At 42.9% G+C, this 70,366-nt stretch overlaps 5 protein-coding genes and 1 long non-coding RNA gene across 8 annotated transcripts; 3 read left to right on the forward strand and 3 right to left on the reverse strand.

Annotated features, from left to right (window-relative positions):
• Positions 1–5,976: 5,976 nt before the first annotated feature.
• trappc6bl (trafficking protein particle complex subunit 6B, like) lies at positions 5,977–15,832 on the reverse strand. 2 transcript variants are annotated; one of them, XM_088627623.1, is made up of 10 exons: positions 15,693–15,832; positions 15,046–15,127; positions 14,083–14,195; positions 13,316–13,354; positions 12,857–12,954; positions 12,396–12,463; positions 11,217–11,334; positions 10,660–10,743; positions 9,898–9,991; positions 5,977–9,050 (listed from the first exon to the last, which is right to left on the reverse strand). In XM_088627623.1, the coding sequence occupies exons 5-10, from the start codon at positions 12,944–12,946 to the stop codon at positions 9,019–9,021; spliced, it is 486 nt and encodes a 161-aa protein (XP_088483749.1). In that variant the 5' UTR covers positions 12,947–12,954; positions 13,316–13,354; positions 14,083–14,195; positions 15,046–15,127; positions 15,693–15,832; the 3' UTR covers positions 5,977–9,018. The 2 variants fall into 2 exon arrangements, with proteins under 2 accessions (XP_088483749.1, XP_088483748.1); XM_088627622.1 differs by having other exon boundaries at positions 14,037–14,195.
• LOC148672160 (uncharacterized) lies at positions 15,546–21,642 on the reverse strand. Of its 2 annotated transcripts, none has more exons than XM_088627616.1 (4): positions 21,506–21,642; positions 19,437–19,947; positions 18,171–18,428; positions 15,546–17,452 (listed from the first exon to the last, which is right to left on the reverse strand). In XM_088627616.1, the coding sequence occupies exons 2-4, from the start codon at positions 19,843–19,845 to the stop codon at positions 16,932–16,934; spliced, it is 1,188 nt and encodes a 395-aa protein (XP_088483742.1). In that variant the 5' UTR covers positions 19,846–19,947; positions 21,506–21,642; the 3' UTR covers positions 15,546–16,931. The 2 variants fall into 2 exon arrangements, with proteins under 2 accessions (XP_088483742.1, XP_088483743.1); XM_088627617.1 differs by having other exon boundaries at positions 21,544–21,640.
• Positions 21,635–24,580, forward strand: bloc1s3 (biogenesis of lysosomal organelles complex 1 subunit 3). The gene is made up of 2 exons (XM_088627621.1): positions 21,635–21,743; positions 22,400–24,580. Exon 2 carries the CDS (start codon positions 22,415–22,417, stop codon positions 23,006–23,008), a length of 594 nt encoding a protein of 197 aa, XP_088483747.1. The 5' UTR covers positions 21,635–21,743; positions 22,400–22,414; the 3' UTR covers positions 23,009–24,580.
• A 1,343-nt stretch (positions 24,581–25,923) lies between these two features.
• nkpd1 (NTPase, KAP family P-loop domain containing 1) lies at positions 25,924–33,888 on the reverse strand. The gene is made up of 6 exons (XM_088627614.1): positions 33,109–33,888; positions 32,505–32,626; positions 31,827–31,893; positions 30,925–31,053; positions 28,366–30,149; positions 25,924–27,435 (listed from the first exon to the last, which is right to left on the reverse strand). Exons 3-6 carry the CDS (start codon positions 31,837–31,839, stop codon positions 27,172–27,174), a joined length of 2,190 nt encoding a protein of 729 aa, XP_088483740.1. The 5' UTR covers positions 31,840–31,893; positions 32,505–32,626; positions 33,109–33,888; the 3' UTR covers positions 25,924–27,171.
• Positions 33,889–33,994: 106 nt separating this feature from the next.
• Positions 33,995–42,305, forward strand: LOC148672163 (F-box only protein 27-like). The gene is made up of 6 exons (XM_088627619.1): positions 33,995–34,133; positions 36,295–36,634; positions 37,943–38,051; positions 41,162–41,257; positions 41,625–41,763; positions 42,139–42,305. Exons 1-6 carry the CDS (start codon positions 34,110–34,112, stop codon positions 42,286–42,288), a joined length of 858 nt encoding a protein of 285 aa, XP_088483745.1. The 5' UTR covers positions 33,995–34,109; the 3' UTR covers positions 42,289–42,305.
• Positions 42,306–47,692: 5,387 nt separating this feature from the next.
• Positions 47,693–50,470, forward strand: LOC148672164 (uncharacterized). The gene is made up of 2 exons (XR_015935686.1): positions 47,693–47,903; positions 49,567–50,470. It is a non-coding gene; the product is annotated as an uncharacterized LOC148672164 (long non-coding RNA).
• The last annotated feature ends 19,896 nt before the right edge of the window (positions 50,471–70,366 follow it).

The following is a 70,366-nucleotide window of genomic DNA, read 5'->3' on the forward strand; positions in this document are numbered from 1 at the left end:
AAGCACAATAGAGCGAAGCTGAAAGGGGGAGACAGGGGGTGGTGGGGGTCAGGGGGAAAGGGATCACAGTACAGGGCAAGGCACAAAGACAGCAAAAGAGAAAGAAAAATTGCAGTTGCTGTGGAGGAGAGACAATGGGGGCATTCTTGCAGACAAGCACATCTCAGTAGATCTCAGCAGCTGACTGAGGAAATCAGCTGGGCTGGAGAGCTCTAAAAGAGCTGTGTGTGTAAGGTCCTCAAGGGTTTCTGGACTAAAGCGTATTGATGGGAAAAGCTGTAACCTGGGAGTGAATCCCTTTCATATCTATCAGCAAATTGAGAAAATGAAATCTGCTTTGAGTTAAGAGATCGAAACTCTTTTAGTGTCCTTGTTTTGACATTATCAGTGAGCAGCTTTGCAAAAGATCAATGCTCAAGTCGGTATGCAACTTTTTTTCTACTGATCTGGGGATCAGATTTAAATTTTATGCTCAGATTCAAGAAAAACTTTCTTTTGTCTCCTACGGTTACTTACAGACATACATTACAGTTTACCTGCCTAGTCCTGAAAGAAGAAAAGCTGTCAACCTAGTTTACTGTGATATTAAGTAAAACAGAAGTGTTTTATTTAAGCAGTGTTTTTTCTAAAATAAAGTCACACACAGAACTGCACAATACCATACTCTAAAACAGGTTAAAGATGATGCTGGGGGACTTTTAGCTGAAATCGTCAACATTTTCAAAAATAAAAAAATCAAAAGAACAACTTTGTTGTCACATGTTTTATTTTGAGTATGAATGTGATCTTTGGGACACTGACCCTAGAGGTATTATCGGCCAATGTGTAAACTATCTTCTGTTTCTCTTTCTCAGGTATGATGGTTTCCAGATCTGGAGTGATGGAGGCAACAACATCTATGAACTCTATTAAATGACAGACTTTTCCACATCAGAAGATGACTCAAGCGAAACACGATAATTTGAAGAAGGAAAGTAAAAGCAGAATAATGAAAATTCAGTTTTAGTTTTGGATCCAACCATTACTCTTTTAAAAAGCATGTGTATATAAAAACACTTAGTTCTTACTTTTTACAATGTTTTTCGGCAATTCAGTTATAAATCTCTGATTGGATCTGTCAGTTAGCACTGTCATCGTAACACTCTCCCACAATATAGTTAGTTAGTTCAGCACTGTTGGCACACTGCTATCTCAACCAGTGCAGAGATGAAGCACATTTATTGGAACAAGAAAATAACCTTCTGTTTTAACTGCGGTGATTACTTTCATTTAACACCAACATCTGAACACAGATGGAAAGAGGGAAGAGAACTTGATGAGAAGAACTGAAATGAGGATGTTGAGATGGATTCTACAGATTTCAATAAAGGATAAGATCAGAAATGAAGAAATCCGTAGACGATGTAGGGTGGTGGATGTGGCTGAGAAGATGCGAGAGGCGAGGTTACGGTGGTATGGACATATCATGAGGAGGGACGTTGAGGAAGTAACAAAGAGGGAAATGGAATTTGAGGTGGAAGGTAACAGAGGAAGAGGCAGGCCTAGAAAGAGATGGATAGATTGTGTGAGAAAAGATATGGAGGTATGTGAAGTGAGTGAGGAAGATGTGCTCGACAGAGACAAGTGGAGAAGAGCAACCAAAGCAGCTGACCCCAGGACAGTCTGGGACTAAGGCTGTTAAAAAGAAGATCTGAACACAGATGAAGACAAATGTGCACATTTTGGCTGCCAGATCTGACTGCTTAAGAAAGCTTTAAAGGTAACAGGGAGAGTGTTTAATTATCCCCCTCTCCCCAGCCAAACAATAATCAAGGCAAACCAGGATACAGCATACAGGCGGGGAGGGGGAGTGGGGGGCTTTAGAAAGATCAAAGATGTTGCTGTTTATTTAATGGCCAGCATTAAAAAGGAGGAAAGCCAGGTCCCATCTCTGACAGCCAGCTCCAGAAATCTAGATGGTGGCTGCAAGTTGGCTTGTGTTTGGAAGTGACCAGTGGTGGATCTTTAACAGCCTGTTCTCCTCCTCCTGCTGACAGAAGCATACAGAGCTGAGCGGGCCCAGCTAACAGGTGTCTGTCTGTTATTCAGTGGCTCTGTTGATGGAAAGCCACAGCTTTTAAATAAAGTCAAATGAAGTCTGGCTCAAGGGACCAGACAGGAGCGCAACTGTTGCAGCACGCAGAAACATAACACACACTACACAGAAACAGGCCACGCTCTCTTTGCCAGGAACCTCCTTCCTAACAAACTGCCTCACAAAGGACAAATGAGCCTGACGAGATATTAAATGCACATGAACAAGTTCTAAAATAAGTGCAGAGAACATAGAGAATTAGCATTTCCAAAATGGGATAGGGAGCATCTTTGCAGCTTTTTCAAGCGAGTTTGAGTTCACTGCAAAGTGCATCTCTTTCCCATTTCAGAGGTTAATATCCTGTGATTATACTTCTTGCACCGCTTATGTGTCCTCTCATTAACCTCCATGCAATCACCAATGTTGCAAATGAAATAATTTAACCAGTGTCCCAGGTAATTTGTGCAATAGTATGTAGCAAATTCAGTTTTTTTTCAGTCTGTATAAACCTATGCACATTTTGCACATACATTTGTTTCTACAGTTATTTTTTTTTTTTTAATATTTATTTTGTTGTCTTCTGTTTTTATAACTATTCTGATGTCTGTTTTTGCTTGTCTTGGGCTGGACTGCTGTAACACATCAATTTCCCTACGGGATTAATAATCTTAATAATTAATAATCTTCTCTGTCTCTTTTTTCCCCAAATGCAGTCCTTAGCTAGAACAAAATATAAACCCCATTCCACAAAGGGTTTATGCTTAGCAACATGTAAGCAACAGTATGAAAATGATGACATGCATGACAAGTTTAGATCTTCTGTACATCACGTAACAACAGGAAGCATTTTCTTTTGCTGTAAAAATAGATGCAGATAGTGTGAGTCAATCACGTGTACAAAGTAAAAGGTACACAGTGTTCTCTGTTTGGGTTAATGTTCACTGTGAAACTTTTTTCAGGCCTCTGAAAGTTTTGCAAACGTCATGCTGGGGCCTAAATCATAAGGTCACTTGAGAAATTTGCTCTCTGGAAAAAATCAAAGCAGTTCTGCACAGCCAGGTTTTTTTCTTGCTCCTGATAAAACTGGGTTTTGAAAATGCTGCGGTAAGACCTTACCACTACAGCAAAAAAACAAAAACAAATCTACCCAACTATGTTGCTGATACTCTGGCTTCTTTCACGAACTGACTGGATGAGATCGCTGGATCAATTAACTACTGACTCCCAAACAAGCTAGATGGGTTGAACGCTGTCTTCTCTTTTGCAACCTTTGTGATGTTTTCCACAAATTCAGACGACAGGCTCGTTTGAGATGTTTTAAGACGCAAACAGCACTGACATCAACATTTGCCAAGAAAAAAAACCCCTCCAAGCAAGAACTGTCTTGAAACAAACTTATTCCAAAAAAGCTTTGGCAGAACATTTCCTTCAGCACAGTGATTACAACATATCTGAACAACACAGAATTTAGTACACAACGTAATCAAGCTGGGTTCAATATATCCTACATTCCTTGCTCCTGCTTTGCAATGGTTTTTGGAAAACAAAGAAAGCTGATGGTGAAAGACTGCAGGGATGAAGGGGGAGGGCAGGAGTTTCAAAAAGGTGGGAAAACAGCAGCCAGTTATTTTAAAGGCAGGACAAAACCCACACCATCCAAAGCACTGGTTCTCTTCCTAGCAGATACAAGAGTTTTAACTAGAAAATGCAAGGACATGCTCACAATGTACATTCACAGTTAAAGACATGTTTGGCACCATTGACCTGAAACAAGGTTGTTACATAAACTTTTTTTTTTATAGAAAGGATTTACTAGTCAGCCACGCTTCATCTAATGTCAATAAAGTTACTTAACCAGCTCGTTTTTTAGAATGTTCACTGCTGTAAGAGAATGCATCATTGATAGATAAGTATAGTATGAATTAACATGGATTGTCAACATTTCACAAAGCAAATGTCAAATTCAGGGTGTCAAAACTTTGGTCTGCCACTGTACATGAAACTAGAAGTTACTTCTAAGATAAGTCATCTTAAAAAGAAAAAGAGTCCGTAAATCTGAAGCATCCTCTTGATAATGGCATTCAGGAGACACACTGACAAAACACACACCTTTTATTGCATGCTAGGTGCTGCTGAGAGCAAGAATGGTTCAGTTTCTCCAAACAACCAACAGGAAAACTAGTGGAGCTGCTGGGCAGTAGACCCTACCCCAAGACTGACTCGCCACCCCCCACCTCAGTTTCTCCAGACCTCCTCCTTTCCTGTACCATGAAGCTCATTTATCCAGGGGAAGTGATTAGGTGCAGTTCATTTTTTTTTAATTCTTTCACATAAAAAGATCTTTTGCAAAAGCCATGCTGTGATTGATCTGGCTTGTGTTTTCCCAGAGTGAACTGTACGGGTCCACCGGGGTGCAAAACCTGAAACGTAACCCAGGTCATGTAAACAACGCGGCTCGTACTTGCAAAACATCTGAGACACAGATTTCTCTTTCATTCTCGTTTGGAAAAAGAGGAAACAAAACATGGGCTTTTCAAAAACTAAGGACCACTAGGGAATAAGCAACATTTTAAGAAAAGCTGGTTTTCTGCGTATCAGAGAGAGGAAAAAAAAACTTCTACCACTGAAGAAGAGAATATCAGTTCTTCACCTCATCTGCTGTTTGAACTATACCCAGCATTACGTTTTGACAATTTAATATATTCATTATAAAATCTGTGGAGGAAAGGAGCACATCATACAGTATGTGCATTGTAACAGGGGCTAGCAGTAGTCCAGCCAGCGGCGCCTCCCATCACACAATCTTCATGCATGGAAAGTAGCATGAAAAGAGATCTCCTCTGGAATTAAAAATAATACACGATTAATAACAAACAAGGGAAACAAAGGGCTTTTAACACAGCCAGTGTTGTATTCATTCCCCCCCACAATGTGAAACAGCATTTTAAATAGGTTGTGGTTCCCCGATTCCCATGGCATGAGTTCCCATGATTAACCACAGATTAGACTCCAGGGCACAGGGGAAATGCACAGGGACTCCATTCTATTAACTGGACCAATGACTGGCTTTGGTATAGGAGCCAATAATGGCCAAATCCAAATAAACCCCCAAGTTTATTGATCACATTGTGGAAGAAGCAAGTGGCCGGACAGGCATGGGAATGCAGTCCCATTGCCCTGCTGCTCCACAGCTGTCCCTCCAGCACGCTGGCCGTCAGAGTTTGGGGGAGGGGGCGGAAGGGGGGGGGGTACCTTCTCAGGCACAAAGCAAAAAGGAGAGCACGAAGTGGTGAAGCTGCTGTACTCTCCCCTCCTTCAGCACTGTGAGATTCCCTCATCCGAGGCTTTGTTGTGCAAATGGAAGACACAGACAATGTCAGTGGCCACTCTGTAAACTCTGCCCCACATTTACCCCTTTCACCCAGAGAACAATTCTCTGCACCTTCTATAGCAGCATCAAGTTCCCCCTTTTTTTCCCTTCGTGTCGGTTGAAGGTAACACTGCATGCAGCCCTTGTCAAGCAATAACAAAACAGAAAGAAGACAGAAAAAAAGCCAAGGCTACGTTCTGCTGAGAGACAACTTGCCTTAATTCTTCCACAGGACTTCGAGCCTCTGCTTAGCATCCTCTTGCCACTGCTGTGAAAGAGGGGATCTGAGAGAGGTCTGCATTTCAAGACCAAACATCTGTCAGCTCATCCAGTAACACACATTCATTCTCTCATTTACTCACAAGCACAGCTGCATTTTAGAGAAGTGAAACCTACCCTTCAGTCACTGGATGTCCCAATTTGAGGAGATTCATAAATGTAGAAAAAAATATTTTCAGCACTTGGGAAATTCACAAATCCATGCTTCAACAATCACAACACACCAGCACACAAGAAGATAAAGGCCACACACTTCACATAAAATGAAATTTATTTGTTAGAAAAACATAAAAAGCCCTCTGTATTTCCAGAACCTGCAGGAGTTTAAAGGGACTATAACAAGGTTGTTTGTCATTGCCTGTCTAAGCCACCACAGGCAACAGAAGGGAAAAAAGAAATCACATGGTTCTTCCTACAGAAACAAGTCACAACACTCAAAAGAATTTATCCTCAGATATTCTTCTCTAAAGCATTAACTACACCCCATTTATTTTTATTTTAAAGGACAAATGTATGGAGAGGGACAACAACAAAGATTTCTGAGACTTCAGGTTTCTCAATTACATAGCTAACTGCCGCCTGGCTGAGTAACCCATAATGCACTGCAGGTCACATATGGTTCATATTAGTCCACTTAAAGAGGCAGATGTGCTCATAACGAAGGGGATGAATATGAAAACGAGGCTAGTAAGAGAGATAGGCTGCCTGACGAGACAAGAAGCTCACTTTTTTACACAACAGGCTAGCGAAGCTTTTCCCAGAACCTGTGTAGTTTCCATTTTCAAAGAGACGCTGCTGAGTTGGCTGTTAACACAAAGAGAGAAGTTTTGTATTTTTTTAAAATAAAAACCGTATTCTCCCACAAGGTTGCCTTGGAAGTTTATTATTATTTCCACTAACGTTAAGTTAACGTGCTACTATTGCTACAACTAATAATAATTGTAATGTAAGTCACCAGCTGTACTCAACAGGGTAATGTTTATGACCCCCCTGCTGAAAAGAAAGCAAGAGTGAAACAGCTGGAGGTCTGAGTTTAATCACTAAGTCAAAAGGGCTCCCTGTGGTTTGTTCTTTGCCATAAAACAGCAGCACTGTTACTTGGAAAATAGTGTAGATATATTCTCAAGTATGTGTTGTGCTCCAATACTAAATATTTCCAGAATTTCTTAATCATTTTAGCTAAACAGCATAGATTCTTACTTTGCAGCTTTAGAAACATAAGCTCTTGTGTTCACATGGGTCCATTCCTAATATCAAATGATTTGAGAGTCTGATATTAAGATATTTGCTTTTTGTAAATTAAATATATTGATATATTGGTTAGACTTCAAGTATTAAAAACACAATTGATAGCCACTAAACCAATTATCTTCCTTTTTACTTGAAACTTAAGCAGCAGTTTTCAAATCAGAAACACAGGGCACAACGACCAACTACAGTAGCACAGAAGTCAATTTAATGTGACTGCTTTCTTTGTGCTGTGTTCAAAAAGACTGGAAAGAGAGTAATCAGGTACTACTTTTTATAGGGCTGCACGGTGTAATTGAAACTGCCCCTTTAAAATCAGCATCCCAAGAAGTGAAATGCCTTCCCAATTATCCACACAGCACTCCAGGACCTGTGGCAAAGACATAAACCTTCTACAACACAACCTGCAGTAGGCCATATGTAACATACAAGGCCAGGCAACGACAGATACCACTGTGCTTACGTTTTCTCCTTTTAGAGCTTGGTGTTGTCTCACATATAGTCATACACATATGGGACTGATGAAACACAGTGATTGATAGCCATTTCTTTTGATCATCTCTACATGCAACTAATTATTTGTTTTTTTTTGTATTCCTACTGAACACAATAATACATTTTGTTGTGAACAGTCAGGTTTTCAGCAATAACATGTCTTTCACAAGCGAGAACAGCATAAATAATGCTGTCAATGCTATTAATGCTCAGCATAAATAAGGCTCTGTAAGAACTCCAAGTATTCAATTAATGCGTGCACATACTTTCACCTTTACACAATCCTGCCACCTTGTGACCAAAGAAGATCATTACTTCAAATAAACCAGTTCCTCTGCAGCCTTCAAATGTTTTTTTTTTTTGGTAACAGAGTACAATAAGGAAAGATGCAATTTTAAAAAATGGTATCCATTTAAGAATAACTGGGATCTGTGTATTAACTCTCAAAGTATGTTAGAGAAGTTCAATAACAGAAAAAAACATGACAAAGGAAAGCTTGCAAATGCAAGGGGGGTATTCAATGCAAACCAGCATTAACATTTAGTTCGTTATTTCTGTAAAAGTATTTATCACAAATAATGCAGAGACAGAGGATATAACTTGTTATGCCACTCTACATTATAAAGATGTTCAATGAGAAACAGTTACAATCCTTGCTACTAAGAAAGATGAGTAACTCAAGCCCCAGCACAAATGGCTTTTACTGAACACAGAAACATATCTTGGTTGAGTAACTACGAGATACAGTCCTAAATTTCCACAAGCCACCCTTCTGTGTGCAATAAATGACAAAATGAACTGATCAGGTTTGCATCAATCCTTTACACCAGTGATATCAAATACAGAACTGTTTTTTGTTGTTTATAAAACTGGACTGGTCAGACCACAAATGAAACCTGCTGTATACTGTAATGATTTTATATCCCAACAAATGACTATAAAACAGGTACTGGAGCCTTTTCACTTTCTAGAGTGAAAGAAATCCAAAAATTACACAATGCATAGAAAGCACAAAGTGACAGGAAGTCTTACAACCAAAAGAAAAAAATTCCCCTTGTCAAAATAAAAACAGCACATCATCCTGAAACACAGACCTATTCTATTAAGATCTAACACAGAGCTTTTCAAAAACCTACAATTCCCTAAGTCCCACTTTTTATCAAAGTTCTGAAAAAAAAAACTGAATACGGAAAATAAATAATACACCTCTTCCTAGATTTTAATTTTGACGTACAAAAAACTAAAAAACAGCAGCAGATGTGTATTTGATCTTGAGGACAAAAATAACCACTGGTACTGTCCTTAGCTCGGATCTCTGTCCAGGCATCTGCATGCAGGTTCATTGTCAAACGGGTTTAACTGTGTCTGTGTCTGCTCAAGACACAAATCTGCATACACCTACAGTGGTTACTTGCATATACCTCTTATTCAGAAAGCCCTTCTCTCAGACATTCTTCCATGATTTGTGTTTCTGCTTTTGGGTTGCAAAAGACTTCCCACACATTCTGCTTCGTTAAGACAACTCCAGTGCCACATGAACAGAATGTCTTCTCTAAGTCTTCTGGATCACAACCTGAAATTTACCTGCCAGAAAACAAACAGAAAATGGTTTAAAAAAGACAAGATCTTCCAGCCTTCTGGTTGGCTCAGCAAGTAAAGGCGTTCTCAACATATTCCCATAGTCAGAATCACTGTTTGTAGCCAGCTGTGGATAGGATTTCTTAAGTGGCTTTTTTGCAACTGCTGAAGGGACACCTGGCTAGGCTGGGCATTCATCAGCCTGAGGCCTCTTAACGTTTGGCACAACTGTGACCCCTGAAACTTAGTGGATGTCTGAATGCTTACAGTTAAAGATACATTGGAGCTTGCAAAGTGTCAAAGAATGGCTCTGATTGCAAGACATGTCACAAGTATACCTGCAGGATTGCTTTCTCCCTGTGTGGGGACAGGAACTATAGCCAAATAGTGCTAATTCCAAATTGAGTAGTAATACAAGGAAGAATACAGGTGGTTCTGATTTAAATAGAAAAACATACAAACATCCTTGAAGAGTGTATTGTTCAATACACAGTTACCAGAAGGCTCCCCAGTGGATTCTAGTCGGCAATCGATTTGAAAGTTCTTTTCCACTGCTACCTGCGTTTCGCACCTGGTCAGCTAGATGATATCATTTCAGCTAGATGAGATCAATTAGCTAATAGCAGCCACATAAGCTACATGAACTGAATGCTCTTCCCTTACTTTCTACCTTGCCTGTTATAAATGCATTACTTTAAAATCTGTTTACACCCTCTTAATTTTATCTGGAGACTAGTGACAGCATAAAACAGTGTGAGCAAAAATAAACCATGAATGACCGTGGAACAGACCTGGTCTCACTGTGGCATAGATGGAGTTTTTAATGTAAAATGTTAGATCAGGGGAAACTTACAGGATGGCAGAGAAGAGACCTCTGCTGTCACCACGCTCTCGACCCCAAGGTTGGACAGGGCTCCCCTCACCATTCCGCAGGTGTAGGCCAGGTACTGTACAGAGAACCAACAAATAACCACACAGAACAACTTGGCCCAGTTGGACCCACTGCACTAAGACACAAGCATTAAGGTACTTGCTGGTTTTTGAACAGCAAAACAATCCTATCTCCTCTTTTTTCTTAAGACTTTACAATTTTCATTTTTACTGCTTTATTTGAAAATACGAACTACACAATTTGTAAAGCATACCGCACATTACTATCAGTGTGGTGCAGAGCGAAAAACAAGACAACACACGCATCCTTCAGAACGTGCACTTTGCTTATTTTCAGACTCCATGGCGGAGCTAAGGATGTATGATGGGGGTGCTCCTGAAAATCAGGGGTTCAGACAGGAGCTATTACATAAATGATATATATCAAAGGAACAAATACAGAAATGAAATGAGTATATTACATTTGAAAATCCAGTAAACTGAAGGCAATGCAGAAACATTAGGTGGCTGATTAATATCCCAATTATTGAAAATGATTATAAGCAAGCAATTTGACCAAATTACTAATCATAACATTTTACTGTATGCAAATAAAACATTTTGATGTCTATGTGTTTCTAGTTCCTGTCTCTCTAAATGGCACTGTTATAAGGCTGCAGGGTTTAGACAAGAAATAGTTTTAATTCTGTTTCGTAAGTGTCTGTGTGTGAAATCAAACACCTACCTTAGGGGCCTCCTCCAAATACTGCTTGCCATTGGAGAGCTGTGTCAGAAGGCGAAATTTGTTGTCTTGTAGGACGTATGTCCCCTGTCAGAGCAATAAAAGCAAAGCTTTTACCATGAGATTCAGCAAAGCGGCTGCTCTGTGCTCCTGTGAGACAGCAGGGGGGAGCTCTGCTTCAGTAATTGCTGTTCCCATGTAGGATTACCAGCAACAGGATATATCCACTCTAATTCATTTCAGTAGTTCCAGGCTCTCCCAGCACATCTATAACAAACACTGGCTATATGTCTATACTCCACTGGCAACTGACCCATCACAATCTCAGCTTCCTTCAAGGCAAAAGAACACAGATGGAACCTGATCTAGAAAACACACTGTCAATAAAAGCTACAGAGGTCCAGGTGTTAGCACACAGGAGTCATACTGATGTCACATAATCTACTGTTAATCTAGTAACCACTAAACTATCAGTGCAACTACCACAATGGCTTAATTTCCAAGAAATAGTTAATTGAGATCCCAATATAAAAATTGTCACAATATCCCCACTGCTGTACCTGATGGTTAGTCCTCAGGTTATCAATCTGTTTCCGGAAAACATATATCCAGAAATCTTTGCAGAGAAACTTCATAAGGTCCAGGTCATCTTTGAAAGAAGGGGTATCCTTGGTAAACCTTAAAGACAGTAAGATAACATTTAACATTAAAGAGCCAAGAGCAAAGGTCCTCAATTATCTTTCTTAAATGAAATGTTCTCACTTTTTCATAAAAGCATATTCCAGAGAGGACTGGCTAAGTAAAATCTATATACAGTATAGTTGAAATGTTTTTAGAAAAGTATATCCAGTGCAGAATTTTGTAATTGAAACCAACCTGTTTACCTGAATATAGTATTGTTGTTTTTCATAAAACAGCAAAACATTTGAAAGATAACTGCACATATGACAGAAGATGTCAAACATTTTGATTAATATTTTATAGTGCCATGATGTGCTTTTTCTTGCCTCTATGTTTAATTCTCTTTCATATGGCTTCAGTATTGCTGCTGGAATGTTATACCTAATTTCCTTCCGACTCCCTGGACTCAGACGGACCTGTATTGGGGACTTTCTAGAGTTCATTCAGGCAGTTCACATGGCACATGAGTGCCCTTTAGCTAGACCATCTGTACATTTACATCACCATCATGCCTTAAACAGACAAAATCGATAAAACTGAAAAACAATACAGTACCCTATGTATATACTCTGAGGCTAAAACTACAGCCTAATGCAAGTCCTATGATGGGAATGTGCTTCTTTCACCAACATTTAAAGTCTATGCAACAGGAACAGAGTGTCAAACTAATTACAGAACTGGAAAACATCTTTCAGGCTAATGTCCAGTGATGAATGGCAGGAGAGAACACAGCTCATGTGTGGTCTCACTCAGCCTTCTCTCTCTCATACCACAAGCAAGAGAAACTGATCTACAATTCCAATCAAAGAGTATAATTCCAATCAGTATGATCCTGTGACATCCTGACAATTTCTACCGGTAGTCAAAAAAATCAAACGAGATCTGAGTAAATTTTTCAAAAGTGACTAGTGTATAATGAGGCCAGTATTCTGCAAGTTGGCCATCTTGAAGCAACATCAAATTGTATAAGGACAAAATCACTTTTCCTTCTGCCTAAAAATCACCAAACATCACGTGTGTACTTAAGTCCTGTGCTTTTTCACTAAAGCCAATAATACCTTTCAATAAGTCCCTGTCCGACCCTGAATCCCATCCTTTCCAAAACGGAGATGCACTTTCCCCTTTCCTGCAGAAAAATGACAACAACAAAAACAGCATAAAGCAATCAGAATTACAACATCTCTCTGAAGAGAGTAGGAATATGGTTTCCAGACTTCTAATTAGTAGGTTGAGGATTCAGATTTGCTCTGTATGGTGCTGTCGTACTCTGCAGCTACAGTAGGTACTAAACTGTATTGCTCCAGTGCACCCATCTACATAACCTGCACAGTCAAGGGTAAAACTGTGATGGACAAGTGTCGCATCCAGGGGGAAATTCAATCTCACCCCACTTAGTGTTACAGAAACTATGCATGAAACAGTTCAACTGTAGACTAATTTTCAGCACAACATTTACGAGGGTCAGTCCGATCACAGCACTACTAAGGACTTGAACGGTCCTGTGCTTTGACTACAGTACCTGTTCTGTCTCCTCCCTGGATGTGTGTTTTTTGTACACATGGGCCACCATCTCCATATGGAGGAATTCAAAAAGGGCTTCATCCTCCATAGTTGAAACTGCAAAACATTTTCATTGGCATTGTGAACATTACTGTAACAGCACTTCTTTAAACAATCTACAGACAGTGCAGGAGTACCTTACAAAGCTGTAACAATATAAAAAATGCAAATGTACGGTACATCTGTATCACCCAAATAAAGTTAGCCATCTGTAATTATTCAGTAGTGGGGGAAGTCAGTGTAATTGCACCTCCATGATCTGCTAGGCTGTGTAGTGGGGCTACACTTCAGAAGTGGGTAAAGTGGAGTCTCCTATATTGACATTCCTTGAAATCAAAACTGATGTACAGAAAACATGCAACTAATTAATTCAACTTCAATGATGGGGCAGCATCAAGGAAAGTAAATTATTACAAACCTGTCTTTCTACGTTTCTAGCAACACTTCCCTCGGAATACTGGAAGACATAATTATTTGCACTACTGTCATTTTTACTCGCAGCAGAATTATTGAAAGCCTTCCTGTATGTAATGGTTAAAAAACACAATTCATGTCGGAATTACGAAAAACTAAAATGACACTTTCAGAGATTTATTTTCACTTCGTAACGCTTTATACATATGTAGATTTAAAAAAGATACAAAAAATGGACAACTGATTAAAACACATAATACGAAAACAACCGAAGCGTATTAATATTTATCTCACGATCTCTAGTTTCAGAAATTAAATGAAAATGACTGCTAAACATACTGATACTTATGAAGCTTATTAGCGCCACGAACAAGATTATCGCGTTTACACGCAAAACCTTTCTCGTTTAAACGCCAAAAAATATATTTTTTTTCTCTGTGGCGCTAATAAGCTTCCGTAGATACTACATACAATTTTCAGAATTTTTGAAGTTGAGAGATTTTTTTCTAAACACCATATATGAGCTTAGTAAACGTCCAAACTATAATACTCTTTAAAGTAACTTAATAAAAACTCGAAAGAAGCAGCAAAACTTAACCGGGCAACACGTTAAATTCACAAATCTTTCGTAAAACCTTAGATTGATTTAATAACACTGGATATCAAATTAAAATCAAAAGAGGAAGTCAAAGTTGTTTTATTTAAAAATGTTATCTTTTTTTTACCTGTATTGAAACAAGTAACTTCCGAAAAACACAAACAAACCGTCACCTCCTCAGTCGACCACAACGCTAACTTCCTGTTTACGGATACCGCCGAGGGCCAAACCTCACGTAGCGCACCGACGGCTGCAATGCGCTCGCCGCAAATTCGGCATCAGTATTCTACAATCACAAAACGTATAAAAACAAATTTGCCACGATCCATTCCATTTCTAAAAGAAATAAAATGAAGATAAAAACGAAACCCCAGCTATTTCCCAACATCACAAGTGGTTTGTTCCTTGACGTTGTGTCGTTAAGTCATTTTTTAATTGTATGATTGCGACGAGTACAGCTTCAGGATCACTGAATCCGGTCAACATACAGTAGGCCACTAGTCTATCTGTATAATCATCTGTCCGAAACTCCTGCTACAAGACCTATATTATCAGAAAAGGGTATAGATGAGGCAGACAGAACTCGGTTCCAGAACTAAGGTTTTACGTTTTCTGAGGGCACAGTACTGTTTCTAACTCACCATAGCACCAGTTACGTCAGAAATATATCACGCTTACTATATTGTTAGCAATTCAATACTCTTCATTTCAAAATTGTCATATTGCAGTTTCTGTTGCTTTAAAAATATACTTGACAGAAACAGTTAAAGTTAAGAAGCGGTAAAGGTGTAACAGATCAAATTGCAATTCTCTTGGTATACTGTTGCTTCCTACAGTAATTAACCAGGTCTAATAATTAATAATTAACCAGGCCAAGGGGTTTGCCCATTCCTGCACCTCCCAGCAGACAGATCCTGAAGTTCAGATCAAGAGACACTGTCAGCAACAGAAAAATAATTTGATTTATGGCTTCATGTTCTCACACAGCACAGTGCACTTGTTTCTCGAAGACAGGAAGAGAAGCAAGAGGGGTTCACTTATTATAGCTCACTGCACTGTATCAGTTATTGATTGAGGTGAACAAATTAAATGCCATTTCCAGGTTTTAAAGTGAGTGGTAACTAAAACATACTTACACACCCTGCTGAGCTACAAGTTTTGGAATATGGCCACACAAGGATTATTATTTAAGCGTCCTCTGACTGCTTTATTCTGTCACTGAACAAAAGGAAAAAAATTAAGGGTGCCCGGTGTTTGTGCTGTAAACAGAGGCATAAGCTGGTTCTGCATCTCATTATTCTGATGTCACTGAAGCAACACAACCTGGTTTATTTCACGCATATATATTAAACCGTGGAAAGCCACTGAATTTCAATGCCAAATAAAACCCAACTAACTCAAACTGTATTTCTTGAAGGAGCTGAACAGCTGTACCCAGAACCACACTGATGGGAAGCGAACACACACACACACATTTGTTTTGAAACAAAAACGGATCTCTCTGAGAAAGAGATGCATTTCACAATTATCCTGAAAGGCTCTGAAAATCATCGGTTTGCCACACTAGAATTCCTGTTATCCTCAACGTTACACAAAGAAAAAAAAGAAGAAATAATAAAAACAAGGAAACGCGAAAGCTACTTATGCTTTTAATTAAAAAAATTGGAAGGTGCAACTCATCACAAATTAAATTAATATTCCATTCTCCTTTGCTCACAGAATATCCATGTTTTTTGCTTTTGATACTATGTGCTGAAATTCTTGAAATGCCAAAGACACTCACTGGAAGGATCTAAGGATGTTACTTCCTTTCATGACTATAGAAAATTCAGTCCTGTGGCTGAAAGCAGAGTATTGTCCACGGTACCCCTACAGCAGAAAACATAACTAAATATCAGCATAATGACTGAAAATGAGCAAGAAACACTTGAACATCTTTGTTGCGCAAAAAACACAAACAAGTGGAAAAACTATTAGCTGGAAAGCTGGTCAAACAGGTTTCCCAACATGGTGAATTAGCTCGGCTTGCTCTGGGATTCAAGCTTAGAAGTCGCACGGCCAGACAGGATTCCACTGGGCTGGGCCGAGTGCAATGAGCCCGGGTCTTGTGCTGCGAGCAAAATTCAACTCCGTTCTGCAAGGCAGCGCCGTTGAGCCATGCTATATATGTCCTGAAGAGATCCAATCCGGCTTAAACAGAATGACAGACTTGACCTGCGAAGCAGCCGACTCGAGTTCAGTGTTCCCTGGTTGGTAGAGGAGTGTGTGTTTCCATCATTAACACAAACAGCCTCCTCTCAGCCTGCTGTTGGCTTGGGTTGATTGGAAAGACAGTTACTTCACTGTAGAGTTACTTACAGTGTGCACAATCCATTAGGCTCTGAGGGAGTCTGTGTGCTGGTGCTCAGTAGGAGTCTGCAGATTCTTTCTTGCCCAAAACAACACTCTCTCAGTTAAAGAGACATATCTGTATATCTTTCTGAAGAGTTCGGGTCCCCCTGTGCCGTAGTGATTTAGTTCTTTGACGTCTCAGACCCCTTCTTCTCCATTTTCAAAAGCAAAAACTAGGAAGGAACTATCTGATTCTGCGGTTCTGATGAAGCTTATAAAAAACATGTTAAATGTGGTCCTTCCTTACAGGCTGTTCAGTGGCAAAAGGCCAAGAACTGTGACACCCCCCTAGGTCTGCCAGCTCTCAGGAGCACCAGTGAAGATCACATCCTGCAGAGGTGGATACTGAAGTCAGCATAGCGTGCTGTGGTGTGCTGGTGGTGAATGGGAAAGGTCAAACTCGGAGTGCCCTACGAGCCAAGCCTGGCAGCAGCCACAGTAGGAGAAGCCTTCTGAATGACTAACGAACAGAGGTTGGCCAGGAATTTCTGGATACTAACGTTATGATCCCCAACAATCGAAAAAAGCATCAATTTTCTCCCCTTTCCCAATTGAAAGCTTTTCTTCTTCTCCGCGTTGCTTCTGGGAATTCCCAGTGTGGCTGGCTGGCTGGCCGGCTCTGGCCGCCGGCTCACTTGTTCTGGCAGCTGATGGAGAGCCCCTTAAGCAGCACCCCGCGGCGGGGGGAAGGTGGCGGCTGCTCAGGGAGGGGGGCCCCAGGCGGGTCTGGCCGGCCCTCGTGCTGGGGCTGCGGCGCTGGAGCCGCGGCACCGGCCGAGTTCTCGCTGGCGGGGGGCAAACCCTGGTGCACCTCGAGGAGCGAGACCGTCCAGGAGGGGAGGGCGGACTCGGGCTCTGGGGTTTTGGAGGGGCTGGGCACCAGGCCCTGGGCCCGGGCCTGCTCCACGCCCCTCAGGATGTGCACCAGGGCGTCGTGGACCTGCTGGCTGGTGGAGGAGTCCCTCTCCCTCTCTCCCTCCTTGGCGGAGGGCCGGGTGGCGTTGGAGAGCTGCTGCAGGACCTCGATCTGGCGGTCCATCAGCCCCAGCATGCTGCAGTGAAAGGCCCTCTGCTCAGCCAGCTGCTCCCCCAGCCGGTGGTTGAGAATGGTGAGCTGCTGCAGAATCAGAGTGCTGATGTCCTCACAGGTCCCTGCAGGGATACCGACAGAGACAGGAGCAGGGAGCAGTGAAGCCCTCAGTCTTAGTGTTACTTTAGAAGAGCAGCCTAAGTACTCAGCTTTCACTTTTGCTTAGGAAGTAATGCAGAATGCTGTGAAGCCTAGAGAAACGTGTGGTGAAACCTACTGTCTTTGTAGTACCCTTCTACTTATTTAATCTTAAAGATCTTTCTGCAATACACTCTAGAGCATGAAAAACATATTAATGGAACAGTTAGGGGAGATTTTCAGATTTTCAGAAGGTAGGAGCAATCCAGTTGAAGTACCCATGATACAAAGCACACTGAATTTCCCGTGGCGTTTCATAGCAAATATGGAAGTCCCTCCTGCTGTGACTACTGAATCAGAAACAAACAGCTCCATTCATTAAACTGTCCAGCTTTACACGATACAGACACCTGGCACTTGTTCAAGCTTTTATATTTGTGACTTGGATTATCTACAAATTCAATCTCATTCTTCCACAAAAACACAGGCAGGGGCATATGGGCATCTTGGAAGTCTGTTTGCCTCAAGACTGCAAATTACCCATCAGCACGTCCACCTGGGAGCAATGCAGGTGACCCGACACTTACAACTGAACCTGTATTTTTTTAGATGCTTCTCCGAAACTCACCACACTGAATCACACAGAACACAAAATGTCCAAGGGCTGGCGGCACATCTCCACGAAGCCGGCCTGGAACTCACCCGGAGAGGCTCTGGGACAGGCAGGGTCTCCGGTGGGATCTCGGCTATGCGCAGAAGGCAGTGGGTGCGGTTCAGTTTTCACTGGATACAGGTACTCCCCCGACAGCCCCAAGGTCACCACCTCCTCTCCCGTGTCCCAGGGGGCAGGGGCAAAGTCCGTGGGCTCTCCCCGATGCTCCTTGCTATCCTCACTGTCCCCCTCCATCCTGCTGGTAAAGTTTTCCCAGGCGACTGCAGAGCAGGGGTGAGGAACATCACCTGGGAGAACAGAGATAACCAAAGACACAGCTTCATCGGGAAACCCTGCCCTGAGCATGGCACGGGATTAGAGACCTTCAAGAATACAGTTCTGCAACTTTTAGAGGGATACATGGATTTCAACTCTATCCTTTCAACTGCAGAATTAAAGATCAATGTGACCTGCTTTCCCAAAAGAAGGTCTTTCTAGACTGATTCTCAAAAACTACAAAGGGTTTAAAGATGCAAAAACCTTGCTTTCAAAGATTGTCAATATATTAAAATCTTCATTTTGCAAGGCTTAGTTTTGGATGGGCAAAAGGAGAACCGGGTGCATGAATGTTTAGCTGGAAAATGTAAGCTGGTAATCACTGCTAAAGGAGGGCTCTACAAAAAGCGCTTCTCAGATTTCAGCTGCATGGTAATGAGGTAGGTAAGTTATTTAGGCCCACACACAGGAAGTACAGGGGTCAGAACAACACTGCCTGACTCCACAGCTTCCGAGTCGAGGTTCTGAGATATTGTTTTGAGTCTCTCTATTTCCGACTCATGAGTATCTTACGAGTAACTTTAGTACAGAGCAGTAAACCTGGGAGCGAAAGGGGAATCCCAGATGATGCAGCAGCAGCAACACAGAAGAGGGAAAGATCTTCCCAATCTTTAATACATCATTTAGAAGGGTAGGAGAATTGAACATGGTAATATTGAATCGTGATTCTCAAAATTCTATTTTGAGGATGAAAGCGTAGTCCAGAATTGCAATATTTTAATTAGCCATTTATTTGATCTGCCAAAATCGCAACACCTTTTCCAGGTCTTAAACTGCTTAAATCTGGAGGACCCCCGCCCTTAAAGACCACATGTGGACGCCCCTGGCACGGAATTATGGGACACTCTAGCCAGTCTGAACAAACTGCCCCTTTCTGAGTGGGGGAGCAGTTAGCTGACAGTGAAGGCCGGGACCGGTGTTGCGAATTTTGGATGGCCAGAGGGGGTCGGGTTGGTCAGAAGAGGAAGAGGCGGCAGTACTGTCGGTGTGATCCTCCAGCTCGGACGTAGACAGCACCACCAGATTTCCATCCCCCACTCCGTCCAGCTGGCCGGGCCCCTTGGGCCTCCTGGCCAGCATGCGGTCCAGCTTCTTGAAGTAGCGGAAGGACTCGATGGCTGAGAGCCTGGCGGCGGCGCTGCGGTAGCCGGCCGTCTTGATCTTGCGGTACTTGTGCTTGAGGCTCTTCCAGCGGTTGCGGATCTGGTTGACGGTGAAGTGGATGTTGCGCTTGGCCAGGCTGTGGCGCAGGCGGCGGAAGTGCGAGTCGTTGCGCTGGCGCTTCTTGTCCAGCTCGCGCACGAGGTCCAGCTCCTCGATGAGGGCCAGCATGGTGAAGGTGTCCGTCTCGGTCCACCACTTGTTGGGCCTCCTCTCGCTCAGGTCCATGGTCTCCACTCTCCCGCCCGCCAGCCTGCCCACCCTCCTTCTCCTCCTCCTCCGGTCGTCGCCTCCGCAAGCAAGCCCTCTGGGCAGCGGGGGCCGGGTGGGCTTCAATGCAAACAGAAACAGGCCTGGTGAGGTGCGCCTTGCTCTCTGTCTCCCATCTGCACTGAGCTCGAGGGTCCTCTACCTGCACTCTATTACCTCTGCAGAGCAGACCTCACACCTTTTCCCACCATGTTCCCTACAGCAGAGAACATGGAAAGCAATACACTGCGCTACCGTCACCTTCTCCTGATGTGATGCTGGCTGAAGCGATCGTGTGAACAGGCAGAGGACCAATCCTGCCCCCCCCCCCTTTTTTTAACCTGCAACTGCAGTGCAATGCCTTTAACGCCTGCTGCTTTTATTTTCACAGACAAGACAAACAGACAAGGCCGAGCGGTAGCGCTTCCCCAAAAGCGCAGGGGAGCTACCACGGGGCGGATGGACTTCCCAAAGTCTCTTCCAAACGAAAGGCTAAGCCCGCTGTCCTGCGAGTGACGAACAACAGGCTTCTGATGCTCCTGTGCAATTTGAGAGGTAAGACAGAAGGCAGGCAGAGTTACAGGACGTGAAGGTGCTTTCATTATTTATAGCATTATCGGCACAAGGCGTCCAAACTCTAGGGGTTTCGTCAGATCATTTAACAGTACAGTTTGCCTGAGTTACTGCATGCGTTGCCGACATCAAAAGAGACATCTCACACGCCACAGTTTTTACACACAATAAGCCGTCTCAAAACAGAAATAAGCAGCAAAAGAGCTCTAGAACCTAAAGCCGTTTCTAGTGTAGAGAACAACATGATTCGGTAAAGGAGACTGTGCAGGAGTAAAGTCAAACAGAGTTGCAGGCTGAGTCCTTGTGCACACATCAGCAATACTACATAGATACTACACAGCAGAGCAGGCTATGTTAATTGCAGCACTGCTGAAGAACGTGTATGCAGTGAACAAAGAATAATTATGAGCTTGAGGCAACATTTCTACAGTTTATCCAGATACATATCTAGTCAGCTCAATTAAAGGTAATAATTATGACCTGTACGTTGATTCAGAAATGTCCATACTTACCCTATCGTTATGTTTATGGATTTAGAATTAATATCAAATTTTAGAAATACGCTCACCTGCATAGTGTACAGGCAGGCACGACTGTGCAATTACAAAAACACTCTGTTCCTTATGCTGCCTAATTTAGTGCTCGGTTACCCTTCCGGAAAGTTAGACCTCAATCATTCAGATGGCAATACACTAATAATGTCAGGCCAATTAAATATATCCCATATTCCAGTTATGGCGATAAAATCACGCATAGAAAAAACTGACCCCGAACACAACCTTCCTAAGATTATCTCTTCGCTAGATGTGGGCATTCTTCATCATAAAACACATTACAGTTTTGGTTTCCATACAAATACAAACTCACGATACATGATCATTTTTTCCTAATGTTATATTTAACTGAACTGTCAAGACGTAAAACGCTCCAGTGACCGTATTAGATAAATATAGAATAGGTGTTTATAACGTAGCCATGGAAAAAAAATACATGCACAAAACACAGCATTAAAGGGCCTCCTCTCTCCGTATTGCTTTTTAGTGGTTAAGAAAGTGAAAACGCTTACAGTTATAAATAATACTTCATCCCTTCACTGGAACTTACGCAGCGTCTAGGTTTCGTCTGCGTCAAGGTAGCTTCATGTTCACGCTCTGGTCATATGACAGGAGTTTGTTTACACCTCCCCCACGTGCTCCCTCCTACGCCCTTTGATTGGCTACTGAGGCACCGCTGTGACCATGCGACGTCACGTGGGTGGCTCCCATTTCATGTGATTCCGCTCAGCTGTAGATCTGAAGAAAAAGGTATAGTACCTACAGATACATTTTTTTTTTATTTTAAGCTTGCTTTATTTATGTTTTCGATATTTTGTAAGCTTGGATTCTTTCAGCCTTCTTAAATAGTTCCTACCGCTAGATCTGAAATAAAGCATTTTGAAAGTTAGCAGTTGGTGACTATACAGCAGGCTTGCAGTTGAAATCAAACTTTTAAAAGGTGCTTCGCATTTGCACTAAGCGCACATACTGGAAACACGTAGTGTTTGCAAATGCGAATCTCCAGAAGCATTGCATCTTTAAAAGTCTCTTTTAATTGGCACCCACGACTAGCATGTCGCTGTTTTAGGATATTGATTGAAGGCATTCTGTTCATTTCCAGAGGAAGGGCCGGTGCGTAAAAACTTAAACCGACATTGCCTTTTTGTATTATGCATCAGGCAACAGAGTTCGGACTCCGCTACCTCCTCTTGCTCGTCACTAGAGTTTCTATGCAAATAGATTATTTTGGTGAGGAAACACGGGAAGCGCCATCACCACTGACTGCTAGTTAAAACATGGTACAGTAACGCGCCACTCGGCTGGAACACAGCGCGCTGTGGCATTGCAGCTTCGTTCTGCTCTGGTGACAGTTCTGTGTGAACCTCTCGACGCTGTTTATATACTGTATGTTTGCATACTACCAGGTGCCGGCAGAGGTAATGGCCAGTAACAAATACCAGACCGTCGTGCAGGGCGAGGCGTCTGAGACGGACTCGGACGAAGAGGCTTACATTACCTCCCTGTCTTCCTCCTACCCCGTCGCGGCCGGGGTTAAAGTGCTCGGCGAGGCTTCGGAAACGGACAGCGAGGACGAGGCCGGGGGCGCGACGAGACCCATCGAGGAGCGGGCGGCCACCGAGGACGTGCAGAAGGACCTGCCCCCGCTGATAGTGATCAGAAACCCCCCCGACAGTCCGGTTTCGGCCGCGGAGGAGAAACCGGTGCTCAGGCTGCGGCAGGGCGGGCGCTACAGCACGTTACTGCAGCAGAAACTGCAGGAGAGCAACGCCCGCCTGTGCGGCGACGTGACCCAGACGGTGAGGCAGGTGTACCAGAACGCCACCAAAGAGATTCGCCTGGCCACCGCTCACCTGAACAATTCCCAGAACGGCATCATCAACGCCTCGCACAGCATCCGCCTCGTCCTGGAGGACCTGAAGTCCGTGTCGGAAAAGATCGACATCATCACGAGCTGTAACCTGCTACCCGACATCAGAATAAGCACTCCCCAGCTCGGACTTAAGGAGTGCTGACTTCAGTGCCATTAACGCTGCAGCGAGCCACACGCACACACTGCACACTGGCCCCCGGCTCCCGGCTCCCTCTTCTTGTGACGGTATTACGGAACGGACAGCATTGTCGTGCTTTGCAGGATCATGCTGTGAATAAAACTTGAAATGAGAAAGTGACTAAAAGATATTGCACAGTCATCTAGAGTTTGTATTAGTAAAAGTACTTCAACTCTGCGGGCATAGTTGTACTTTCCTCTGTACAATTTACAATGATCTAAATTCCAGTATAAATTATCCAGGATAGTGGGAGAAAGGCTACATTGTTCCAGACGTGTCTTTGTATGACCCAGTCTACAGTCACTTTGGCACAGTATGTCTGTGCTTGAAGCCCTGTGTCATGCCTCGGAAAATCACAAAGAGTTAAGGTAGTGTTTTTCACTTTGTCACACAACTACTTCCATTCCACCCTTATGCAGGGAGAAAGAGGGATAAGCCATATTAATAATAATAAAAATTGCTTACATTCATATAGCGCTTTTCTGGACACTCCACTCAAAGCGCTTTACAGGTAATGGGGATCCCCTCCACCACCACCAATGTGCAGCATCCACCTGGATGATGCAGCGACAGCCATAGTGCGCCAGAACGCTCACCACACATCAGCTTTCAGTAGGGAGGAGAGCAGATTGATGAAACCAATTCATAGATGGGGATTATTAGGAGGCCATGAATGGTAAGGGCCAATGGGACACTGGGGTTATACCCCTACTCTTTACGAGAAACGCCCTGGGATTTTTAATGACCACAGAGAGGCAGGACCTTCGGATGAGACGTAAAATTAGATATTAGATTGTAATATTAGATCACAACTTCCTCTGCTTTGGATTGTGATGTTACTGTGGTTTGGGCTGTCAACCAATTAGCTCAACAGTAGTGACAGAGTAAAATGACACAAGAACACACCTTTCCAGTGAGTTAATTCCATGGCAAAGTGTGCAAGGACACATTCATACTGTTCTTCCCAAGGATACAGTGAGCCCTGGTTATAATATAATAATAGGAAAAAAACTTTTATGTAGAGCCTTTTAAAGTAGCTTCTCGAGGTGCTTTACAGTAAGAAAAAAAATGACAGGAGATAACAGTTATTAGAATCAAGGGTCTTGAGAACAGTAGAAGACGCAAAGAGGCAGTTAAGTGAAAGACCAGGAGGGTGCTGTAAGGAGGTGTGTTTTTTGTGAAGGTGGTGGCAGTCTTTTCCAAGAGGAGCTAAACAGAACGACAGTAAAGCTGAGGCCTAAGAGCTTTATGGTATACAGTGAATATTTTCCTATAAAAAAAGCCATGTTCCTGGTCAGAAAAGATGTTCTGATCGTGTTCTGATGGGGCCAACGCTGCTCTGACTGCCAGGTGGTGTAGGAAGCTGGGAGGTCTGCAGTGGGTATTGTACACTGGCTTTCTGTTGCTGTTGTTTTCATGATTGCAAACTGCGCTTCTGCTGTCGAGGTGTTTTTGTGAGTAAATGAGGATTTGGCAATAAAAGACTCACTACTGGTTAGAATTTGAAAATAAATACCCCCACTCCTGTTCTAAAAAGTGCATTATGGGAATTCTATTCACTCCTGTCCCCAGCACACTACCAGCCAGATGGACCCAGTGTGAAGACGACAGGTTTTCCACACATCATGCAACTGGCTGACAGGGGACAAACCAGTCAGGTCGGCCATATGTGCTGTGCAGTATGTGCCCACCGCAGTCTCCAGCAGCCAGAGGAACACATTTGTGATGACAGGCGTAGCCTTTCTCCAGAATAGCTGGATAAAAGGAGATCGGAAGACTAAAGCCCATTCTGAATGGAGTCAGAGGAAGGGAAGGCTTATTCATAATTGATTTTCTCAAATGTTTTCACCAGCACTCTGGGACATGCCAAAAAAATGACCTCGGTTAGTCACCCTTTAAGCTTCGACTCCTGTTTGCAGTAAACAGGTTTATTCAAGCCCAGCTTCCTGAGGCTTCATCTTGCGGAGAAGAGCACAGGACAAGGGGAGGGACTTTCCTCGGCAGAGGAACAGGATGTGTTTGTGCTGGGGTCATTGGAAATGCAGCGTCCATCCAGCTTTTTTCGAACGGCTTCATCCAGTTCAAGGTTGCGGGGGAGCTGGAGCCTGTCCCAGCAAGGAGAAATGCATCATTTTGTCTTTAAAAATTTTAGTCTGGTCTTGTTTTGTATGTATGTTTTAACAAATACTCATCTTTATTTTTCTCTTCAGTTCTATTGTCTCCCAGAGCATGAAATCAGTTTCAATCTGTGAATATTTTTCAGAGTGCGCCAAAGTTTTTTTTTCCAAAACAGTACCCCGAATTGTACCCGAAGTACCCCAAACCCCAAAATGACTAAATCAGTAACATTTTTGAGAGTACCTAATACTGTCTGAACTCATAGATTACATTGAAATGCTAAGTAATCCTTGAGAGTGTAATGCGCACAGGTGAAGCTTGTGAATAGACTGCTTTGTTACCGTGCTCAGATGAGGCTTTGAAATCTGGCAGTGATTGAGTTGCCATCTGTTCCTGCAAGCTGCTGCCACTTTTGCAGTGGGCATGACTCATGTTTCCAGAGGACTGTAAAGGTATAGCGGACCAGGCCTTTTCCTCAGTGTGATGTGAGATGGGAAGGAAGACCTTCGGTGCATTGCTGAAGGCAACAGCAGACCTGGCTAATACAGACTGTGTTACTGCTCCGCCACTGCTGGGCACATGTGATACATTCCAGAACACTGTATCGGATGCAGCTCGCTATTAATCAGATCACATGCAGGATTTGGGCAGCTACTGTGGGCAGAGAAGTACCATATCTCTGCAGACACCTGCAAACACTTATTGGAATCGACACCTTGACATGCAACTGTAATTGCCACTGAAGGTAGACTCATCTGCAATTACTAGTAAATTCCTTTATTAGTAATTTTTAGTAGTATGTATATATAAGTACTGCCACATAAAACTGAAGCCCAGGTGCAAAACTGAGAAACTACAGAAATGATTAATGGAGAGGCATATGGTCAGAATAACAAGGGAACATGAAAAAATGTAAACTGGAGCTTGTGAGTATACTGGAAGACTGAAAAAGACAACTTTTTATTAAAAAAAGCTTAGTTAATTTCAGGTTCAAAATTTTATGGAGTGAAATGTTGCATTCAATATAAGCATATTGCAGCTCAACAACTTGCCCAGGACAACACCAAGTAATACAGCCTGTAAATGCTTTGCACTGTCGCAATGTTTCATGCGATTTTGACAGAAAAACAATTTTCAAGAGACCCAACTGAGTGTGATGTGGACTGCAGTTTGTGTGAGCACATAAGCACTGAGCTTTTTTTTTCTCTTTAAATAAAAAAAAATGGCAGTTCAAACCACTAATCAAATTTCATCTGTGGCCAGACACAGCGATCGATCATTTTATGGCTGATTCTCATGAAATCAATCAAATGGATGAGCGCCAATCTCCCTGACACTGGCAGGCGAGGTCAGGGGGAAGGACCGAAACTATACAGTTTAAACTCCTGAGTATTCAATTGGGAGGCCTCAGATTGACCATTTTTATGTCAGCCCTGTCCCCCCTCAAAAAAAAATCCCATTTCAATTTTGGGCATGCTTGGATTTAAAATATAAATCTAAGAGACAATGCTTGTATTTATTAAACTGTGTTTGTCCGTATTTACCACCTGTGTATGACATTTGTTGCTTTGCACAATTTCAATCTCGTTTGCTTGCACATTCATTATTCTCATTTTGGTGTCGTTTACCTCTTATACTGCAATGTCAGTGGATGAATGCAGTTTCAGTGTGCTTGCGCTGTGTTGCCCAGGCAGATTCTCCTTGGAACTAACCGGGAATTTAGGTTGATTGTCACGGACGTCCAAAGGGACTAACCGTGGGGAGCAGGAGAGCAGAAAAAGACCCATATGCGTAGCGGCGAGACGGGAAAAAGGCCCGGGCTCATTAGTGCAAAGAGTTCAGGAATGCCGTATAGAAACCTGTGCCCTCAGGGAGCGGACGTGGGGCGCCTTGGTGCTAGGCGGGTCTCAGGACATCCGAACAACAATGCTGAGCCAGGACAGAGTGCAAGACCCGGAAATATATAGCCCAAGGGAAAGAGAGGGACAGGAAGGACAGCAGACCGGAAACTAGGGACAGGACAGAGAAGGAGCGCCCTCTGGCTGCAGAGGGCGTGACAGTTGATGGCCCAGCGGTGTGACACTGTCGGTAGTTGCGGACACAGGCGGTGGTTTCACACCCAAGAAGTGAATGCTGAAAACAGTCCACTCTCCCAGAGACATACGCAACACTTCCTTGATCTCGCTATTGTTGCTGTAGATCAGCGCCTCGCCGTCCAACTTATTCTGCTTGATGGTCTCAGCATAGGAATCAGGGAGGTTTAGTTTTTTTATCTGGAAAAAACAAAAGCAGAAACACATTCATCATGGCCCTAATATGCAGTCTCTGCCACCTTCGAATGGAGTATCAGTGCATGGATCTGAAAAATTAAAACTGTGTAGTTAGATGAAATTAATCCATTCGATCTACCCTTCCTAAAGGCTTTTTTGTTATTAACTGTTTAAATCCATAAGTAATAGCAGCAAAAAATACTAGGTAAATAACTATTTGATGTCACATCATCTGTAAATTTAAGTTACGCGGACAGCTGATAAATAAGAAAGACCCCTTATGTCACATACTCACATTGGGCCCCAAATGTAAAAGCAAATCTCACCTATGATTGACTCAAGCCTGAATGTGCATCAGGCCATAATACAATGTTGTATTCGCCTTATCTTTGTACAAAGTGTCATGATTATATTCTGACACGGGTCTGCATTTGGTGTAAATTATACGTGCAGTATGTACGGTCAGACTCCTGTTTCAAATGACTGTACCAGGTACCTTCCACCATCCAACCTGCACAGCCCGGACTAGAGTGGTACACACGCCGTCAAAAGGCCAGACCCCTGCCACAGGGGTCTCAGATGTTCTTGCAAATCCCACAGAGTGATGTCACTGTAACAGAATCTTCATGTGCTAGTGGACCTGTTACACACGTAGGGTTGTCATCTACAGCAATAAATTGTATGTATGTAATCAGCCCTTTACACAGGCCAGATGTGAAATGCCTTATTCGTAGTTTCTGTGCATGAATATCTGAATCCCAGCCTTCATCATTCGGATCAACTAATAAGACTCAAAGGAGTTTTAGAATGAAAACTGTTATCAGAACTAAGGATTCAGAAATTACTGTTTGGATAAACAGTGAATGGTATGTTATATGTCCATAGTTTGTCCCCTCTATGTCGGCTGTGTCTGTGAGACGTTTTGCTATTTACCTCTTTGCACACATCATCCATGTCCATCTTCAGCACCGATCTCAGTGGCAGAGGGGCGTGGCCCATCTTCTTCATGGTATCCTTCAGGCTGGCGCTCCCTCGATAGATGGCCAGCTCCTTCCTGATGGAATGGTCGAGGTTGACAGTGAAACACCTGAACTTGTTAGCGACCCTGATGGTGAGGGGGAAGTCGACCTTGAGAAACCTCTCAAACAGCTCGGGATCTCCGTCCTGCTCCAGGAGGCTGGCGATCTCCTTTCGGATCATGTGCAGCTCGATCCGTGACTCGCTGAAGACCTCCCACAGCGTCTTGCCGTCGTCGATGCCCCCGCCCTGGTCGATCTCTGCTCTCTGCTCGTCATCCTCCACGCACTGCAAGATCCAGCTCAGGCGACACGGCCACTGGTTTGCCAGGACCACCCAGGCTGCAATGGTGTCTGGAGAAGACAGCTCGGCTTCTACTGCCACCATAATGGTGGCCGACACCCTAACGGAGTTGATTATTCTCCTCATGCTTATGCTGTTATCCCCGATGCATTCACAAAGGCTTCTCTTATTGCAGATGGCATTCATAGCTTTCTCAAAGACACTTTCAATCATCTCCAACCTGTCAGCATCCATGTGGTATTTGTCACGTTGCGAAGTGCTAGTGCTCAAAAGATTCTGGAGTTCAGTTTGCGAGCCACTTTCTACAGACGAGTCATCCTTGGGGCATGGAGTTTCTGCTATACTAATTTCCATTCTTTCATTCTCATCTGGAATACAATCTTCCGGGTTGTCTGACTGGCCCCTGACGAGATTTTTAAAAACGTTCAGTTTGGAAGTGTCGCACAGTTCAGGTACGGTGAAGGGCAAAGTCACAATGCGATTTAGGAATGCGTAGCCATTCTCCTCCGAGCTGTGATAGCAGCCAGCACTTTCCACGCACTTCACAATGATCCGGGGATTGACAGCCAGCAGGGAAACGAATGGGCTTTCCTCATCGGAAAGTAAGATGTTTAGGGCGTCTAAGACCCCCACGATTTTCTCCGGAGTGCACCGCTCCAGGTTGGTGATCTGCAGGACCACGCGGATCTTCCTCCTCTCATAGACTTCCATGAAACGGATGAAGCTGGAGAGGACCTCCATCTCCTTCTTCACTTCGTTCATGAAGCCCAGCTGGCTGCTCATTTTGGAGCTGTCCATCGCCTTCCTGATGTTGATGTCCTGGTTAAACATGAGGTTCTTCCCCAGCAGAATGGTGAAGCGGATGGCGCCTGCGGCTGGGAGCCCCAGTGTGGCGATGGCGAGAGACTCTACCACGGTTATACCATCTTCCCCTGGTTTCCCAGCGGGCAATCCGACCACTAACATGAGACCAAGTAACGCGATGACCCCAGAGAGCACAGCAAGGCAAACCAACCAGAGAGGAACGCAGCAGACCCTTTTAGCTCTCCACTCTCCCACACTCTCCTGGATGACCTTCCTTCTTACATTTTCTGTGTGTTGAGCTACACGATACACGCTGAGGACCAGCCTCCCAAAGCTCTTCTGGAAAGCTTCACAGAGTCTGATTGCCAGCCCTGCCCACAGCAGGTCACTCCCTGCAAAGTGCCAGGCGCTGAACTCCACAAAGATATAACGGACATTCTTCCTCTGCTGGTGCGCCGTGGTCCACACAGGCCAATAGAAAATCATCTTCGCCAAAACATTCAGCAGACTTTGGATGGAGGGCTGATGCGATCTCGGTGGGGGTTGTGCCCTATAGTCCTGCTCTCTCTCCTTGGCTTCTTTGTTCACGTGAGCTATGCGGAAGATAAAAGCCATATCATCATTTGAGGTGCATTAGCAGACATCAAGCAAAGGCTTTGTTCTATCTCATTGGACACCAGTCCCATTTATGACTTGCCATGCCAACTCCAGAACAGCAGCAATTCAGTTTATTGGCAGCATGAATCTGCACAGCTCTGACAATGCAGCAGGCAACAGTTACTAGAGCTCTTCCACTGCCTAAGATTAATTAACTATAACTTGAGGTCTTCAGGGATACTGATGGAAACAGTACTTTCCAGTATCAGAGAAATATTTTTTTAAGCAGAAGACAAAAGCAGAGTTTCTATTAAGAAAGCAGGTGATGCACAAGCATGCAGAAGGACATGAGGCGGAAGTTTTGAGGACTTATTGTCCGCCACACATTTTGAGATTTTAAAGAAAATTCATTTACAATCTTCCTGAATTATAAGTCCGACAATTCATCTATCAACACAGAACTTGACAACGCAAACAAGGATGATCCACGTTAACATGTTTTGGCTTGTAGTGACTGTAACAGGTCTGGGTCTTTGTGCTTAGTAACAGTAAGTTACCAAATCATTCCTGTTAGGTTTTTAGCTCTAAATCGAAATAATTTAATTAGACCTTTTTAATTAAACATAGTTGAGCATTAGGGGTGCAATTAAATTATAAAAGTAACTGACAGCTGAGTCAGAAAGTGCCAGTTAGGAGTCTTGAGTGGTCCTGCACGCCCTTAACTGAGAAGCCTGATGGAACAGGAAGGCCCTGGCTAACGAGGGGACGCACTTTCAATACTTCTCCTGAGCAGGCGGAGGCGGGTTCGACAGGACGAGTACAGGCCTATAGTCGCAGGGGGAGCCACTTTTGTCAGGGCCTGGGAGAGACTGTAGGCATAGACTGCATCTGAAAGCTGACCTGCGGGTACAAGACAGAAATGAGAACACAGCCTCCTGAAACTGCATGGAGAATAAAAACATCTGCCTCACTGCGCCGACGATGAGCGCAACATTTCAACCAGGGGGTCAAATCCAAATCGTGCAGTGCCAGAATGGGCGCTTTTTAAAGATTTATCACCAGCTACAGACAAAGATTATGGCCAGTTACACACAGAGTAACTCCACTTGAAATCTTAGATTCTTTTTGTTCACAAATGTATTAGGGGAATAATCGCCTTACACACACAAACTAAACACAAAAAATGTGCATTCCATGTCTATAGTAATCACGGAGAAGAACACCTTCTTAACATGTGGGATTGTCCCACAGATTGTCAACCAGAAAACTACTACTGGTTGTTAAAAACTAGTTATTTTTAAAAAAAAAACACACACACAACAACATAACATCACAGCGATCCAATCGGGGACAGGTGTGTCAGTATTCAAACACTGCAGGTAGATGCAGTTACTACAACACTTCAGCGGTTTCAAGAATGTTTCAGAAAAAGGAAAGTGAAAGAAGCACAATTTTCTGACTTGCAAGAGACTTGTAAGAACGGTAGGTGAAATTTCATTTCCAGGCTTGTAGCTAGGAAAGCTAATTAACACAATAGCTAATACACTCTTTTTATTATCTAAGTACAGTAGCAATAGGTATTCACCATCTGTGCCTAGTGTGTGCTCACAAAGTGTTTGTGTTACCAGAAGAACCGAATTAGGGTTACATGATGGAATAGTGCAAGATGATACCTTTAGTATTCATTCTCAGGGCAGTCGTGCGACTGGTTTACAGTGTCCCAGTTTCTCCGTCGAAGTCCTGCGAAGCACATACACTTCAGACCCCTGTTACAGCTAGAAGTACTAACACTTACAAGAATGCACAGAGAAAAATTATCACATTATATTTAACGAAACAAAGGAATATATGCCACACCCTGCAAGACAACCTATGGTAAAGGTAAAAATGTACTAACGTACTTTTATGCGCCACTTAAAGTTTCATTCCATATCGAAAGGTAAAGAAAATAAAAGAAACACTACAAATTGGCTGTATAGCCTCTTCAGGTATGAGTCTTACTTACACCTGAAGAAGACTCCACAGCTGAAACACTGTGTCTCTTTTTTTTTCCTTTCCGCAGGGAATAAATGTTTATCTGTAGCCTATGCATGCTGACGCAGCTCCCTACTCAAACAAATTCATTTTATATCCAGGATCAATTTTGAATTGATTCTCTCCTCAAGGTCTGCTGGGATTCAGCAACATGAGGCGAAAGAAAGGACCGAAGTCTAGGCAGATCATTTTGTTTTCTGGAAGAAAAACATGTAGACGGTGATGGAATTCTCTTCTAAAGTACTCCCTTCCTAAAGGCTATGACATGCACCCAAAAATCTCTTACGTTTCTCGGGCTGCTCTGAGTTCAGAATTACCTGAAGTACCGCAGGAAACAGGAGCCACGTTTCAGTGGAGGAAAACCAAAGCCTGAGTGATCTGAAACAACCCTGAGCTCAACAGGCTTCATTCACAGAACTTTGGACAAGCAGGTGTGGCGCTGCAATAAAGAGACCAAACAGTCATAAACCTTCTGTATTCCACCAATAATGGCAAACCGGGGAATGACTTCTGAATAATCTAATATACTCCTTTTATGACTCTTTTATGATAGATGAACCAACATTTAAGTATTGGAATGACCTTGGGAATATTCTAGTTGAATCAGAAATAATACAAGATGCAAGATGGCGATGGACGAATTAAAAAGCTGGCACAGTCTGGGGCATCCTTGTCCTGGGATAAAGGAAACAAGCTTTTAGGCTGGATTCTATCCATTTACTACGAGTGCAGCCTCTCACAAGAGCTTACAAATGTACAGAAACTCCAGTTCCAGTGCATGGAGGGTTGCCACCTGGTCAGTGTCCAAATGACATGGCTTTTTGTACAGTTTGGTGAACTTGCCAGCTGCGCTAGACCTCTTACTAGCGCTTTCTCATTGTATCTCTCAGCTACAGATCCTGCTTAAGTATGACCACTTACCCAGTCCGAGTGACAGCGGATCCAAATATGGAATACATTGTCCATCCACCCATTTTCCCAACCTCGTCATCGGGGCAGCCGGAGCCTCAAGCAATGGGGAAAGTGAGGTTCACCCTGGACAGGTCGCCAGTCCATTGCAGGGCACACACTGACACACTGACACTGACACACACGCACACACACACACGGGACAGTTTTCTCAGATGCCAATTAAGCTTCTAGCATGTCTTTGGAGTGAGGGAGGAAATCCGGGCACAGTGTCATGTGAGGCTGCACTGTTCGCTGCGCCACTGTGCTTCCCAGTATACATTGTCACTGATGCATATTGTAAGGCATACGGCCTCCATTGCTTGTGAGAGCCGGCTTACCAGAGCGGTGACGTCACCGCCCTTCCCTGTGGATAGCAGGGACCGCAGCCGCCAGGCTGAAGGGAGATTTCCCTTTGGCTCAAGAGGCTGGGTCCCTGCTGAGTGATGCCAGAGGCCTGGGTTTGAGTCCCCGACGGTGGGGGGCCGACCTGATGTGGCAGTGGTGAGGGCGCCCATGTGAACCCCCGAAGTGTTACAATATTATAACTGGGATCACACAGAGGGGTTAAGGAGCATGGGTTAGTGGTAATATATTTTTATTTGGGGGCTAAGGGGTGGTGGGACATTGTGCAGTGGGTGGCTGACTTGACCATTCAGATGGAGTCAACATATCCAGCTTACAGACACCATGCATTGCCCCATCATATGCTGTACTTTCATCATCTGTGAAAAGGAAATGGGTGTTTTACATCTAGAGGGGAGAGAGAGAGAGAACACTGAAGTATATGTCCACCTCGACACACGCTTATTTCAATCAAAAACAAGGTCAGGTTTCTGAAAGCTCGCTAACGATTTCGACTCGGTCCCTAACAGCTGCGCTCTTTCCTCAGAATCCAGGAAGTCAGCTGGTCTCGGCATTTGAAGGTGGGCTCTGGTGATTCTGATCATGGACTCCCTCATCTCGCCATACTAATGAAAAAGTCTAAAAAAAGCCAGGTAAGACGTAGCACAGAGAGGTCATAAACGAAGGAAAACACCGCCTATTTACGTCACTTAAAAAAAAAGAAGCCCGTATATCGCAGTTCTTACTTTCAAATTGGTTTTATAAAAAAACCCAACATGTTTAATATTTAAGGAGCTTATCGGTTGCCAACAAATGAATAACGTTTTCTAACATATAGATATATATTTAAAAAGTATGTAATAACGGATGGAGTGGAATAAACTCGATAATTATTAAGTCTTTTCCTTTAAATGACACGCTACGCGCAGTTCGGCATAGCAGCTGTAGTTTCATTTTAAGTGCATTTTCACACTCCCTAAAGAAGTATTTTTAATTTTAAAACAGACAACATAGAAATAGTTCGCGGTGATAACGTCGAACACAGCACAGTGTTAAAGTAGCTTTTTGTCAAAAGCAGAAATTACAACATATATACAAAACAGTTGGGGCCACTATAGCTAGGAGGAATCTGAACGGAAAATAGACTAAACTGTACTATAAACACTGAATGTGTAGCTGACCATCTGAAGGGACTGTGTAAAAATTCTCAAGATAGTAACTTCCATCAAAAAATGTCATGACGCAGTTGAGGCCAACCATAACTATTAACGTGCTCTTTAAAACACAGGTACAACTAAAATCTTGGATTAAAAACACAGAAAACCGGGGTCTGAAGAAAGCCAGCTGCTTAAATGCTATATAGAAGCTTTTACCGCTTCACTGTAAATTACAGTAGTCCAGAGATCGTTGCTCAATCGGTTTTAACAAAGTAGTAAAATTCTAAAAATAGCAACAAAAAATTACAAAAGCTCATTAAAATGAGGTTGTGAATTTAGTTCCTGGAGTGTAATAAACAGCAGTATATGTGCTTGAACTCTCAATATCTTTTGAGGGAGGAGACAGTCTTGCCTCTCCATGCATCACGTGAAGTTATGAATTAGATCACAGACGTAACCTTTTTCATTTCTCCAGAGCTCGACTCAGTAATGATGGCTTCAGTAATGAAATGCATACAGCTTAGATTGGGTGCTGCACATTAAGGTTTCTGAAGTGGGGCCCCTTCTGAATATAAAGGAAATATTTGGGGTCTGCTGCAAGAGACAGAGATGGAGGAGTTCATTAGCCATACTGTATGAACATACAGTATACAGTACAATGGGAATCTTATTCGTGCTGTTCTCTCAGGACATGCACAGCAGACAACACCACACAATGTCGACAGTACACTACAGAACAGAACATAATAAACAGTGACAGTATGTACAGACAGTAAAGAAACAGAACAGTCAATACGTGGTAGCTAAGTCAGAAGTGCAGAGGTGCATTGAATTCTGAGGCATTGCACAGGTAGCTGTTCTTAAGGGTAGAAGGGTGCCGTAGGGTAGAAGCCGTTCTTAAGCCTAGTGGTCCCTGCTTTAATGGCGTGGTACCGCTTGCTAGAGCACATGGGGCAGCACAGTACGTGCTGAGGTATCCTGAGTGATGGATTGGGCTTTATTGCACCAGTGGATGGTGTGAATATCATTGTTTGATGGTAAGGTATTGGCAGGTCATGAAACTAGAGTATGGACTGTTTAATCCTGTGTCATTAGGTGTCAAGAAAAAATATATACTACAGAATGTTCAGATAAAATTCATTGACTTGGAAGCTGTCACGATCGTCATCCCTCCTCTTAGAGGCGCTCCGACCCTTTCCTATTTTAGTTCATTATGTGCACCTGTCCCTTGTTTTCCTTGTTATTATTTAATCCTGGAGCTCCCACTATTCCTGGCTCAGCATTGGAAGCTCGCCTACGAGCGGGTCCAGGAGAGACCCGACGGCACAGGCTTCCTCACAGCGTCCTGACCGTCTGAGTCCGGGGCTCGGAGCGCCTGGCCTCGTTACCCTGTTTTTAACTCCTTGTTCCTCTTCCGGATCCCGTTCCGGATTTTAGCCTTTGTCTGTCTTGGATGGTTCTCCTCATACCTGTACTCTGGACTGCGCCCCGGATTTATTTTCTTATTTAAAAAAAAAAATTTTTTTTTTTTCTTTTTTCACTGTGTCCAACATCCTTGGGTTCTGGAAAAGCGCTTTATAAATAACAGCCATTATAATTGTGCTTGTTTCTTTAAAAAAAAAAAATGGAATTTGTTTTCCCACTCTGCTCCTTTCAGGGGAAAAAAAGGCGAATGGGTCAAATTCAGCACAAGCGGCATGAAGGACTGGACACCTTTGACCCCGAGACAGGAATGGACTTGTCCGTGGCCCCGGAAGAGATCCTGGTGCTGATTCTCAGCCACCTGCCGGCAAAGACCCTGCTGAGCGACTGCCAGCACGTGTGCAGACGGTGGCGGGCCATCGTTCAGAGCCAGGCCTTCTGGAGGTTCAAGTGCCAGGGGGAAAGGAACGCCATCACCTTCTACATCAGATACCTCCCAACCAACTTCGACTGGAGGCGTTTCTACCTGAAACAGCCGTTCAACAGGAACCTCATCCGAAACCCCTGCGGCGCAGGTGAGTTTCGGGGGGGGTGGGGGGAGAAATGGGCTGAGAGCTTGGAGGGTCCTCAAACTAGGGTGTCCCCGTACACAACATACTGAGCTTAGAACCAGGGTAAGCCAACCAGCGCTCACTCATGAATTTAATCTCGGTGAGAGGCGTGCTCGGGCTGAGCCTGCAGCCCTGGTCTTGTTTTGTGAATTGAAAAGTCAGACTGCTTCAGAAATCCTTTGCTGCTCCCATGCTTCTGCAGCAGCAGGTGGACAGAGTGCTCATGACTCCCTCTTGATGGGAAGTTACAGCAGTTCACCACCAGTTACCCCCCCTGCTAGTGCTCGTGCCCATTTACAGCTGGGTGGAGAGGGGCAGGGTGCAGTAATTAACCACCCCAGGCAAGCAAACAAGAGCAGTGTGGGTATCTGGAGACTCAGAGCCACCTCTCCCTTCAGCCCTGTACTATTAATAATAACAGCCTTGTGATCTCTCTGTTTGTTAATGTTGCACTTATGGTGTCAAGAATTATTATTACGGCACTTTAAACTTTAGGCTCAAAAGTCGTTTGTCCACAATGGCTGCTGCTGTGTAAGTAATGTTTCCACATTGAATTTTACAAGCCTGCAACCTTGTTTCATTCATCAATAACTCATAAGGTAGAAGAAGCAGTGTTGAAATCATTCCTAACAGTCATCCCTAGCTCTGTAAAACCTTTACTGTCTTTCACAGGGATTCAATGGGGCATGAATAGGACAGATGATTCATTGAAGTATGTTAATAAAAATATTAAGATTCTGCGCAGTAACACAATATTATTACAATTAAACATGATTAATACAACTGTAAATCAAGAAGCATTCATGTAGCACAGATGTTCGCATACCTTAATTCCAGGCCTTGGCATAATGTTTCACTTGGCTTTGAAAGCTTTTCAGACAGCAGTGAAAACGAGTGAGGCTGCAAAGTCGCAGCAGAAATGATTCCAGACGCCGCTCGCGGGAGGGCAGTGCGGGGCAGGACTGAAATCGCACGCAGAATTGAATTTCGGACGCTGTGATTTACACTTAAAAGATCGCCGGGACAGAGCCTGCAAGCCGGTCAGGTCCCGGAGTTCTCCCGGGTTGTAAACTCTTAAGTGTGTATTCAGGCAGGGGGAAAAGGGTGGTTAGTAAAGGACTTTTAAATGGGTTTCTCTTTGTATAGCACCTTCCTCGCAATTCCTCCTGCCCCGACTTTCAGGGTTGCGTCCATGTTATGTTCCGAACTGGTTGGTTTCCTTGGCCTCTTGGCTGTGCTCCACTAACTCTGACTCTTTCGATCTCCGCGCAGAGCGCCTGCAGCACTGGAACGTTCATAACGGGGGAGACGGCTGGATTGTGAGAACCTTCGACCACGAGGACCTGACGGGAATCAAGTCCACATTCGTGTCCTCGTACTAGTGAGCGCCTCTGCATTCTTCTTTATTATGACCCACTAAAATAACAATCCCCCCCAAAAAACAAAACAAAAACAAAAACAAAAAACAAAAAACCAACTGTCCCTAGGCATTCCTCTGTTAATTCCGTTACACTGCAGGGGAATCGGCCAGGGACTGAGCTTGCGTCTCAGAAGGCTGTATTTCCACGGCAAATACAGTCCCCTTGCAAGGTGGAAATTAATTAAAACGGCAGCTAACATCTCCAGAGCTGCACACGCAACGTGGGATTTATAGAATATTAATAGATCTATTTTTTTTTTAGAAAATTCCATCCGATTTTAATAATAGACATACAGTTAGCTTCAAGGAATTATGCACCCACGTGAGGTCCATTCTAAGCACTATTGATTAAACAGACATTCATCACCAGCTCTCTGCAGCTGCTGGCATGAATTCTGTTTAGCGGTTCTAGAAAACACGAATGATGGCCAAATCCAGCAGTGAAGAGGGAATCTGTCACTGTCAGGTTTCAGTTCTCTGGATACTGCATCTAGTAAGTAATTTGGGTAACTGGGTAGCTTTTCAACTTGGGCAGTAAAATACATTGAACACCAGGATGCCTGAGAAGTAGATCCTATGTTGACTCCATACTGTAGGTGTATTGAGAGAGGCAAGGTTCCGCACAGTTACAATCTTTTTACTTACTGCTCTATCAAAGCTGAGCCCATCTCACAGCAGAAGAAATCAAACAGGATCCATCTGAGAAATCCAACATCTACAGAGCTTGTGTAGTTACACAAGAATTGTAAAGTGATTATTAGAAGTCAATTTTTCATGTAGTAATAATAATAATTAAAGCTCATATAGTGCTTTTCTGGACATTTCACTCAAAGCGTTTTACAGGTCATGGGGACTCCCCTCCACCACCACCAATGTGTAGCCCCATCTGCACGATGCGCCAGTCCGCTACCCACACACCAGCTCTCAGTGGGGAGGAGAACAGAGTGCTGAAGCCAGTTCAGAGATGGGGGATTGTTAGTAGACCATGATGGGTGAAGGTCTGGGGGAAATTTGGCCTGGACACTGGAGTAACACCCCTACTCTTTTAAAGAAATGCCAAACGATTTTTAATGAGTGAGGACCTTGGTTTAGGTCTCATTCAAAGGACGGTGCCTTTTTCCATATGGTGTCCTCATCACTATACTGGGACATTAGGACCCACACAGACTGCAGGGAGAGCACCCCCTACTGGCCACGCTAACACCTCTACCAGCAGAAACCTGAGCTTTACCGATGCAGGTACTGGCCAGGGTCACACCTGCTGAGCTTCAGTGGGCTGACAGCTGTGAGTTGTGGGGTGAAATAGCTGCTGGCTAAATATAATGTATCAGATTCGGGTTCTCGGGCTTGTGCCCTCGCTGCTCCCCACCCCAGTTCGTCCCTCACCGCATGGGCGTGAGCCCAGGTCTCCGGCGTCACTCAACAGGGGTCTTGCCGGCTGAGCTAAAGAAGACCTTCCTCAGCCCTGGCGGCCAAGATCCCTGTTATGCACAGGGGCGTATTCGTTACACTCTCCCTCGCTTAAGTTGCCAACCTCGGCGAAGGGCAAGTCCCATCCCACTGCTGACACCAATTGTAGCAAATTTGGGTTCGCGCAGAAAAAGAAACCAGACAATGCTCTTGTTTGGCACATAAGCACTTTTTATTAAGCCTCCACCAGCCAGCTATGAGCAACACAGACAAACTCGTACTAAGGGTTGACACATACAGTACACTAGGGAGGTAATCAGGACATGTACACAGACTCAGGGTGGTTGCATATTAAGGGATAATAACAGACAATAACAGGTAAACACTAAACTGCTGTTTACACAGATGCGATTGGGATTATTTACCTATAAAGCCAGGGGATGCACTCTCACGCCCCATATCCTGGCTATAACTCCCAGCCTGCCCTGCGTTGCAAGCACTACCCAGGTGCGCCACCTCCTCATCACCCAACGAGGGCACTAAAATAACTTTCCAAAATGAAAAAATCTCATTCATTACAGTTAGTCTGGTTGTGTCTGTAACATGAACTGGTTGATATAATTTGGCAAGATGTAAAAGCCTTTTTCATTCAACATTCATGTCCCTATTGGATCAAAAACCCAATAATATTTCAAATCACTATAAATAATAATAATAATAATAATTGCTTACACTTATATAGCGCTTTTTCTGGACACTCCACTCAAAGCGCTTTACAGGTAATGGGGACTCCCCTCCACCACCACCAATGTGCAGCATCCACCTGGATGATGCGACGGCAGCCATAGTGCGCCAGAACGCTCACCACACATCAGCTATCAGTGGGGAGGAGAGCAGAGTAATGTAGCCAATTCATAGAGGGGGATTATTAGGAGGCCATGATTAGTAAGGGCCAATTGGAAATTTGGCCAGGACACCGGGGTTACACCCCTACTCTTTTCGAGAAGCGCCCTGGGATTTTTAATGACCACAGAGAGTCAGGACCTCGGTTTTACGTCTCATCCGAAGGACGGCGCCTGTTTACAGTATAGTGTCCCCGTCACTATACTGGGGCATTAGGACCCACATGGACCGCAGGGTGAGCGCCCCCTGCTGGCCCCACTAACACCTCTTCCAGCAGCAACCTTAGTTTTTCCCAGGAGGTCTCCCATCCAGGTACTGACCAGGCTCACACCTGCTTAGCTTCAGTGGGTTGCCAGTTGTGAGTTGCAGGGTGATATGGCTGCTGGTAAAGTTCTCCCTCCGTTTCTTCTCTGTGGTACTGTATTTATCAGTGGAATCTGTGTTTTAGCTTTCGTAGGCTTATCACCCAGTTATGATAAAAGGTGGTCTAAATGGGAAATATCAAGCATTTGACCAGTGTAGTTTGTAAATCTCTGTGGAATCCACACCTTGTCTCCCTAAAAGCTTACATTTGATTGGCAGCACACAGTAATCTAGGGGAAGCTGGAATGTGATTGGGACTATAAATAGACCTCCAAAACCTTTATTGTGGTTAACACAGTGCAATTATGGTGGATCATTATGAGCGTCCAAGTGTGTTTAGTTCTCTCATGAAGACCCTGCAGACCTGTGAATTTAAAAATGACGTCTCATTGCAGCTGGTGTGAAAAATCCCAGACCATTGACCTGCTAAAAGAAGGGTTTTGGGAGAAGATTCTGGACGAATACCAGCCCGAGATTACAGTGAATGACTGGTGAGTTCTTAATGATAATGACACTTGGAAGTAGCGCTTTGGACTTTGGTAGTAGTCATGGGTGTTACCAGTTCGAGAACTGCAATTTGTTAATTTCTTGACCTTTAAGGAGTGTTGGAGACCACAGTAGTGTCAGCAGGATGCTGCCTTTTCTTTTAATTAAAACAAGTTTCCCCGTCATTGTCTGTGGGAGATGATGTATCTTTTTTTTTTTTAACAGATCCATCGCTTTGACCTGAAGGGCTCATGATTTGCATCTTGTACTGAATCAAAGGGCCTCTTTGTGCTGCTTTGCACTCTGGGCTGCCAGTCTTTTTATAAAGAACTGAGCTGAGTTCACATCCTGCTTTCCTTTGTCTGTTAAAAGGTTTTCAGCACACAGAGACTGTGGAGGGGAGTACCAGATGTTTGTTCAACTCCTGGGAGCCAACAAGCACAAGATCATCAAGGAATACACTACAGACCTCAGAACTATACCTGTTCTGCCTTTTCAACAGTGGGACCAGGTGCGCTGACAAGAGTCTTATTTGTTTGTTGGAAACACAAGTAGGCAGATAAGTATCACTCTGATTTTTCTGCACCTCTGGTTCAAACAGATGGTCAGTGAGCAGAACATTTAATAGTTTCTAAAGCAGTGTTAAAGGAAGTGCAAATCACATGATAGTACACTTCCCATCACATCAGTCATGTTTAAAATATATTGAGCTTCACCATATCTGTAGAACACCTTCCACACTTCCACATGACTGATGGGTTTGGTTCTACTCTTGCAGAAAGTAAAGGGCAGACCCATAAATTAAGGGAATTATAATACTGTACTTCCATTTTATCATCAGCACTCAGAGTAATCCGTCGTTTTATTCCCGCTGTTGTTTTGGCAGATCACCTACATTTTCCGAAACTACGGACCCGGAGTGCGATATGTGAAGTTCAAACATATTGGGAAAGATATCTTGTTTTGGAAAGGTCACTATGGAGCTTGGGTCACGAACACTTCGGTCACCATCAGGCTAAAAAGTCCAGAGAAGTGACTCTTCAACAGCCACTTTCAGGTAAGTTTCTCTGCTGCCAGTTTCGGAGCCCACAGTCTTACACGTTTGCAGTATACTGGGTACACTTTTTAAATGTTTCAGCATCAGCAGCAAGGTAACTCTTCTTAGATGCCAGTCAGTTCACGAGATGTTGTACTTTAAATCCTGAATGCAGCTGTGCTATAAACTGCTGTTTCGTAGACCTCTGAAACTGCAATAATTACAACAGAAACTCTGTAGATATAAGCAGTAAACAGAAACTCTTACAACACACAGGAGATATTCCTGACTTCAGGAGAGTGACGTTTGTTCTAATAGTCCATTTCTGCATGTTTCCCTTTCAACACAGAAATCCATCGTTCATCGGCTGCTCCTTTGTGCTCCAGAGAAGGCCAGCAGGCCAGGACACCACTATCCCAGCATCCTTGGCTTGGCTTCATTCCTGTCCTTCCAGTGCAGCTGGACAATACAGTAACTTGTTCTCATTCCAGGACATTGGAAGGGATACTTGATTTTCTTTCGACAGTGGTCAGGCAGTAGGATTCCTTCATTTTGTCAACCAGTAAGGCTTTTGTTTTTATTGCATCTAAAAACATATCTGTGCAATATACGTGTGTTTAAATTTGAGTGCCGCTAAAATAAAAAAATACTTTACATTTTTTTATTGAACAAGACAGCAAAATAAATGCCTTACATCTGCAGTACGTTGATAAAACTAAGCAAGGCACTTATTTACAGTGAAAAAAAGCTGAATACTTACAAACTGCCATGGGGGAAAGCAAACATATTCCAGATGACAAGATTGGTTCTGTTCTTTTCACAAGTAAAGGGCAGACTCATATATTATAAGAGGTTATAATATTTCCACTTTATCATCAACACACTTCTAATGCATGAGGGTGCACTGATCTCTGTATCTATCACATGAAGCGGTTCCCTGTCGAGTGAGTTTAATGTCACTGTACTTGCTAGTTATAGTAATACATTGCTTCTTCCCCTCCTATCACACACGTTTTCTGCATCTATTTGCCAGTGCATGTGGTTCTTGTACTGATAGGCTCATTGTGGAGCATGGGTCATGAAAAGCTTGGTCACCATCAGGCTAAAAAAGCCCAGAGAGGTGATACATCTGTGAGGATAAGAGCCAAAAAGTCAGGTTACTTAGAGTGGAGGCTTTTCATGTCATGCTACATGACAGAAGTATATTTAATAGATAGGAAACAACCACTGAGGAAAAAGATTTTGTTTAGAAAACACTTTCAAATGAAGACTGCAGAGGGGTGATGCAGATATGGACTGACCTGACTGAAAATCATGAAACGCGGTCGTTGAGAAATCTTCCAACTGACAACAAAACAAAAGAGGAGACATTTCTTTCTGAACAGAAATCAGATGGACCTTCATAAACCCTAATTGGGAGAGAGCCAACAAAAAAAAACAAATAACTTCTACTTTAAAAACCAAGAATTCTTAAAATATGTTCTACTTTTGTTTTTTTCTTCACTTTTGCTGTTCCCGTCAGCTTGTGTGATCTTATTCTGTCCAATCTGACGTAGTCCAAGACTTACTCATTCAGATTTTCACAAGGTGTACAACAACGAATGTTTTGAAGATATTTGAGGATGCTTCTTGAGTCATTTAAGTGTTGGCTTAGCCGGCCTGTGTAAAGAGCAGACCACCGGCCACTGGATGGGGCGTTCCAGACCCCCCTGCGGAGTGAGGCGTTAACCAAGCTGCACAGGTGTGGACTCACAGTCAAGAGAGCCCTCACCCCTCCTCATCCTCGCAATCACAAGACACAGGGAATAGGCTTCACGGCAAGAGCAAGAGTCTGTATAAGGTTCTGCCAAAGAAATCTGCAACTGTTTTTAGGAGTGACTTCGTTCTAATTTTAAAAACCAATACATGCAACAAAAAAAGCAATTGAGCTTGTCGTTAACGTTTCAAAACAAACATGCCAGAGCCCTGGTATCACTGACCAATGTCTTCTTGTCTGTGCAGAATTTGCTGATCAATTAAATTTAGGCACCCAGTAGGTCCCGGGTGCCACATAGTAGTAGCACTGTCTTTTTCAATCCATGCATTGCACTACATGCTCTCTTAGTCTGGAAGCGCTACATTCCAGGGGTGCATTAATTGCAGTTAAATTACAGTTTACTTCCCAGGAATCTCATTGAAATTTCATTACATGGTCTTTGCAGGAGAATTAAAAATAGAATCCCCTTGACGCAGGGGATATCACACTGCAAAAAACACTCATGTTCCTTGCTTCTCACTAGACCCGAGCTTCTCTAACTTCATGTCATACCCTGCCCAGTCAGAACAGGGCACAGCCTTGTTCATGGCACCATTTTCAGGGTGAGAAATCGGCACCAACACTTGACTCATCTCCATGGCCCACTACTCTTAAGATGGCCTTCTGTAAGACAGTCTCTATCTCAATGTCTTCACACCCTCCCTAGAAAGATAGATACTCACCAGGTTTCAAAACAGAAATCTCCACACTTTTCCAAAAAATCCTAAAGGTCACGTTCTTCGGTCACTTCCTTGCTCCCTCTTTCCCTCCCAGGAGAACAGAGGTTGACAGGCAACTGGGTGGCTCTGCTTTCGGTTTTTGTAAATGTCACCTGACCAATGGCCTTCCAGCAAGTGGTCAGGTGAGTGAAGATGGCAGGTCCTGCCCCACAGCTTTGTGGGACACATATCGTCTCTACCTACTGCCCTCTTACTCTGCATAATAGGGAAAAATCACTGGTCAAAATCAAGTTGGTCCAAGTACATAGAATATGATTATTTAAAGGGAAACTGCAATAGTATTTTTATATTTCAGGGTTGGAAAGAATCAGCATTGATGAGTGCATTCCAAACCACAATGCAAGCAAAATGTACAGAGTAACCTGTAAAATTCACATCACAAAATAGCCGACATTTCCAGTTATGTGCAGCACCATATTACGCATTTCAGAACAGGGCAACAAAACTTCCAGTGATGTGAAGCAGCCTTATCATATTGCAAACAAGCAGGCTTGTGAATACATCTCTTTTAATGCATTCGAAATACTATTCTCGATTTCATGATGGTTTTGCCGACATATACAACTTGTTAACTCTGCATGCAGATCACGTTGGAGCATTTCTGTGGTGAAATGTCTGATGCGCAACTTATACTCATTCGCTCGTATATCACATTAGTGAGCAGGAAGGACTGCTATTTAGCATATAGCAATGTGTGCAAACTCACACCTGCGCATAGCGAGACCTGTGCTTTGCAATAAAATGCTGACAAAACTACTTTCACAAAGTTCAAGATTTTGCGCTTAATTCGGAATTTGTCAAGTTTCGCCGTCAATACCCCGTCAATTAATTGATTTTGTTACCGAGAGTTAATAACCAGTCTGTGAAATTGGGACTGCAGTTCCCCTTCAAGGGTGATCCATGAAGCTTGCTAGACTGGATCATGGCTGGCCACCTCTTATCCTCAGTACTTGCCCAGTTGTGATGTTGAAGTCGATACCCTGAATGAGATCTTCAGGTTGATAAGCTTACAGATACCAAATGAACAAGAGAGACCGAATGATCTCTTCTCAGTTTTGATCATTTTAGCCATCCTGTGTTCAAATGAATTTAATGAAACACACTCAAGTGGTTTCGCACAGATAGTAAGGACAATGGCTCTAGATAGCTCATAAGAAACTTCAATTATGTGCAAGACATGTAACTGTGTCGGGAACTCGAGATAAAAAGCTCTCTGATCTGGTTAAGCACAATTAAAACTCCTGCATGGCATATCAAGCCCCCAGTAGGGAACCAATTAATACCTTGCAGACTTATGTCAACTCCAATTCCTTTCCAGATACTCCAAGGACAGAATCCAAGGACAAGGTCACAAATGATACTTCACTAGTCAACATAATGAGATGTCGTTCATTTCAAGCTAGGGAGCCTCATAGTCTGCAAATTTATACTCTTGTTTAGTTGAAAATGACGATGACCCGGTGGTCAGTTCTAATTACAGTGATGGCTAAAATGACAGCGTAAAACTCTCGCAATTGAAATCATAACTAGAACTGCGGTAAGATTTTGTTAAACCACGGTGCAACATCATTTGCAGTTATACTGGACTAATTTTAATTGTACTGCTGTCAATCATAGCAACTCCTATTCAGAAAACAAAACATCCTATTATGTGATGGATTTGTAAAATCTTGTTTGTAAAAATTATGAAATGCTAACAAATCAAATATGTTTAGAATATGTTTTATATGTTTAAGTGTATAAAGGCACCTACCTACAGGCACAGCTGTACAGATGTTCTGTGGCAGAACTACAGCGACACTTAATTCTGCTAAATTACTAGTAAATTACTTGTAACAAAATGCAGCTAAGTGCACTGCTGCCACACAGCGCATCCCTGCATCAACACATACTAGAATTTTTTTTCCACTTTTTTTTACTATCCTTGATAAAGATGAAAGTGACAGTTTCTTTAATTAGGTATGTAGCAGTGATAAAATACATTCCCAAGATTAAATTTATTGATTTCATCTCAGCCTGCCAACCACGGCAAAAATTATATTGCTGTGAAAGGCACCGTATCTCGAGTTCTGATCTAGTTCGATCTCGCAAGTTCCCAATTCTAAAACCCGTCACTCATCTTGCTGTTTCCTGATCAATGTTTCTGTGCAGCGCTGAGCCTCGACCCAATTAGTACCACTTAACAGCTGGTTACTGCCCACGGAAATCACCTTCCATTTTGCATTGTGACTGAACCATAAACCACCTGAGAGAAAGAAATGCAATTACCACTTTTTTGTGATTCGTTCAGCCCTTGGTATTAATGTAGAGCCTGTGACATGAACCCCAGCCTTCTGGAATCACCACCCAAGTGAGATGCACAGGCCCCCTGCAGTGTTTGTGGCTGCTCTGATTTATGCTTGGTGTTGCGTTACCAGCGTCTTTATATTAAGGTCAGGGCTGTTTTTTCTTTGCATACTGAAGAATGTAGTACTTTTTTTTTTTTTTTTTTTTTTTAATGTTTCTTTATTGTATATTATTAGCCCTATACAATTTCTTGCATTAGGAATGCGTCTTTTCGCATACCCCAGCTTTTCTCCAGGGAGACACAGACACAGTTACAGGGAGAGAAGCTTGGGGTCAGAGCGCAGGGTCTGCCATTGTACGGCGCCCCTGGAGCAGTTGGGGTTAAGGGCCTTGCTCAGGGGCCCAACGGAGTAGGATTCCTCTGCCGGCCGCGGGATTTGAACCGGCAACCTTCCGGTCACAGGCGCAGATCCTTAACCACAGAGCCACCGCTCCGCCTTGTTTCCTCCTTAATTGAAAAAGAACAACAACAAGAACAACAAAAAAACAACTGAAAACCAAAGGATTCGGTTTGTCCTCCGAGTATACTACTTGACCTGTAAACGTGCACGTCTTCCGGAGGAGTAATCCTGAAAAATCTGTTTCGTGGGGTATTGAATTCAATCCGAACCGGCATTTTACTATTCCACAGGGGGAAAAAAACTGGCTGGGATACATTTGGAAAAAAGAAAATTCGCCCTTACCCTTTTCAAACATCACTGCCCACTCTGATGTAAAGCGGACATGGCAGAGTGGTAGGCAGCAGATAAAGTGAGAGTGTTCTGTATGAATTATTGACTCGTCTTGACAGCGAGAAATCACACTTTCTGCTAAAAAAAGCCGGCCCTTTTTTTATGATCATTATCGCTCTTTTAATAACGGGTGTCTGGCTTGCCTTTCCCGGAGGAGAACATGTAAAAGTGATAAAAAGTAATTCTGCCCGGGCTACCAGGGACTGCAGCAGTGCATCGTACATTGTAAACCCATTAGATGTTCCCTGTGTGGTCTGTGCAACTCTCACCTGGAAACTGCTGACCAGCTGGGTCAAGCTCTAGCTCTGTGTATTCATTTCCAGTGAACACACAGGACGTTTCAACCCCACCCCAGCAGGGGGAGCTGTTAGTCCACATAGTCACACAGCTTCCTGTATTTTCCGTATCTCTCCCGGATGCAGAAAGGGGGAAAAAAACACCTTGATTTAGTAAAATGATGGATTTGGTCGTTCACTCAGAGCACAGTCTTCTGGGTAACTAGCATATTTACAGCACCAGCCCAGGTAAAGTAATATAGACTCCAGGTTCAGCTAAGAAGACAGAACACTCAAGTTCTGTATTTTAAATATGCTCAGAAATTAAATTTGTTGGTCTCTTCTGGTGATACTGACACTCAGTCAGGTATACAGATAAGAATGTATTTTTTTTTAAATGGTGATACAGCACACATTCCCCTACACAGCAGAAAATGAATTTTAAATCCCCATCTATTTTTTTCTTGTGCAACCCAGACACATGATAATAAATAATTGGAAATGAAGCTGTTTTGCAAACATGTCAGTTTATGTAGGCCATAGCTATCCTGGTGGCGAAGATCGAGGGCATTCACAGCTGTCAAGAGTTTATCTTTTTCACATTTATTGTATCCTTGCAGCCAAATTCAGGAGTGAAGCGAATTGTGGAATTATGCATGGAGCTTTAAAGGTTAGGTATGGTTCCCTGAGAATCTGCAGACAATGGGATGGCTATAAGGAGCTCGAAGAGCTGGGATTTGAGCGCTGTTTCCACAGTGTTGCTATGGAATAAATCTGCGGAGACCAGGAATGGGCCAACTCAAGTCCTTCAGTGGACTGGATCTTAACTAATTGAACTAATCATTAGAAGGAAAACATCTGACTTTATGGGTTCTAAACCACTGCTTATTGAAAAACCAGCATGAATCCCGACCAGGAGGAGTAAAGTAGACACTTCCTGGCATAGGGGAACTTGGGTATTCTGCCAACAACAAGCTCACAGGAGCACGCTACCACTTCACACGCTGGCCCGACCCCATGGCCAGATTTGATCTCGACCTGTAACTCCTATTGTCTTCCAGCAGAGGGCACTCCAGCCATGCAGCCACTGCCTGCTAAACACTGTGGCAGCCATCTCCCTGACCTGTAACAGTAGCTTCCTTGAATTGCAGGGTGGGAATACAAAGTTGCATCCTTTACAATATCAGTGTCAGCACATACTTTTATTGGTACCCCTAAAGGTCACTGACTGATGTAAATCAATGCTATTCCCATTAGCACTAAAGATTTTTTTAAACAGCCTCGGTGAAAAGCATATGAGATAAATGCTGATATGTTCTGAAGAGGTTCTTCTTTTGTAGCCAACTTAGGATGTCTTTTTTGTTTGTTTTTCTTTGGGGGGGTGAACAAAGTATTCCTTTTAGCAGCTCTGACCAGCCTGAGAGAAGGGAAAGCGATCGAACAGGCTGCTGGGTTCCTGGCAAGCTGGCGAAGGGAAGGGAGAGACATTTCACCTGCCCTTTGTGTGACTCGTGGATCCTGGCACCTCTCTGGACGATGGCACGGGGATTGTTGTCTACAGAACGGCACGCTGTGACAAGCAGGGAGCCTGATAAAAATCAGGCAGGCGACCCGATGCTGCCCTGAGGACAGGGCTCTCCGGGACGCACCCAGATCACCTAGGACACTGCCTGCTGTGCAGCTTGCTAGACGCCGTCATGTCTCTGATGAGCTTTCATGCAGCACCCTCTCCAAAAGTCCAGGAAACCACCTGAAAACACAACGGGGTTTTAACGCATCAGTAATCACAAATGGTACACATTCACTATTTCTGTTGAAACAAATCAATTAGGAACAAGACCACAACTGGTGAAAAGAACATGGTATAGTAAAGGTGCTATAATTTGCACCACAACAACTACACCACATGTAAACGACAAAGCTATACCAATGCTCTGCTGATCTGAGATGTCCACCTTGTGACTACAGCCAGCACTGCTGTGTGTTCATTAATATACGAATCTGGTGTTCTTAATCAAGCAAAACTATAGCTGCTGCAGAAACAAATTGCCCTGGGAAGAGCGAGCTGGTCTGCTGCTCTGTGCCAGCTCTCAGCCCCTGCTGGGGCCAGACAGAATCACCCTCGCTGACCTCAGGCCTGCCTGGGCTCCGGGGCTTGGGCGACATCTGCTGCTGAAGAGCACAAGGCAGCTCTGCTCCCCTATTCGTGCTGCCCGCTAATGAAAAAGGGACCAGAAAATAATGTGCATGGAGGAAAAAAAAAAAGGCAATCGTTTTTGTCCGTGGAGAGGTCAGTTATAACAAAAAATGAGACTGGTAGTAACTGAAACTTGCATCTAATTTCTGAGATTATAGCATTCTTGCCATTGTACAGTATTTTATTGTCTATCCCTTGCTGTTCTGCAGTGCAAGTTGCAGCTGCAGGGTGTGTACCGTCTCAGAAAGAAACAACAGCAAAAACATTCTGCCGTGACACAGGGATGAATGTGGCCTCACCCCGGCACCATTTTAGCAAAATGAAAAGACACACTGAGCGAGATTGTTCCCCAGTTACACTGACCTATTTTTTGACAGCGCTGATACAAAACATCCTTTTTTATACTTCCAGCGTTTCTGTACCTGCAAAGCTGAATTGTTTAAACAAAAATACTTCAAGTGGGAAATGATTACAGGTAAAGAAAATACAATAAACTACAGTGGCAGTGAATCCGTCTTCGGGTGCTGCAGACGGGATCTTTTAGAATGAATTATGCCCTTGTTAATACAGGGGTCACAAGCAATCAATCTTGCCCTTCAGTCCCCCTTCCAAGATTGAGAGCTCTTTACTGCAGTCAATTACAGAGGATTGTCGAATTCATCAATCAGAAAGCATAGATTGACCCGATTAAACTATTTTTTAATTAACTAGGGGCTTCACACGTGACAACTCATGGGGACAGAAATACGTTCTCCGTTTTTGTCCAGGGTTTTAAAACTGTCTTCTTGCCTCTTCAGAATTGTGCTGTTATTAGAAAAAAACATTCCCTATCAGGAACCCAAAGAAGAGAGAAGTTACTTCAATTACTGTAGCTATTCTTTCTCATTCATTTCCAATTCTCACACTCCAGACTTCAGTCGCAATTTAGTCCTCCCTTAACTTGGTATTGCATCTCTTGCATGCAAATTCATTTTAAACATCCTGACACTGAACAAGAAACATAACATTTCCAATCATAGCCAAAGCGTGTATGATAACCCTGAGAAATTAAAATGCTCATTAAAGGCAGGGCACCAAAACCCTCAAAGTGGTCTCAAAAAATGGGGCTGGCTATGAAACATTTGTTTATTGCTTCCATTTCTCTCATTTGTACTAGATTGCTGCTGAGGGGAGGGGAGAACTTTCAGACTGAGAAACCTGTTAGCTGTGAAATGAGTTTTCTCCTGCGTGCACGCAATGACATCTTATTAACCAAACACTGCCTTACATTATCCTTAGGCAGACTCGCATAACAGTTCAGCAAACCAGGGAAGGCCAAAGGACAGCGTGGAAAAGGAGACATCTGTATGTGTAGCATGAAGCTGAAATACCACCCCAGGGTGCTCTCCAGGTCCCCTGCTTGGCTGGAACAAATAAAACAATAACATAACATGATCGCAAAACAAAGGGCTGCACTGTTCTGCTAGGCCTGTCCCGTATGTTCATCATATTTCCATGTCAGCTGGGTCTCTCCATCTATCTCATAAGGGTTTTTCAGAGAAGCTAAAATGTTCACTGCATTTTGTAAAAATGCAGAACTTAACCAATAAAGGGACGGTTTTTCTTTTTTCTTTATTCATCTTTTGGTTGACTTGTCGAGACGTCTTTCTCGTGGCGTCCTGTGATGAGGTGTGTGTTTGCTGCAGGCCCTTGGAGGCGATGTGGGGTTAGAGGCAGACTTTGCCATACATTGTTTCTCCGAATCGAATTGTGTCCTGTGTGATTTCTGAGCGTTCAACTTGCTTCGCAGAGAAGGGCTTAGCTCCGCAAAGCCAGGCGGCCCTCCAACTCTGTCAAGATCAAGACAATTCTATTAGTCTGTTTGTTAACAAGGAGTTGCTATCCTCTTCAAAAAGCTGTAAATTAATTCTGAAAGGGAGAGGCGAGGCGACAAATTTCTCTTCTTTATTTTCAAGGCAGTTAAGAAACAAAACAAAAACAAATGTATCAGATGAGGGATTAAACATCTCTAAGGGGCAACAGCATTGCTTATCCCCTTTAATCAGTGAGATTCTGTTGCCCTGCCTAGTTAATGGAACCCCTAACGTCTGTCTGTGGTTTCAATTAATAGCATAACACAGAGACCCCATCCATTGTGGTAATCCAAGAGGCTTACATAATATTATGATTTTCTTTTTTTTTTAATATAAAACATCTTTGGAGTAAAGAATTACTTGCTAGGCCAATGAAAATCAGAGGAAGAATAAATAATGGATGATGGTTTGAGACCATGATCCCCAAGCACCCCTGGGAGCAAAGCGATAGAAGAAACACAAAGAGGAAAATTTATTTTCTGTAATATCAAACTGTAAAACACAGAATTTGCTGCAGCCTTGGCTTAAAATCAGAATGACTTCAGTTTTATTCATTGGTTGTTGAAAAAATGCTACTGCGGTATTTAGAGAACGGGCATTTTTAGTGCTTAAAACAGCTAAATGCTGCTGTAAAAAATGTAGAAGGAGAGAAAACTGTAGTGAAGCACGTTAAAACCATGGTAAGGCTTGCAGAGGGAAATGGTAGAAAGAAAAATATGATAAATTTATGAAGCAAGCATGTGGTGCAGAGCAGGACCAACGCTGGAAAGCAATGTGAAAATACCATGCAAAACCAACTGTGGTGAAGTTTCATAAAGATACTGTTTAGACAAGCAATGTGACCACGTATAGCACTGTGTGGTGCTCCCTTATCTCAGGGACTGTAATACTAAAGACTTCAAGCCAGCCATTCACTCATGTTATACCTAAGCAACTGCTCTGCATAGTTGCATCAAGTGTATCAGAAGTCATCACAATACTGATCATGTGTTCATTGACATGCATGACTAACACCCACTCCAGCAAAAGAAAGCTTACAGTGTAAACTTAGCCAAGGGAAGGGGGGGAGGTTATGTGAGGTCATTTGCTGAAATAAGTCTGGATCTTGAAGTCAGACAAAAAGGAAGCTGTGTTTCCACGGACCCATCCGTAATGTATCAGGAAGCGCTCGGGGTCTTGTTAAAAGATGCAACCTTGCACGATCTCCAACAAATCCTGTTTCTGTTATCCCGTGTAGGTTTCATTTGTTACTGGAAGTCTTTGAAATTGCAGACAAGCTGGAAAAGTAGCAGGACGAACTGCAGTTATTTGCAAAGACAGAAAAAAGAACAACCGAAGAGCCAAGCTGCCTTGCAGAATTGAGATCTGGACATGTGCGTGTCAATAAGAGACTTCTGGCTAGACTTCATTAACACAAAAACTACTCCCAAATACAGCAAGAGGTATAAAATCAATGCGTTCTGGAACCAACAGCATTTCCAGCCTTTATAAAGGCTCTCGGTATAGTTTAATAACAAGGCGTGAGTGGTAAGCAGTGTCAGTGTGAGCTCTCCCATTAGGAGACAGAGAACAATTCCATTGTTATTCCATTTGGAAGTCACTGTCTGTGTATCGTGTATACTATCTACTGTATCCCTGTCTGTTCACCAGAATGCAAATAGCTGGGGTTCTCACATTACAATTGGGTTTACACTGAGCAATATAGATGCACAATCCCTCAAAATGTTCTACTGTGGATCTTCCACAATCGCTATCCATCATGATATATTGATGATGCTGAACTCTTTCACCCTTTTTCTTACCCAGGTTACCAACGGAAGTGGAAACAGCATAAAAGGTTTTCTGTACTGGCTTTTGCAGGACTTGACACAAAAATATTCATGGGAAAATTACAAGAATGGTATTAATTATGCATAGAAATTTATATTAAAAAACAAAGCTTTTGGCAGCAATCCGGAGCAGATGTAATTAGCAATGTCATTAGCAATTAGCAATGTCAAACTACAAAGTCTAGTCTTTGGCTTGTAGCTGTAGAAGGCAGCAGTGCAGCTGAAAACAGGACTTGTCTACTATATGCACTGGAGCCCTGCATTGGAGTCTGGATGTTGCTAGTTCCAGTCCTGAAGTTTTATTAGCAATAACCAGACTGCCAATTCCTAATTCCTAATTGCTGCCGGATTCCTCAAGCAACAGCATACCATTAGTGGGACCCTGGGGGCACTTGGCCTACCGTGTAGCTGCCACCCCTGTAGCTTGACATTGGCACTGCTTCAGCCGGTGACCAATCTGCCATGGGCACGGCATGTTTTGCAGGAAGGCACATGGAGTTTGCCTAGAGTTTGCTGGTCGCAGTGATGGGCTGATCTGATTGGCAAATCCACTTGGCGGGGGCTGGAAAAAGAAAAGATAACTGGTGTTTTCATTTCTTTTCCACCAGAAACAGTGCAGCGGCAATCCCTCTCTTGCCTGATGGTGCTCAGATACGATGGATGTGCTGCCACTTACTCCTTACAAGACCCTTAACACCAGACAGACATCCATCAGCGGAGAAAAGGCGATGGCACTGTTCACTCTCCAGCTACCCAAGCCTTGGCAGATAGGAACAAATGATCTATGTAGTCTGCTTGACACTCGATCGGGACGCATTTTCGTTTCAGATATTAATAGCCTCTCCAACTATCTCCATAAGATGTCATGTTTTGGTTAAATAGATAGCTCCCAAGATTTTCCGCAGGATTGATCTGTACAAGGCAAGCAAAACATATGGTCTCATTCATTCTGAGTGTGTTAGCTGGTGTCACTCTCCACTAAGGCAGTTAGCACGGAACTCCCATTTTTCTCTGCTATCCCACTGAACATCATCAGAGCTGAACACACCGCCAGCTCTGTTTTTATGTAGTTTTTTAGTCTTTCCAAAGAGCATGATGTAGTGTTTCATGTCTGTAAGTACTGTTGGATAAATCCTTTCACACTGGGGTGGCTAATGCTGGTTCTGGAGAGGCTGGGTGTTGGCTGGTTTTCAGCTCAGCGCCTCGGTTAATGATTTAAATTAGCTCATTATTGACTTAATTGGAGTAATTGAACACATTCTCTGAGCCCAGCAGGTCCTGCTGGTTTGAAGAGATTTAGGAGGCTTACAGATAGGTCCCGGACCAGGACTGAAGACTCCTTGGATAAAAAAAGACAAAGATCACATTCCTTACTGCAAATCAGGAAGAAACATTTTCTGAGCTAGGTTTGTGTTTAAATATAAAAAAGTATCCCAAATTATGCAAGCAAAATGACTTTTTGACATTTATTCAGAAGGGTTTTCATTAAATATGTGTGTGTTCTAATGGAATGGACAATTATGGTTGTATGCCAAATGCAACAGAGCTGAATTATCTTTTATTCCCATGGCTATTAACCTGTGTAATCTGGACAATTGTATATCTTCACAAGTGGTGGGTTAGAAAAATGACAAATATCAGTTACTGGCCGAGATGATTTTTCCAAGAATATACCTGAGCAGTTGGTATAGTTCTCTGGCACAGTTCTGGTGAAAAGACCATTAATTCAGGCACCCTTGGTTAAACAAATATTTATTAACAATGACCATACGCACACTACATTACACAAAACAAACATACAACACACAAGTGTAGTACAAGTTTACAGACAAGGTGTCACAGAGGCCTATGTCTAGACCACACAGAAAAATCTCAGACCAAGTATTCAACTCTTACAAAGGCCAGAGTAAGAAACAAGCTGCCTTCTAGACTAAATAGAATACAACCTACAGTAAACTTCCTCTCTGCACAATAAACAGGAATCTATCTCTCTGTTCTAAAATGCAGCCACTAATAGGGAGAGGTCGTTTTTAACCGAGGGATTCTTCACTCAGGAAATCAGAGTTCCTAAAAACACAGAATAGCAAACTCTTTTAGCAAGGTTGAAATGCTTAGCTCCAATCTGGTCTTTATGGATGATCTGGATAAGGACCTCTTATCTGGCACATGCTTAATGTTCTGTCCTTTTGCCTCCCCTCTCTCTCTTTGTCTTCTCCTCTTCAGTCCCTCCTGTCTTTTATCCTACACTTTTGACACACTTAATTACTTTCCCAGAACTTAATTAACTAAACTTATCCATACGATTCTTTTGATCAGTGTGCCTCGTACCCAGCACAACTAAGAAAACATCCCTTGGTCTGAACGTCTCAAGAAGTGGAAATGTTGGTACCCTTTGTCTCTAGATTCTTTGAGACATGCTAGTCACTTACAGTACCATAGTCTGCAACAATATTTTACTTCATTTATATATTTTCATTTTTGTTTAGAACCTTACATGTATGTTTCTTATTTGGTAATGGGTTTACCTTACCTTTTACTTGCCTGCAAAGCAAATTTCCCATCTTGAACAAAGTAAGTATGGCTCTGAGTAAGTTTACACAAACAGTTCTTTGGTATATTAGTATGTTGCGTTTTGTGGAAATTCTACACATTATCATTGATGAACACAAAGCCAACAACATCTTGCACAGTTTGCACAGAATACAGAGTGAATCTACCTTACAGACCCATGATGCCTTGACATTAGTAGCCTCTGAAACAACACCATTGTCCACCTTTCTAACATTACTTAATAAAAATAATTCTTTTGTGTGGTACTTGAAGCCAGGGTACCAGATAAACAAGTGTTTCAGCCCAATCCATTTTGTGTTTGGTGTTGTGTTTGGTCCAGTAGTTCAGGACATAAATAGGAAAGGTGTTTTTCACCATGACTGAGGCAAATAAACCATTTCCAGTTTCTGAATCGTTCTGTTTGAGATCTTTAGTTTGTCAGAACACTGTTTCTCTCATTATGAAATCGCTTTCCATGACTGAGTGAGTGGTACCCAGCCATGTTGTGTTGTAGTGAAACACAGCACTACAGGACAGTGATTTCCTCAAGGGAAGATCAGTCCGGTGAGCTTGCATGCTGCAGTATCATGCACTTCTTTCTCTTTGCTATGGTATCTCGCAGTCTACTTGTGTTTCAGCACTGTTCCGCCATTTGGAATTGTGCTTCACTGCTCTCTTATTAAATGAAACCTTAATGAGAATTAACCTGCATGCTTTGTTTTAGCTCTGGATTTAGTCTTTAGTAATGCTCAGTTTCAGACAGTCAGACAGCTCTAATGATTTTCAAACACATCGAGCCGAGAAAAGTGAACAGCCACGTGAGCAAACACAAGCGCTCAAATTACCACGTACAAAAATAGATCTTTCTTTAAAAAAAAAAAATCAGTTGTCCACACTCTCTCAGTCTGTTGAACGCTACAGCAACCAGGATGAGCTCTGGCTCAATGAGCCACTGTGCTCTGGTACAAATTGTCCCTCTGCCTAGCACCCTGGAAAGACCGTTTCAGCCACGAAACCATGGAGAGCCTGAGGGGGCGAGGTCATGCAGCACAGAAACTTTGATTCCACTGCAGCCTAACAGTATGTTCAGTGAGGGGGCAAACATTTTGCAGTACGGAGCTGAGTTTGAAATTGATTAGGATTTGAAGTTTGCTCTAATCCTCGATTCTCCAGTCACCCATGTGACAACACCCTCGAGACTTGTACTCTTATGAGGTGAAAGGTTAATATTTAAAAAAGATCTTGCATGTGGTTCAAACCCTGACTGGGAGGTGGGATGAGGTCTTCTGCGTTACTGGATGCAGTGTGCAAAAACATTCAAGATAAAACAAGGAGTCCTCTTTTGAGTTTTGCTTGCGTTTTGACATAACTACATCTTACATCTTTTCCAAATGTATCATCTTTCCCTGTGTCTGCTTACAACTTAATTATCCGCGCTCTCCCCTTCTGTACGTTGCATTTTTTTTTGTTCGGGAAATAAGACATATGCCAAGGTTTTCCTCGCTCCGTAATCTGACAGCGACGGGGACTAAAAATGCATCAAAGTCCACTGTACAAGTCTGCATTGGAAGCTGTTAATGCTGATTGCTGGCTGCCAGAGCCGAGCTCAGAAGTGGTTTTATCAGAGGTTGTTCTAAGAACATTATGTCATTCTGTAGAATGGCACATTGATTGCTTACTCTATTAGTAATGCACTTTTTCAGACTTGGTGAAACTTGCGGGACTTGCCATGCATATATGCATGTTCTGTTTAACTAAGCCGTGTCACATCACATCTTTAAAGAACTGGCTTGCTTTTCCACAGCTTTGACCCTTTTCCCTAGTATCTCCAATCTCAGATCAATGGATTCCTTGTTCTCTTTTATATGTGCAGTATTAGCCAATATTCTTACATAAGGCGTTTTCATGTTCTTCCCATTCCAAGCACTTGGGTGTCCACCCACCTTCCAGTCCAGGGGCATGCTGGCTTGGTTAATTGGGTTCTCTGAATTCTCCCTGTGTGCTTGCATGTGTCCTGCAGGGTACAGCCACCCTGTGCCCCGTGCTTCTGGGACAAGTGGCTTTCTGATAATGAATGGACAGATATATTAGTCATTTACTTGGGGCTGTTCTTACAGGAACTGGTAGTCACAATGTATTATATCTCTCTGCAGAACTGACATACTCCTTTTCTTCCAGGATTGATGTACTGGAGTTTAGTTTTTTTTTTCTTGTTCTGTTTATCCCAGGTGGTTTTTGCGTAGTTTTTGAACGTGCTGGTTAAGATTGCTGTAGAAAAGTGACAGAAAATTTTTCATGTGAAAAAAGGATTAAGATAAAAATAGAACTGGATTCTGTCGCTTCTGTTTCTCTTTTTTCCCATTTCCCCCCTTTTCTGAGGCCATGTATTTGCTGCTGGGATTTATTGTGTTCTTTAGATTGATCGGCCCAAGCAGCCTTGTGGTAGAAAATTCCCTTCATGTTGAAATTAATCACTTCCGTTATAAAACCCATAATTAAACAGTAGGGTTGCTGTGCTAGCATGTTTTGTGTTTGTTTTCATAGTTCTTTTCAAGTTATATATATACATGTTATAACAAGTGATGCACTGAGGCATGGAAATCGATTTCAGTGGAATCAGTCCAACAACGTGGGCTGGCCTGAGGGAACCCAGTCTAATCTTTTCTTTGGGAGATCACCTCAGTTAGATGAGTGCCAGAGTCTATAGGCTTGAGGCCTGGGAAATGCCTACATACAAAGCCTTCAAGGAAGTTCAGAGTCCCTTCATCCCATTACCTCTACGAACTCCGGGACTGCAGCGAACAGAGGTTTAGAGACGATTCTGTGACGCCTCAGCCCATCAAGAAGTTTGCCACTGGTGCAGATCCAGCTTGACAGTGTAAAACTGCAGATTTCCCCTGAGCTTGTTCTGTAGGCTCGCTCATTTCACAACAGTTTCACATCTGAATAACGAACACCTCACTTCGCAGTCAGGGGCGGTGGTCACGCTGTAAAACTGCATCTGGCCCGGGCTGGGCCCTCCTACTCAGAGCCCTTTTAGCCCAGTTCCTTGAAGATCAGTGTTCTGTCCGTCATCCTTCATTATTTCAGTAAAAAGCTCAGCATTACAGTATGTTCACTTACATAGTAAAAGCTAATCTCTTAACTATATCATTCATTGAAGCTTGATTACTCCAATACTTTCTTTCAAGAGTCTTGGCACTAACAAGACGAATGGGGGATCTGTTAAATCTATATAACAAAATATGTAACAAAATAAAACTTACTTACTTACTTACTGGGTCTCACACAGCTGCTGGGACCCGCCAGTGTGTCCTGAAATATCTGAAGCTGTTTGTTCAGGTGACACTGTCCACCCTGCAACATATAGAAATGAGGAAGGTTAGGGTTAGGTTAAAACAGAGAATTCTGGCTCTTTTGTTTTTTTAATGGTTAATGAATCCCCAAACTTTATCCAGCCCTTTACTTGAAGGATCCCAAACACCCAGTTTCAAATAGTTACCCCTGACGTGTGCTTATCTCTGCGTAAGGAGGTGTCTCCTTTTATTCATCCTAAATACATCTATCAGGATAAAATGTCAGCCTACTATAAGACTTATCATAATACTTACTCAAATACAACAAAGTTAAGGTTTTGGAACTGATTGTTCTTAATGCAAACATGAATACCCCCAAAAAAGAAAATCAGCCCAGCGCACAAATCAAGTTAGTAGAATGGGAAAGCAGAGTAATACACGTTGCCTGAGGTGAAGCGAGGGGAGATATTCACACAATTTGTTCCCCCATTAGAAACGCTTCTGTTGCACTTTGTTAGTATTCCTATTTGATGAAGGCGAGGGGAAGCAGGCCTCTGTGGTGAAGGGCTCTCCAGGGGAGCAGACCTCCTGGGGGCATGGACACCCCGCAGAGCGACACTAATCCGTGGGACTAGAGACTCAGTGTGCTCTGACAGAGGCGCTCTGGGTTTCCTGCAACAGCACGCCAAGCGCCCTCCTTCTCCTCCCTGCAGAAAAGCAGCTGGGCTGTGTCTGCAGATTTATCGCCCTCCAGGTGGCGTGCTGATGACCGCGTGCTGGAGTCCCAGCGCCGTTTTTGTAGCTGTGACAAGAATGCTCACAGGTCTGAATGGGCCATCCGGCAATGCAAACAAGCAGAAGAATGAGAAAACGAAAGGGAAGGACTCCTGTCAGTTCCCAATAGGTCAAGGACGATTGATGAGAACAAGGAAGGATGTTAAGGGACTCTGCTACAAATCACTCTGGCCATCAGTTAGTGGCGATGCATTAGGACAGCCTCATTTCTACCCATTGCTATTGAGTGTGCCACACTACAACCGTGCACCTTGAAGGAAATGATTTGATGGACACAGTTAGCTGCAGATGCACTCCAACAGGATTAAATAATGTACAACTTGTGGCAGTAGATCCTGAAACAAGGAATGGGAATGGCCTGGGCATACTCACATAGATGAGACCTTTTTACAAACCAGAAATCAATGCCTCGCAGATCTCCGAGACGTCTGCAGCCTGCGTTGTTCACAGTGGAAACATATGACCAGGTTTGTGTTTTCTCATGGTGTTTCCGTAAGGTATCAGGATATGTGACATTCATTACACAGTACACAAGTGATCTGCACTTTCACGTCTGGGTAAAAAACACCGCTCTTGGTTATTTACAATCACTGTGTCAACAGCCAAGACTAAAGTTCATAACCCATGTTTTAATATCTTTTCCATCAGTTTAATTTCCCCGTTGCTGAACTTGCACCTAATTACTGTACACTTCATTAAGTTTTACGAACTGGTTAAGGAAATGCGTCCCAGGTGCAAACAAAGCAGGAGGCATTCCAAGGCACTGTTCCAGATCTCTAATTAATGACTGGTACCAGGGAGTACTCTACCTGTGTGCAAACAGACAGTGATGCCCGAATCCCACCCCCTCCAGTCATCGAGCAGCCAGGCAGTGCAGTTGGTGAAAGATGATGGGAATGTCACTGTGCAGGGAGTGACTGGAAATAGGCAGCATTCCGAGAGCAAAACCAAACAGGAAGAGAAGGCATCACAGACACACAACCCACAGGCAGCTGCAAATGAAGTACTGGGACAGGACATTTCTGCACTTCTGAGGGCTATAATCCCAACACAACCAGTTCCAATATGGGCTTCTATGTTGTCATCTTACTAAGACACAACACTTTCTGAGAGGCGATCTGCCAGGCACCACTGTGTGGGCTAGATGTGACTTCAGTTTCCATCCCTTGAATAGGATAACAATACAAGCCATGCGTCAAACTCAGTGACCAGATGGATATTGTATATGAGGTGACGGAATCAAAACAGGGTTCACTAAATACATTGCATTTTGGTGTGACTGATTTGAAACATCAAGTGCATAGGGTCTACGGTGCCTTACAAAAGCATTCATTCCCTTCATCTGACTTCTCATTGTGTTGAAAAACAAATGATGCATATGCATTTTGCAAAGTAAATATTTTTCAAATCTTGAACACTCATACTGAACTGAGAATCTGTAACTTGGGGGCTACATATTCATTTATGTCTTTATATGCATTCACTTCTTAAATAAAAGTATGCATCAGCTCTGTCACTAAATGTACATACTGGGGTAAACACAATAAAAACAATGCATCCTCTACCACTGAAACAAAACTCTGTGAGTGTTAATCTCATGTTCTCAGTGACTGTGAGACCATAAAACAAACATGTCTTTTGTTTGTTCCCCAGCTGGGCTGCTTTATAGTCAAAGCCAAAGTTTTTTAAATGCTTATTGGCATTCCCCTGTTAAAATAAAGAGAAAAAAATAAAACATTTTTAATAACCACATCCTCTTTGGGTAGATTATTCATAATTTAAATCTCACAGCATGAGATGTCTGTCAAATCAACCATAGCAAATATCTAGAGGCCTTTTTCAGTCAGAGGATATTGTTTGCATGTGCGATCAAAGTACATACCATACTATGTTTGCATGCAATATATTTCTTGCAGTGGTTACTTTCATAAACTAATAACACATTCCTGGATGAAACAAGGAAGTTAATAGGTGATCTTGGAAGGCCTGATAGTAAGAATTTTAAAAAATGTAACCGATCCAAGACACCTCACCCACGTTTCCATAAATACTTGGATGGATCACATCTACAGCACAATAGCTTAACATTCTTCACCACAGAATGTTCTAAAAAAATATGTTTCCAAGGGTTTCATACACTGATAAACTGTACTTTTCTTTAAATTGGTGATATTGCAAAAAGCAGTGGCAGTTGGTAGCAGGCAGATTTTTTAGGTAATAGGGAAAAATAATAAGAATCATACCACCACCTAGTATGTATCTAGCTCTCTTCATGCAAAGATTTGAAGTCTTACAGTCTTTTTGTACCAGCGGCTCAGCTACACAATGCATAAGCTGGTGAAATACAGAATTACTGAGGAGATTACACTCAGAAGGAGGGCACACAGGCAAGCCAACAGAAGAAAGACCGTAAAGGGACTGAACTACTGTAGTTCAGAAAGCAGAAATCGCGCGACTCCAGATGCTGAAAACCCCAGGCTCATCACCAACACCAAAGCACTGACTGAGGGAGCTTTTTGTTTGCATTTTTTCTTTATCTTTAATCAAACTTGTAGTTGGAGAAACATGGGACTCCATTTGATTTAAGCCCAAGAACAGATCTGAGGAAATATTTTCCCCCTGCAGCTGCTGTTTCGAATGTGATTCCCAGTAATGCAGCTTGGCAAATGCTGTGTTGTGGGACGTTGGCTAATACCTGCTAATGAGAAATATATTTGCCTTTTACCTCAGGGCGTCACTGGTTGACCGATCTCCAAGGAAAAGCCAACAAAAGTCCCCAAGGACAGCACTGGAAGGACTGTAATCATGGAGCTTCTGTCTTTCAGCATGAATTTTTCAAAAGGCATCCAGGCAATGAAACTCTTCTCATATTAAAAGGGGAGCTTTAATTTAAAATTTCTGTTCCGTTCAGAAAATTGAAGGATTTAACACTTTCAAATCAGCCAGGAAGCAGTTGAGAGTAAAAGCTTTAGTTATTTCTGAAATGTAGGACCTGGTACTGTACACTATTTGCCTTGACAAGGACACATCTCTGAAGTTTTTGCCTCTCATGCTGCAAAATCAAGACTATTAACTATAATGGGACTTCCTCTCATTAAAACACAGAAAATAAACATATTATTCTTCTTTCAGTCACAGTGACATCCATTGCTGCTTTAAAAGCATTGAAAACCAGAACAAAGACTATCTTTTGTTCAAATCTACTTCCACATGTTCAGCAGTCTGTGAAGGCCAAAGCAATAAAGCAACCCACACATCACTGTTGTTATAGACAAAACATAACTCTGCTTTCTTTACCGAATTCATTAAAAGGCTAATAAAGATGTCACTGAACTGGCTATTTTACAGCCCTATTAATGGGTTTGTGCAACTGTACAAATGACACATGATTGATGTTCAGGTTGTTCAGTAGAAGAGCAGGCACTGCAAAGCACACTTCCACTGAATTCCACCCAGTGTCTGAACAGTGTGAAACCAGGGCCCCAGTGAGATACAGTAACTGCAGAGGGAGGACAGGTGCAACCCTCTTCACTGACCAAATGAAAACTCACAGAGGATCCCTATTGCACACCAAACCAAGAACACACGTGCTCAACAGCCAACAACACTTGGCAAACAGAAAAAAAAATTAAATATTTATACTTACTGTATACTGTATAGTGCTTTTCTGGACACTCCACTCAAAGTGCTTTACAGGTAATGCGGACTCCCCTCCACCACCACCAGTGTGCAGCCCCACCTGGATGATGCAGTACCAGCCAGAGTGCACCAGTACTCTCCCCACATACCAGCTCTCAGTGGGGAGGAGAGCAGAGTGATGAAGCCAGTTCAGAGATGGAGATTATTAGGAGGCCATGATTGGTAAAGGCCAATGGGAAATTTGGCCAGGACACCGGAGTAACACTCGTACTCTTTTCGAAAAACGTGATTTTTAATGACCACAGAGAGTCAGGACCTCGGTTTTAAATCTCATTTGAAGGCTGGATGTCTTGAAGGCTGGGGAATTGTGGCCACACGACTATATTTTACAGCAAAAAAAAAAACTGTAAATGCATGGTACAAAGATACTGCATGTGTTTCATGATGACCACTCATAAAACTTCACATTGAAGTTCTGAAGAAAAGCTCTTATATGGAGATCATTCCCTGCACTTGCCCTCCTAGTATGTAGCTGTTAGACTTCTGAGCGACTGAAATGTAGGTACTGCATTAAATACACCATGTCAGTACCCAGTCACCAGCAATAAGCCCATTGCTAAACTGAAAAAACATGCCTCAGTTGAGAGGCAGCAAGACAGAGGCATGTGTCCATATTATTTTCCCATATAGCCTTGTATTCCCATTTAAAAATGCTTCTCCATTCAGATTACAAGATTGTCCTTGATAACAGAATATTGTCTTCCACTGATAGAATGCTGCATATCACAGGGAGCACAAATGCAGCCTCATAAATGTAATACTTGTGCTGCCTTTCAGAGGTACCTGTATCATACAACATACCTAATTCCATTTACTGGCCCAATCCCCAAGCTTAATCATGAGGTGTAACTAGGACATTATTACGGAAGTGCATTGCATCCATCAAGCATAAAATCATGTGTATCTCATAATTATGTGATTTGATTGACTGATCAAATTTGTAATTACAAATTAATAGTTATTAGGTAGTTATAATGTGGTAGTATTTTATCGCCTCATGACAAGATAAATGAGTGCTACATTGTGCAATGGCTGCACCTACAAGCTACCAATAGCTAGGCTGGACCTTTCCATTTAGTGTCTGTGTGTAGTGTGTTCCAACACTGCAGAATTTGTTCAGACCTAACTTTTGACTGGGGTTTTGTCATAATAAAATCTTGCAATTTGTAGCTAATCTGAGCACATTTTTTCTGACCATGTGGACACTCACACTTGTCTTTAAACAAGAAAGAGTGTACTGTGCAATTGATTCCACTGCTTCAAACTGAAAGGCAACTAATGATAATGTAAGCATTGTATGACAAATGTGCTACGGCATGATTTTCACATTAATTAAGTGATAATTTACTATCTTGTAATTACAAGATAATTTAATAACTTAAAAATTAGATATTTTTCATGTACAGAACATATGACAATCATCTCAGACATATATGATAATTATAATGGAATTACGAGATACACATGATCTATTTATCATATATCGTTTCAGTATTGTCCCATACAATAGGAACCTCAACTCTGAATTAAAAATGTTTCCCAGCCACCTGGACACCTGCAGCAGTAGCAGTGTCACTGGGATTAGCTGTAGGTTTGCCTTGGTTCAAGGCCACGACTAGGACTGCATCGGTCTGATTGTGCGACTCTGTACTATGGACAGACACAAAGATACCTCCCAGCGTCAAGCTTTCCTCTGTCTGGCTTATCTCTTGCCCCAGAATTTCTCAGAGTCAGCAGATAGCTACTACCCCAAGAAAACAGCAGCCTTGCTTTATAGTCCTGGCTCTGGCAAGTGATTACCTTTGTGCCTTCAGCAGTGGAGATCTAGGGCCTGAATTCCCCTTTAATCAAGGCACAAACCCCACATAATGAAGTGAAAGCACGATGCTGAGACAGAGGCTCTCTGCCTAATTACAAAGCTGTAGCTTCTTCACAGGAGATCAATACTGTCCTGTGGCGCTCTTAATTAGAACGTTGCTCCCCATTATAATTGACATTTATAGATCAATCCACTTTTCCTTTTACAAAGCCATGGGGAAAATATTATTTATCTATAATTCATACATATTCTGCTCAAAACAAAATCTTTCAAGTCTATGTGTTCCTTTTCTTGGATAAAAAAAAATTAACTGGAATGGAAAAGGCTTTCAGAAACACTAAGACCAAACATTGTCTTTCAAATGTCTTAGTAGTACACCAAAAAGGAAGCCACACTGAATCCAGATGTGACTTCTTTGGAAGAACACTGATTTTGTTTTTTCGTTCTGTCAGATCCAAGTAATTGGTACCGCTAACAGATTTGTAAAACACACAGTATGCTAACTCCTCGTAAATTCATATTGACTTGTTGAGTTATATAACTAACTGAATTATAACAACACCCTACTTCCTTAATCCTTTTATTGATCTAAATAATAGGAAAATCTTAATGCAGACACTGCTGTGTAATCCAAGATCAAGAGGCCGCTAATAGAGTCAATTAAGTCTAAAAGTAATAGTCCATCATTCAACACCCAGATGTCAGCTGGAAACCTGCTAGGTAGTCAAAGGGCACAAGACAGGACTGTACTCTGAAAGGAATGCGAGAGGGTGCAGTTAGCAGGGCTACAGCACTATAGCAACCTGCTTCTTTCAGGAGATACCGACAATTCTGGTCGTGTGTATCGTGTGTGTCATTGTTCCATGAATATACGTCATGAATCTGATCTTGGTCTCCCATTCTTTTTTTCCTCTTTTCCTGGGGGTGGGGATACTTCGGCTCAGGACAAACACCCTGACGTGGGTGCAGGGATTCTGCACCTCTGGTGGCTTTCCTTTCCAAGAGAGCCAACGAAATCAAATTCAGGAAATGGGGCTGTACGTTTAAAAGCAGTCAGCGGGTTTATTGAGGGATTCCTGGGCTAAATCACCCGTCACAATATTTCAGAAACGCTGTCCTGCTCTGACATTTGCAGGCCTCGTGAACAACGATAAACGTTTAAGCATACGGTAGCTTCAGTACCTATAAACTGAGCCAGTGAGTCATAAATTCCCAGGGATTATGAAGGAACCAGTGTTGTCTGAAAGTAATGACATTGCCTGCACCAGCGCTGATGGCCAACAAACTCACTACACAAAACACCAGGGCTCTCTGCGCTTGGGGGCACACTAGCAAAGTGCTGGAACTGGGAGCAACATAAAAAAAGATTTGAGAAGTTTCTCAAATGAACTTGATTTACAGATAAAAACTAAAAAGAGGAATAAAGACAAAGAAAAAGACAAATGAATTAATTGAACTCAAATTAGTGAGTAAAAAACACACTGCAAGAGACTGACAGTATACATATGCAGATTAATTTGTCTGCTGTTTTACAGGGAATGTGAACTCAGACCTCAGCTGCTTTGCAGATGCACGTGAACCCGGAACAAAGACCAGAACTATAAAGAAAGCCAAAAGCTGAGAAAGAAAAGGAAAGACTGTGCCGTTTCTCAAGAACAGGGCTACATCCTGTCTCTTCTCTTAAATATCCCATTACTTGGGGAAGTGAGCTCTGAAATGCGGTGCTCTCATGGAAAGCATAGAACAAATCAAGGACGCTCCTAAGACTGGCAGACTGTTAAAGCTGAGCTATCAACGTGCAGCTCTTTGAAACGGGACCCTCAGAAGCTGAGGCACAGGAGGCACACCTGCCTTTGTCTGCAGAGCCCTGCTGTACTCTCTGAAAAGCTCTGCCCCAGAGACACTGTAGTAACAGGCGATAAAAACAATCAGAATCTGTTACAGCTGTTATAACACTGGGCTAATACATCACAAAATGTTTAGTGCAGGCTCTTATATCTGTACCAAAGGCACAGAAATATTCTGGAACAAAAACCCACAATTCTACAGTTTTTCAGATTTTTTAGTTTAAAGTGGAAGTGCTGCAAATAAGGTTTGTATTAAGAATGTCAGATGGCCAGAACTGTGAGATACTGCACTCCTGCAGCTGGTTTGAAAACAAAACCCAGACTTACAATTAGGCAAAACAGCAAAAATAACAACAATAAAAAAAAACAATAGCTCAGTACTTTCTCCAGACGTGTCCTGCTTTGCCCCATAACAAGGCTCTTCCCTGTATCTGTTATTCATCAGGTAATAAAAAATTATCTTTCTTTGGATTTCATTCCAAATTTGTAAATATGTGCAATACAGATGCCTGTCATCTTTAACACAAGAGCTGCCCAGTTCTGGCCTGTGATTTCTGGCATGTTGCTCTGTTTAATCCCCTGTGCAGCACTCTAGGTCTGATACCCCCGTCTGTCTTACTCAATCAGCTACAGGGCTGTGATGGCAAGGATGAGGTATCTGTTGTGCAGGATAGTACTGAGTCAATTCAGGCCAGAGCTCAGTGGAACCATGCAGAACCAGACAATGATACAGCCCAGCTTTCACTTTCCAGAGTGAAAGTATCTGGAAATAACTGGAGAAAAAAAGCATGTTTACTGCCACACTGCCTTCTTGAAACCCTCATCTACTGTTCTGCTCATGCAAGCATAACTACAGTGTCCCCTTAACATCCGCCAGTGTCATCTACATGACTTGTGAATTTTTGACACGACCTTCAAAGGCAGAACGGAGTTTCCGAAAACCAAGATTCACAGACGCACAATATTTTTGGAGCGATCAGAGGGATTTTGGAGTAAGTGTGGGAGTGAAGTAAATTTAAAGTGGAAAGCTGCCAATGACAAAACTCAAAGCACAAAAAGAGCAGTTGCACCATCTGTTAATGTAGACTCATACATTTCACCAGATGCAAACAAGACTGTAAAAGGGGATTGCAAGTTTTAATGTAGCAATGATGCAGATCCTGAGATTCAGATTCAGAAATTTAAAGGGAACTGCAACGCTATTTTCCTATTTTAGGGTTAGAAAGAATCAGCATTGATGAGTGCATTTTAAACCTCAATAAAAGTAAAATGTACACAGTAACTTGTAAAACCTCTAATTTACATAACAAAATAGAAGAAACTTCCAGGTTTCGTACCACATTGTGCGATTCAGAACGAGTCAACAATCATCCGGTGATGTATTGCGGACGTATGACATTGTAAATAAACAGGCTTGTGAATACACTTCTTTTAATCCAAGTGAAATATTGTTTTCGATTTCGAGACGGTTTTTCCAACAAATACTACCTACTTGTTCAATCTCCCAGCAGATCCCATTGCAACATTTCTGTGGTGAAATGTCTGCTGCACAACCTGTACTTGTTTGCGCATACATGATATTACTGTACATTAGTCATTACAGGAGCTAGTGAGCAGGGATGGCCGCATCACAACGCCATTCATGGGAACTCGAATGCGAGTTTGCAACAACTAGGCGACTTAATGTAATTTCAATTTGAAATTTGTAGTTCAGGTGGGTAGCTGCGTCAGCATGTGTAGGCTGCAAAGGAACAAGTAGTAGGTTTATTCCATGCTGAAAAAAAGAAGAAAGAAAACACAACGTCCGAAACGTTGTGTTTTCTTTCTTCTTTTTTTCAGCATGGAATAAACCTACTACTTCTTCATTTAAAATTTGTACATTTTTTCCTATAAAGTCAATGAATGGATTTTGTTACTGAGATGTAGTAACCGGTCTGAGGAATTTGGACTGTAGCTCCCCTTTAAAGCAAACCTGGAGGAAGTCAGTGTGTGCTGCCAATGGGCATGACCAGCTCAGCAAAAGCACAAACTCGGCGTTGATCATGTGAAGAGCGCTCTTAGGTAAGACGAGGCTGGAATTCGCCAAGATTCTCCATCTATCAATGAGGCTCACGGTGCAAAACCTTTTAAGAGCAAAACAGCTTCTCTAGAGGTGGAAGTGCATTAATCCGTTTAGAAACCCAACACTCTTTTATCAGGCCGCTGGGGGGATATGTGCACAAACTGAAGAGTGACATGATGGATCTTTCTTCTCCTGTCATGATGTCCTGGCCGCCACAAGCATGTGAAAGAGCTAAATGTGTCCC

Source organism: Lepisosteus platostomus, chromosome 4 (genome assembly GCF_059453375.1).
Source record: "Lepisosteus platostomus isolate fLepPlt1 chromosome 4, fLepPlt1.hap1, whole genome shotgun sequence".
Lineage (NCBI taxonomy): Eukaryota > Metazoa > Chordata > Actinopteri > Semionotiformes > Lepisosteidae > Lepisosteus > Lepisosteus platostomus.

Excerpts from the sequence above, each read along its gene's own strand:
- LOC148672163 (XM_088627619.1), top strand. The coding sequence starts at position 34,110 with ATGAAAAAGTCTAAAAAAAGCCAG. Across the intron at positions 36,635-37,942 it reads CCGAAACCCCTGCGGCGCAG|AGCGCCTGCAGCACTGGAAC; the intron begins GTGAGTTTCGGG and ends ATCTCCGCGCAG. Across the intron at positions 41,258-41,624 it reads GAGATTACAGTGAATGACTG|GTTTTCAGCACACAGAGACT; the intron begins GTGAGTTCTTAA and ends GTCTGTTAAAAG.
- bloc1s3 (XM_088627621.1), top strand. The coding sequence starts at position 22,415 with ATGGCCAGTAACAAATACCAGACCGTCGTGCAGGGCGAGGCGTCTGAG.
- trappc6bl (XM_088627623.1), bottom strand. The coding sequence starts at position 12,946 with ATGGAGGATGAAGCCCTTTTTGAATTCCTCCATATGGAGATGGTGGCC. Across the intron at positions 9,992-10,659 it reads ATTTGGAGGAGGCCCCTAAG|TACCTGGCCTACACCTGCGG; the intron begins GTAGGTGTTTGA and ends TTCTCTGTACAG. Across the intron at positions 9,051-9,897 it reads GGTCTCTTCTCTGCCATCCT|GTAAATTTCAGGTTGTGATC; the intron begins GTAAGTTTCCCC and ends GTTTTCTGGCAG.
- nkpd1 (XM_088627614.1), bottom strand. Across the intron at positions 30,150-30,924 it reads GCTCAGGAGAAGTATTGAAA|CTCACGTGAACAAAGAAGCC; the intron begins GTGCGTCCCCTC and ends TCTTCCGCATAG. Across the intron at positions 27,436-28,365 it reads TGGATGATGTGTGCAAAGAG|ATAAAAAAACTAAACCTCCC; the intron begins GTAAATAGCAAA and ends TGTTTTTTCCAG.
- LOC148672160 (XM_088627616.1), bottom strand. The coding sequence starts at position 19,845 with ATGGACCTGAGCGAGAGGAGGCCCAACAAGTGGTGGACCGAGACGGAC. Across the intron at positions 18,429-19,436 it reads GCTGGAGGATCACACCGACA|GTGATGTTCCTCACCCCTGC; the intron begins GTACTGCCGCCT and ends CTGTTCTCCCAG. Across the intron at positions 17,453-18,170 it reads CTGTCCCAGAGCCTCTCCGG|GGACCTGTGAGGACATCAGC; the intron begins GTGAGTTCCAGG and ends GTATCCCTGCAG.